Genomic DNA, 72,089 nt, shown 5'->3' with positions numbered 1-72,089 from the left:
TTTGTGTTCCCCCGACTTGATATGGCCGCATCAGTATATACCTCTACTCACTCACAAAAATCCGGAGCTCTGACTTGACAGCACTAATTTTACCACCCCACACAAGTCCGGTCTAGACGGATTGCACTCTACAGCAATTGGTTACAAGATGTAGCTTTTTTACCTGTGCACGACTGAGTGAGCCTATCGGGTTCCCATTCCCCGAGGCTGCAGGTGTAGTTGACAGGCTCCTCCGAGAACACCAGTCCTCTGTTGCAATGGATGCTGCAGGTGATGTTGTCACCGTGCGCCGTGCAGGACGACGACACCCCTTGGCCAAGTTGCAGATCGACCTCTCGGCAGTCTTTAAATAAAATACATTTATTATGTGTTTGGAGATGAAATACTATATATATCTCAAAAATATAAAAATCGATATTTCATTAGAATGAAACATTTTCTGTCGAAAATACTTTCAGTCTGCCTCTTTAGGACGATGGTCACAACATGTATAATGAAAAAGAATATTTGTCTTTTCTTGTGAAGTAACAAGTTTATATTGTCGAAGACCTGGAAATCCTTTTCACTCTTAGTTGCGGTACCCATACATATGAAACTGTGACGCGGTAGCTTACACGTTATTTTACAAGACATTTGGTTATTAAAAGTTCCAATTGTTCAATTTATCGCGTAAAATCTACAGGTAGCACAGCCCTACATTGGACACACAGTACGTTTAACTCCGTTCTAGCACGACATAGCTGCAACAATGCAGATCAGGCTAAAAGCAAAAATTACTCACTAACTATACCCGTACTATCACAATATTTAACGCTAACCGTGTTGGAATCCTGGATTTCAGTAGTGGGTCGGTTCGATTTACGAAAATGCTGATAATAGACAAAAGAAATATGCCGCCAAGACCCCTAAATAATAATTATTCACCTGTTCATTGTTCAAGTATGTACACCCGCATCGTGCCAAGACCCTCAAATAAACAAAGATGCTTACTTCAGTTGCCGACATAATCACCTGGGCATGCTTCAAGTTGGCACACTTTGCTTTGTGTGCTCTTCCCTTCACACGGGATCCCGGCATCCTCAGAGATGCAGAACCGCCGCCGGACTCTGAAGCCAGCACCACAGGTCTTGGAACACTCGCCCCAATCACTCCATTCAGCCCACTCCGGGTCAACTACAACAATGGTTGGTTGGTTGGTTGGTTGGTTTGTTGTTTTACGCCGCACTCAGCAATATTCCAGCTATATGACGGCTGTCTGTAAATAATCGAATCTGGACCAGACAATCCAGTGATTGATATCATGAATATCGATCCACGCAATTGGGATCGATGACATGTATCAACCAAATCAGCGGGCCTGACCACCCGATCCCGTTAGTCGCCTCTTACGACAAGCATAGTCGCCTTTTACCCCGGATCTTCACGAGAGACTACAACATTGCACATGGTGAATCAGTAAAAGTGATACACGTCAATCAGTAAACCACATCATAGATGATACTCGTGGACAAATGATTTGTTTGTTTGTTGTTTAACGCCGCACTCAGCAATATTCCAGCTCTTGGACAAATGAAGAAATGGAAGTAGGTAGTAGGGTTTTAAACTGCTTCTAGGAATACGATAGTATTTCCACAGCAGGGGATACTGAAACTATGTCTTCTTTCTGACGGGCGAACCTAAGTATTCAATGGTGACACGAGTACATGTTTACAGCGGCATGCTTATAACATGAATCACGAACCATTTCTCCTTTCCTGACTTTCAAATTCAAGAACTTCACTACTGGTCTTTTGGACAATTTACATAAAAAAGGGCAACTGTGCCTTGGAAAATATGGAACCGGAACCGAAAGTAGCATGTAAAAATTAGGTTTGGGTAATTTTTAAGGGTAGTGGGTGTGAAACAAAAAATAATTAGGCGTGTTTATCGATAAAATAAAATGATCACGGATACTGTTCATTTGAGACTATTTTATAACTGACTTGTTCTTTCTTGACACAGCATGCCAGTGACATTAGCAGGGCAAACACAGCTGTAACCGCCTGTCTGATCTGAGAAGCACGTGGACCCCGAGCTGCACTGGTTGTCTAAGCAGAAATCTGGAGCTTGCTGGCATCGGTCACCAGAGTAGCCGCCTTTACATACACACCGGAAGCTGTCAGTGGTGGGGACACACATATGGTCGCCACATGGGTTTTCTTTGCAGGAATCATTTTCTGTAACAATGACGTGAAAACGTAAAACGTACAACTTACAGTAATATATAGAGAGTTTGGCAGCTGAAAATGGAAATAAATAAGAGATCGCATATTTCTACAATGTTATAGAGGATCACCCATATGAAATATAGCTATTCTTGTTTCTCACGGTTATTCGACGATTATAATGGACAGGTATATGAATAAACATATAAATCTAACATTCAGGGTCTAGAATATGTACCGAAACAGATTCCATAGAACGAAAGAGGCGTAATAGACAAAGTGATGATAAAAAAGATATGAATGATAGTTGAAATTAGTGATGACATAGTTAGTCGCGAAAACGGTACGCATGGCATGTTCTACCGGTATCACCCGCAACTCAAACACTCCACAAACGAAAGTGCTAGTAATTCAGGTGGTTCGAACACGCCATGTGAAGGTCATGGTATGGGATAGCATCGTTCATCATGTTTTCAAGCTAAGTGTCAAATTAAGGAAATTGCTGAAAGCGGCGTAAAACCATACTCACTCACACACTGTATAATGTGTAATCCTAACTTGTTAAATGTAAAATAACGTATGCTATTTTGGTGATCCTATATACCACGTGTGAATCTCTTATGAGGTGTCATATTATAAAGTATGTGTGTAACTGTGTGAACAGTTATGATCATATGTTAATGATAAATAACATTTGTGATCCATGATATATACTGACGGAGACACGTTGAGGGCGTGACCTCGAAGACGCTGTCAAGTCTTGTGAAGTTGAGGCCATGGACAGAAAACAGTGTGGTGTTAAGACTTGCTTCACATGACGTCGACAACAGCCTAACTACAGACATATCAGATGATGGAATCACGTTGAGACTCTGGATCAGTGCGTCTGAAAAACAAGTTGCAGGCTCCGCCGTCAAGGTTCTTTTATGTGACTCAGTCAGTAAAAAGTCCAAGCTACCTTACATGGTGTATGATAAGTAAAACATTTTCGTCATTTAACAGCTCCAATATTTTTAATGTGACGTCACTTTTCAAGTTACTAAATAAACATTAATAATATATTAGAGTATGGTTAGGTTCCTAACGCAGAGTCCAACCCTTATGATGACGATGATGCTGATGCTGATTGGGTAATCCTTTGTGCATGTGCATGTGCATGTGCATGAACCAAATGTACATTCAGATTACAAGCCCAGTTTCTCACACAAGATATATGACACTTACAGACATCCTTTTCCAGTGTGATGATCAGACTTGCTCCTCTTGTAAGTGGACATTCCAAAGACAGATGTTTTTGATGCCACACTTGGCGGCCATCTTGAAATACGTACACTGAGTTCTTGTCCCACGAAAGTGCCACGTGACTCCAAGTTTGATTTAAGCCTTCTTCGATATGGATAACGTCACTAGAGGAAAAAAAGAACAAGAATGCCATACATAAGCAACACTCTCCGTCATCAGATCTTCCTCAATTATCCAGTTATTATATATCCATTCTATCATGGTAAATGCCGTGGACCCCTTCACTAAATGGTTTGTGAAATAACATAACGCTAAAAAACATCCGTCCAGACTAATTACACTAATGAGGGAGAGAAATCACGTGCTATGTTAGAGAATGATAGATTAAGGTGGTGGCGTCAATTCAGAGACGAGGCTTCATTCGATGGGGATGTTCATGTTCATAGAATGAAGATAAACTACCCTGGATAATCGGAGATGACATCCGACATATGTTAATTGTTTCAGTGCAAGTAGCACGTGTCCTTTAATGTAAGATTTAGGACACCACAAACACATGAATGTTTCGATTGACTTGCGCAGATATAAAGTGCGCAGATAGCGGTCCTCCTGTGGGGTGGTCACATGTGGTCTACTGCTTCGTGACCTGTCCCTTGTGTGCCGAGTCTGCTGGTATTGCGGAAGTAGTGGAGCAATTGCCAGATGGCTGTGCTTCTGGGTATCATTGAACATTCGATTCCCGGAGCCCCCGAGGATCAGGGTTAGAGTGAGTGAATTGGGTTTAACGCCGCTTTTAACAGTATTCCAGTCATATCACGGCGAGTCAGCTTGAGGTAGAGGAAAGCCCGAAGTGATGCAGGTCTCACATTTACCACTTCGGTGAAACCCTCGAGCACGGGTATGGTGCTGACAAACCTAGAAACATAATCGGGGCGAACCGGGATTCGAACCCACAATCATAGGTTTCTGGCGTATCCAAGGGACGCAACTCTGCACAGCGAATCGCGGCGTCTTAGACGATTGGGCCACCCGTGCCCCCGATCAGGGTTAGAATTGGTCTTTAGCAACACATGCTTGTCGTGTGAGGCTATTAACGGGATCGGTTGGTCAGGATAGCTAACTTGATTGATTGATTGATTGACGTCATCGTATCCCTCTAGCGTAGATCGATACCTATGATGTCAATAACTGGACTGTCTGGTCCAGACTCGATTATTTACAGACCACCGTCACATAGCTGGAGTGCGGCTTTAAACAACAAACAAACAATCGATGTCCGGAAATTTTTACTCGGTTCCAAATGAAATTTCTGTATATCCAAAAGGCAGCATGTTTTTTCTCCTAATTAAATGGTTATCATTATGTTTCAATAATTAATCTAGAAACAACAGATACATTTGATCACCCTAATGAATCACCCTAATGTTGACAAATGTAAAAATATATTTTCAATGAGTAAATGGCAGTAACAGTTAACTTTGCTTAATGGGACGAATGTAAAAATGTACTACAATTTACTTGCTCGAGAAACCTATTTCTTTTAGTGTGGCAAGAAGCCCATCCTTGATGTCCCTGTCATGATACAGTCGTAATGCTAAAAAGACCATAATACCCACCTCACTCATTTAAAATGACCCGCAAATACGAAAACAGAATGAACAAATTATATCATAATAAGTCTGATACCTTGCAACTGATACGTCGATGGAAGAGGTTAGGTTTATGGAAACCTGCGTTCCATGCTGAGGGTGGTGTACTTCAAAGGTCAGTCCATTCTTCCCCGAGTAAAAAACCTTTACCCACACACTGAAGGTAAACTCGCAGACGGCCTCCTGATAAGAAGACGGCATGGCAACTGTGACGGGGCCCTGGAGCAAGATGTCTGAAGCTGTGAATTAAAAAAATGATAGCATAGGAAATCTGAAGACATATTGGAATGGATCGAGAAAAGCCTTTGTAACAAAATAAAATGCTTTCTTTTACGAATGTAACAGAACCCAATGACTTCCGAAGAGTAATTGAGTTTGGTTTAACATAGTTTTGAATAGTATTTCAGTTGTATCACGGCATGTCGATCCTGGAGGAACGCCTAAATTGATGCTGGCTCTTGCCGTTAAACACTTTGGTGAAACCCACAAGCACCGGTGCTGGCAAACCAAAATCATCACGGCTAAACGGGGATTCGAACCAACGGTCATAGGTTTCTAGTACGAGTAAGAGACACAACTCTGTACGGCGTGTTTGTGGGGACTGGGCCACCCAGACAGAGGTCATTTAAGGCTCATTAACGACAAGACGTGTCCGATTATGAACGTATTATGGGAACAACCTTCGTTTAAGAAGATTGTATAAACTAAGTTAAAACACATTTTACCGGACTTAACGAAATAACGTTCTTGTCTTGGGCCAAAAGAAGGTTAATAATTTGGTCAGTTGATGCTGTGTTCAAACTATAACCAATATAACTGTGATGAAGCTGAAAATTTGGATATTAATGGTTGAAATATAATTGTTCATACAAAGTCACCGCAAAGATGGCTATTTTGACATATTGCTTACGGGATATGCACAATAATGTTTTCTTTACTGAAGTAATGCAATACACTCCCGTTAATGCATTAATGTTTTAATGACATATTTCATAACCATCACACGACACCATCGGCAAGTCAAGAACACCACTTACGGATGCACTCCAGCAGAAACTGTGCAGCATTTCCCTGTGTCCTCATCCCCGGAGGACAGGCCAGGCAGGACGCACCCCCTTCGTGTGGCTGGTATGTGCCAGGGGGACATGTGGAACAGGGGGACAAACCCGTGCGTGAATAATAGCCAGGGCGACAGAGCTCTAGATACAGCAATCGAAAATCAAAACTTGTACATACTAGTACGTAGTTAAACACAACAATAATCATTCAAAGGCACAAGGTACAGAGGCAACAATTATAAAAACGACATCTCCAATGTGATATTAAATATCCTTTATCTTTGGAACAAATCTCTAGATGAATTCGTGAATCAAAATAAGAGGTATCTAATCTATCAGACTACCTCAAATTTCAAAACGCACCAGGTTAATCACCTTATTTGACATTCCTAAACTGGAATCTATATTACATGTGCTGGAGTATATTTTGCAACTGAGGTTCCTCGGTAAGAGATGAACACCTATTCGCGAACACCTGGTGTCATCACTGATTTTCAGTGATCCATTCAATTTGCCTTTACGCCTAATGGAATCTGTTTCGTCGGGTAATGGAGACTGGTGATTCTCTGGCGTTTTATAATTACAGATGTGTTGGTGTCATTGAAACTTTGTTCGGAAATTTTATTTCGAACCCACGGCACCATTTCCGGGTATCAAACACTCAATAACACACGCAAATCTAAAAACACATGATGTAACCAACGCTAATCGTAAGATTGGTTCCGGTTGTCAGCCTCTGTGCATTTGGTCTCATCGCATTTCGACGATGAGCAACGTTGCCAATATTAACAACATCTTGTCTAATCCATAATTGCTCATTTATTTGGGACTATTTGCGGACTGCGGGGTTGGCAACATTGACCCACTCACTCACCAACACACTCAGTTACGTTGTTCCTCCCGTCTTTCAAGGTAGTATGGCCACTCTGACAGGAGACACAGGCAACAGAGCCTGGTCTATCCTGGTACGATCCTTTCTGACAAGGTTCGCAAAGCTTACTAGAATTGTAGAAGGTCCCCTGAGGGCATGCAACTGCAAGTACAAACAAAACGGGAAGAATTACAGAAACTAGATTGGCATGAACACGTTAGTGATGCCGCTGATCAATGGTCAAAGTATTTTAGTTATACGATGGGTACTTAAAAGCCTATTTGATTTAATCTTTCCAAATGAAAAATGAAGGGGGTTTGTGTACATTCTATCGCGCGAGGCGTGCTTTTCATATAGCGCCAAATTTCCACTTTACAACAGTAACAGAGAGAAAGCAATCACTATGTTTAGCACAAAAGTATGATAGAAATGAATAGAATAGAATAAGAAATTACAGTATTTCAGTTATATCCCAGCGTTTCAGCCCTAATGGGTGAAAGAGAATACAGTGGCGCAGGTCGTAAAATGTGTTTCACTTTGATGGACCCCGCGAGCAGGGACATGGTGTTAACAAACGAAGGATTACATTCGGTGTGAATCTGATATTCAAACACATCACTGGATCCTGACGCGGAAAGGGGCCTTGCTCTTAGCAGCCAATATATTGCGTCACATTGCCACTTCGGGATAGTCATTGAAATACGTACCACAGGCATTTTTGGACTTGCGGGCTCTCATATAACCTTCATGGCATACCGGCGTGGGTGTCCTCCTCCTCACCGACACTGGACACACCTTCTGACCTGCGACTGTGAATGTCCCCTTTTTCTTGATGGCCTTTATAATCTTCACCAACTTCGCTATAGTCCTTACCGCGACCTGTTCAGCTGATGCCAACGGTGTCTCCTCAGACATCACTTTGATCTCAAATACGATGAAATTGATGGACGCTCCACGACGAACTCTTCCGAACTTTCCTTCTATATCTCGTCTCTTTCTCGAGCTACCACACGTGACTTTCACATTCTCAACTGTACAGTGCCGTCCGCTGCACAGATTATTGTTCTTCAACATAATGATGAAGTTCGTCTTTACCTCCTCTTCAGCATCTTTGCATGGACCGTTAAAGATGTAGGCAGCGGGTAGCGTCTGTCCCCATCCTGGTACTGTTGCTGTAAGCAGTGATGAAAGAAAGCTGTAAACAATGTGCCAGTTATATTAATGTCTCAAAAGAATTAAGTTTTCTGCATTAAAATCACTTTCCCACCGGGTCACCTCAAAAGTAAGATTGTGCTCAGATGTATTTTATTGTACCTGATTGTTTTGATTGTGAAGCCTGGGGTTGTCTGTGTATGCTGTCTGTTTTTAAAGAAATCAAAGATTTGTGAACTGTTAGTTGAAAATGACTTATTTTAAGGCTTGGATAGGTTGGAACTTTTTGGAGGTTTCTTTTTTTATTGTACTAGCCTTATGGTGATGCGATGAGATAGCTTACTGGTTAAAGCGTTCGCTCGTCACGCAGATGACTCGGGTTCACATGGATACAACGTGAGTAGCTCACTTTTGGTTTACTCCGCCGTGATGTTGCTGAAGTATTCAATCTGCTAAAAGCCGTGTACAACCATACTCTCTCACTCCCAAATGATTTACGACCCGTGATCCGGGGTAAAATAGGTCTTCAGCAACCCATGCCTGTCGTTAAAAGCGACTATGCTTGTCGGAAAAGGCGACTAACAGGATCGGGTGGTCAGGCTCGCTGACCTGGTTGATGCATGTCATCGTATCCCTTTGCGTGGATCGATGCTCATGATGTCAATCACTGGATTGTCTGGTCCAGACTCGATTATTTACAGACCGCCGACATATAGCTGGAATAATGCTGAGTGCGGCGTTAAACAACCAACCAACCAACCCAAATGACTTACGTTCACACCCAGGCACGTTGTCTGAGGTCCACTTCCCACTGCTGATCGGGCAGATGTAATACTTCTCAAATTCCCCAGGGACGTCATAGCCTTTCTGGCAGAGGACAGAACACATCTGACCTCCCAACCACTTGTCACAAGCCACGGCTCCGTGTGCAGGTGCACTCAGTGGAGGACATTTGGGCACTGATATTGAAATGATAGAACAAGTCGAAGTATTACAATATGGAGAGAAAGACAAGGAGGAATTTCTAGTAACAGTGTTATATTTGTAATAATGATTTAAAAAAGGCATTAGGAGTTTTATAAAACGATATCTTCTACGGGTGCCAACTGTCTCAAATGCCGAACTTGTATAACTGTCGACACATAGAGATGTCAATCGTTTTCGGATTGTTTTTTACATACGAATGGTCAGTGGTCAAACATGTTTTTTCAGGTCCCCTTTATCAGAATTGTCGTTCGGATGAAATGAAAGAAAACGAAACAAATATACTACCCATCAAAAGTTTAGACTCACCAGTGTAAATGTAGCCACTCACTATACTCAACTGTTTCAAACCAGATAATGCCAAATATTCTAAACTTTTTACAGGTACTGTTAGCACATGAACTGTTGTGGCGTAAAACCAAATCTGTGTCGGTGAAAAGATTAGAGTTTTTCGTTCATTAATTGATAAAACTCTGTGAAATGTCGCACATTTTTAAACAAAATTCGCACCAAAACGCAGGTGTTCACATGCACGATAATGCACGTGTTTTAGCAGCAATTTGACGCGGGATACTCGTGCAATTTATCTTTATAAGGATTGCAGTTGGCTCTTCTGAGTTAGTGGAGAAATTCTTCTTTGATGCAAGCATGGGTAGAGGGAGAAGTCTCCGTATTGAGCAACGACATCAAGCCTTGGCACTGCTACAAGATGGCAGATCACAACGGTTTGTTGCCAGACGTCTTGGCGTATCCCAACAGACCAACTCCGTCCAGGATCGACCCAGGTCGGGTAGGTCAAGGGTAACATCACAGCAAGATGACCGATGCGTCTTTTTGCTGTTTCTCAGGGGCAGACACATTACAGCCACAGCAGCCAATAATGCTTTCCAACAAGCTACAGGACGACGTGTATCTGTATCAACAATACGCCGCCGATTACGTCACTACGGACTGCGGGCACGTCGTCTAGCTGTAAGACCCCCTCTTACACCACGCCACCGTCAGAACAGACTGAATTGGGGAAATGGACATTTACGCTGGGGTCCCCGCAGATGGGCAAGGGTACTCTTCTCCGACGAATCAAGGTTCAATCTGCATTTCAACGATGGTCGGATCCCAGTCTACAGACGTCAGGGAGAGCGGTACGCTGACGTTGCTGTTGTGGAGCATGATCGATTTGGAGGTGGATCCGTTATCGTCTGGGGAGGTATCACCCTGACTGGAAGAACTGATTTACTGGTACAGGATGGAAATCTGACTGGCCAGAGATACAGGGACGAGATCATCATTCCTATTGTGCTTCCATTCTTAAGGGCCATGCCAGGTCACGCGGTTTTCAAAGATGATAATGCCAGGCCTCACAGAGCTCGCATCGTGTCAGCTTGTTTACAACAAAATGGGGTGAATCGAATGGATTAGCGAGCATTATCGCCCGATATGAACCCCACTGAGCATGTTTGGGATCTGCTGGGACGGCGTGTTTATGCCAGAGTTCCTCCCCCTGCTAACCTTCGCCAACTTCGCAATGCATTGTTTGAGGAGTGGCAAACATTCCCCAGCGGCAGATTGAACTGTTCTTTCGTGGTATGCAACGTCGATGCAATGTCTGTGTTAGAGCCAGGGGTGGTCATACCCGTTATTAAATTTTGCAATTTCACTTTTGTATGGTACTAGCCAATACGGCATTCTGGTTCACTAATCATCAATGCACACGTCCTTGTGAACAAGGATATGAAGACCTAAATGAATGATTTTGTTATTTTTTATCGGTAGCTTTCACAAATACGATTTTCTTACGAGATATAGTGAGTGGTTTCAGTGAGTCTAAACTTTTGATGGGTAGTATATATATATATATGCTTTTTAGTCAAAGCATTATTTTTTTGATCATATCTTGACCCATTTTACTTATTATTTTCATTATTGAAATCATCTAGAAGACTCGGCAGAGAACGGGCTGTTTTCGGCATTTATTTTCATGTTATTCCGCAATTGTGAAATTAAGGTTTGCAAATCCCTAAACTAAATCGCTAAAAATATTTTTGTTTTCTTTTAATTCAAAACATTTACACCAGTTTGACAAGTAATATATTGGAGTACATATAAATCAGGTCAAGGACATATAATTACAACGACAACATTTACTCCGTTGTCTCTCTTGTCTTGGTAGTACCTTCACAATATGGCTTGGTCCTTGGTGGCGTGTTTTTCTGTCCCCAGTCCCAGAAAGTCCCACTTTTCCCCGTTGATGATGACGTGCATGTGATGTAGCTGCTTCCCTTTAGGGGGATGTCCATGCCGCACTCCAGCTTACACTTCTTACCTTCAACAAACGGTGGAACACAACCAGGCAGCTTCATATGTTCATCCTCTAGTGGTGGAGGCTCACACTCAACACCTGCAAAATCACAAGGGTATTTGACCTCGCTTGTAATACTATTTCAGTTATATCAGTTGTATTCAGCACATTAACAAGACCAGCACTACGATCTACATCATCGTAATCCTGTGTGTGTGTGCCTGTGTGTGTGAGGGTAAAACGGTAAATTGAGGTGACCAAGGCTTCATTCCGAAAAATGCACGTTTTATATATATATATATAAATGCATATGTGAGGGTAAAACAGTAAATTGAGGTGACCAAGGCTTCATTCCGAAAAATGCACGTTTTATATATATATATATAAATGCATATGTGAGGGTAAAACGGTAAATTGAGGTGACCAAGGCTTCATTCCGAAAAATGCACGTTTTATATATATATATATAAATGCATATGTGAGGGTAAAACGGTAAATTGAGGTGACCAAGGCTTCATTCCGAAAAATGCACGTTTTATATATATATATATATAAATGCATATGTGAGGGTAAAACGGTAAATTGAGGTGACCAAGGCTTCATTCCGAAAAATGCACGTTTTATATATATATATATATATATATATATATATAAATGCATATGTGAGGGTAAAACGGTAAATTGAGGTGACCAAGGCTTCATTCCGAAAAATGCACGTTTTATATATATATATATAAATGCATATGTGAGGGTAAAACGGTAAATTGAGGTGACCAAGGCTTCATTCCGAAAAATGCACGTTTTATATATATATATATAAATGCATATGTGAGGGTAAAACGGTAAATTGAGGTGACCAAGGCTTCATTCCGAAAAATGCACGTTTTATATATATATATATATATATATAAATGCATATGTGAGGGTAAAACGGTAAATTGAGGTGACCAAGGCTTCATTCCGAAAAATGCACGTTTTATATATATATATATAAATGCATATGTGAGGGTAAAACGGTAAATTGAGGTGACCAAGGCTTCATTCCGAAAAATGCACGTTTTATATATATATATATATAAATGCATATGTGAGGGTAAAACGGTAAATTGAGGTGACCAAGGCTTCATTCCGAAAAATGCACGTTTTATATATATATATATAAATGCATATGTGAGGGTAAAACGGTAAATTGAGGTGACCAAGGCTTCATTCCGAAAAATGCACGTTTTATATATATATATATAAATGCATATGTGAGGGTAAAACGGTAAATTGAGGTGACCAAGGCTTCATTCCGAAAAATGCACGTTTTATATATATATATATAAATGCATATGTGAGGGTAAAACGGTAAATTGAGGTGACCAAGGCTTCATTCCGAAAAATGCACGTTTTATATATATATATATAAATGCATATGTGAGGGTAAAACGGTAAATTGAGGTGACCAAGGCTTCATTCCGAAAAATGCACGTTTTATATATATATATATAAATGCATATGTGAGGGTAAAACGGTAAATTGAGGTGACCAAGGCTTCATTCCGAAAAATGCACGTTTTATATATATATATATAAATGCATATGTGAGGGTACAACGGTTTATCGAATGTACTCAGTACTATCGCACATTTAACAGATCTGTTGGGCCCGTGAAGATCCGGGGTAGAATAGGTCTTCAGCAACCCATGCTTGCCGTAAAAGGCGACTATGTTTGTCTTAAGAGGCGACTCACGGGATCGGGTCGTCTGACTTTGTTGATGTATGTCATCGTTCCAAATTGCGTGGATCGATGCTCATGTTGTCAATCACTGGATTGTCTGGTCCAGACTCGATTATGTACAGACCGCCGTCATATAGCTGGAATACCAACCTACAGATCTGTTGTCATTCTTGGTATTGCCAACTAGTTTTAGTAGTATATAAAAGAAACATTTGCTGAGTGGTAATGTATCGTGTACGAAGAACACCGTAATTTACATCCCAACTTACGTTCTACTTTGACTACAAAGCTGCAAGGTTCAGCCTCGTTTCCTTCCCAATCCCCGACTTGTAACTTGACGATATGCGTCCCTACACCAAACTTTCCCCCGATGACGGTCACGCCAGAGGATGCTCGTATACTCCTGATGTTGTTAGAGTTGTCGGTGACGATGAGTCTGGGCCACAGCACTGAGGTGAGGTTGGTGTCTGGACTGGCTGACTGGTGAATGGTCTGGGTGGGGCAGTTGGTGAACACGGGTGGTTCTGTATCTGTTAATGACATATTTGAATCGATTTGATACTCATAAGGCGCAAATAGCGGAGGAATTGATAATGATTATAATGATGTGGACGTAATAGCTTCATAGACTGAAAATCAATTTTAATTTATAAAATACAAATGTTTCGAATGGCTTTCTGCAACACCACGCTTTTGCACTATATTTCATAAGAAAAATGAGTCATAAGCTTGTGGAAAAACACAATATGATCAATGTGAATTTAGATCAAAAGTACTTATATCTTTGAATGTGAATTTGATGATAATAAGATGACTAAGCGTACTGAAAAAAATAGTTCGAACAAAAGACAGAACTATCTTAAGCTGTCAGTCAATCCTTACACTAATCGGGTAATTGGAACAGTGTTGACGAAAATAATCATATTCATGTATCTATTAGGTCTAGTGTGCCATGGTGATCTGCCACATAGATTCGACTTCAAATTCCAAATTACAGCTACGGACAGATGGATTTAATTGACACATTATTTAATATCAAGAAGTCATTACAACCACTATAATATCTAAACATAGAGCAATGTGACTGACTACTCCGTACCATTAGAGATACGTATTGGAGGGTTCAAATCGTTCTATAAAACTGCATTGTGTTGTGAGCCATACACCAACATAACATTCTGGGCCCCGTTCCACAAAGCGATCTTAGCACTAAGGTGATCGTAAGTCCCATACTTTAACATAGGTTTACGATCATCGTAGCGCTAAGATCGCTTTGAGGAACCGGGCCCTGGCTTTTAACCTGTAGTTCTTTTACCCCCGGGAGGCTTAGCGTTACCATATATAGCTCCATTTCCCCCCATTTTTACCGAGTGTATATGTTTCTGTCACTCACGGACAATTTAGATGATTAAGGTATGTGTTTTTATATCGGCGCAATTTTATCTTACGGTATCTCAACGGTATCTCACAAGTTGTAATATTCTTGCAAAAGTGATCAAGACATTAATATTTTACAATCGGAAAAACTTGGACTGGGAAAATCCTAACCCAATGATCACGATTTGGTTGACATACCTTTACATTGGAAGTTCGTCACTGTCCACTGCCCTGTGTACGTGCAGCGACTCATGTGGCCTTTGGACGCTGACCAGCCGTTCTCAGTGTCACATTGCAATAAACACACGCTTCCGAAACTGTGGCCCTTGTCACACTTAAAGGGAAGGGCGTGTGGTGGCGGGATTAGACTGCTACACTCATGGGCTGGAAATAATAACGGCATAAGCTGTTATAGATGCTATCGTTATCTTTCAATAAGGATGTAATCTCTAGCTGTCCCCTTACGTAGACCGCCTCCGTGGTCTAATGGTAGAGCGTCCGCCCGGAGAGCGGAAGGTCCGGGGTTCGATCCCCAGCCGCGTCATACCAAAAGACGTTAAAAGATGGTACTTTTTGTTACTCTGTCTGGCGTTCGGCATTAAGGGGCTAAAACAAGGACTGGTCGGCTCGGAGTCAGTATACTGTGTCTGAGTGGGGTATTCATGTAAAACTGCGGCATGGCATCTCAGTTTGCTAGCACTATAAATCGGCATCAGTCCGGACTAGTACAAGCAGCCACGCACACACACATACACGTGCATGCACGTCGCTATATAAGTGCAATAATCTTGGACGCGACGTTAAACCCAATCTCACCTCACCTCACTTCCCCTTACGTGTATATTAAATCATGTTTTAAATCTACTTCAACGGGAACAACTTGAAAGCACACACAATGGAGCAATAAATGCGTTGTGTCAAACATTGTCACCAAAGGCAGTGTTTAGATTTACCTTCACATTTTGGAGTAGGACCACTCCAGAACTTGGATTGCAGACACGTGACCCGTGGTGTGCCAAACATCGAGTAGCCTTTTTGGCAGCTGAATGTACATACGTTGCCATACTTGTTGCCTTCACAATTCATGCGGCCATTGGCTGGATTTTGAAGCACTGGACATCTCAGAACTGCAGATATACCGGTTAACTTACACTTGACACAAATATATCACAGTAACCAATTGCCAAATTCATTTGTTTGTTGTTTAACGCCGCAATGAACAGTATTACAGCTTTATGACGACAGTCTGTGAATAATCGAGTCTGGGTCAGACAATCCACTGATTGACACCATGAGCATCGCAACTGGGATACGATGACATGTATCAACCACGTCACCGAGCCTGACAAGTCGGTCCGTTAGTGACCTCTGACGACAACCACGGGTTGACGACGACCAATTCAAATCCGGATCTTCAAACAGCAATTGAACATAGCATGTTTCTGAGTAAAACGCGTGGTTTAACTTTTATCGTTTGCTGAAAATGACCAGCAGACAGCATGTTAGTGCCCGTCCGAAGTACAGTTTAAAGTAAACAGCTTGAAGTGAGACATAAAAAGTCACTGGATTATCTGGTCCAGAATCGAATATTTAAAATTCAGTCGTCATATGGCGTTGAGTTAAACAATCATGACAAAAGTATATGACCAAAGCGAAACCCTTCAGTATACATGTATGTACGGTGGTTAGTTATGCACGATGATAATATGGGATGTTGCAATCAATTGCAATGCAACATCCTTAATTCGTTTCAAACACCGGTGACATCAATCCATTGACTGCATATAACATTCCATGTTTTGTTCAGAAATCTCCTTCTCCTTTCTTCAGGTTACGGGACCTGCAATACCTTTAACGTTGAACTTCATCTGACAATTTCTTTTGATGTTGTAGTGATCTCTCATGTTGTACACTATTCTGTGTGTCCCTTCATCGAAACGGCTGCCGGATCCTTTAGAGGTAATCAGCTCAACCCTGCAATATAATGAGGTACCCATGGATATATCTACTGTAATACACAGTATCTTTAAACGGCATCGTGTAGTGTCGACAAAGACAGGACGAAAAGTAACATTAAAACAATACAAGGAGTTGAAATCCGTGTCAACAGTGGCTACGGTTGCAGCGGTAGCAGTGATAGTGGTTGTTAATGATTAAATTCATGTATATCAATCCTTACCTATATATCAGCCTCGTTCTTTAGCGTGTCAGATGTCACATGTACTATTATTGCCTCGCGGTAAAACATACAGGTGCACACATTTCTTATATTTGCACTGTATACACATACCACTTGTCACATAACCTAGGCTATGTATTGGCTGATTGTGAACCCTGTACCTTACGGAACGCTTCATTCATTTCGATCACAAAAACTCTGTTTTTGTTCACGCCGGAAATTCAACCAAAGGAAAACAAACCAAACAAAGGAAAACAATTAATCGGGTAATTGAGACAATGTTGACGAAATTAAATAATCATATTCATGTATCTATTAGGTCTAATGTGCCATGGTGATCTGCAACATAGATTCGACTTCAAGTTCCAAATTACAGCTACGGACAGATGGATTTAATTGACACATTATTTATTATCAACATGTTACTACAACCACTATAATATCTAAACATACAACAATCTGACTGATTAATCGGTACCATTTGAGATACGTATTGGAGAGTTCAAATTGTTCTTTAAAACTCCATTGTGTTGTGAGGCATAGACCAACATAGCATTATTGCTTTTAACCTGTAGTCATTTGTAGAGGCAACACGATACCATGTTTAGGGGGATGCGCGGTCACAGCTCCAAACAAAGGAAAACAAGCTGAAGTTATTTCAATTTGTACTTTTATTACCAGATGCTGTAACACTTTAGAATAAAAAACCCAATATATTAAAATATCTTAATGTGTTTTAAATGTGCACATATGCAGCTGATTGTCTATTTCGCTGGAAGAGGGTGTGCCGGTTCATATTTTTCAGGAGGACCAAGAATTTGGGATGAGGCTACACCGCAGGACTAGTTACACTCAACTGACATTATACAAATTACAAATAACACTGCAAAATTAGAAACCAAATTTACCCCAAGCTGTTCTGAAGAGCACCGAAGAGTAACACATGCGGTTGGGCATTATTGTTTTTGATACTGCTGTTCTGGCGGTCGCCGTTAATATGCCCTAGATCCGATCTCGCGCTTATATGCATGATCATTTATGCACAATAAACACAGAATGTATGGCCGCACGTTACCTTGGCGATAAACTAGGCCTATATCGCATACTCATTTATACGTGGTCGCTTTTGTCAGCTAGCATAACCGTTTGCCATTTAGCAAGAAAGACGAAAGGTTGGCGGCGTTAGACATTTTACGCTGATGCGTATGCACAGTTGTCTTGTCGCCTACGCACTTGTGCTTAAACAGGGTACCAGTTCATAGGGCTGATTTAACGAAAGATGACGATCCCCTTATTTGTTAGATTAGCGTTTTCTCAGCTGTGATAAGACGTTATTGTATATTCAATCTCATTAAAATCAGATCTTAGTTCTCGCTATCGCTAAACAAAGATCTAAGGACATCCCTTTAGGGTATCGTCAGAACGACCTTCATCCAACCAATCAGAGCATCGCTTACCAGATCATGAAAGTGACAGTCGGAATGTATTTTCTAATCATGCAACCACGAAATATTTAACACGGGGTATTCCGAACGACAGTTACGGGTTTTATGATTATATCCATACAATCTAGGCCACCTATAAAACATTCCAGAATGTTCTTCTTAGCAGTTTTAATTTTTTAAATCGAGAATTCGTCAAAATATGTTTCGAAGCGTAGTCGCCAGTTTGAAACTAGTGTCGTAAAGCTCGAGAAAGCTGCCTTCTGATTGGCTAATGTCGATTTCTTGTCAGTCATTTCATTGGTCGGTCAAAACTTGCGAAAGATCGTTCTGACGTGACCCGTAATTGTTTAGCGGTAGCGAGAACTAAGATCTGATGTTAAGGAGATTGTTGTACATTTAGAACATAATCGTTTTGTCGTTTACCTAAAAATATAAGGGAGACGCTTGTTTACAGCACCATGACATCACTGACGTCCTCTGTGGTTTGGGCATCGAACGTTGTAACCTTGACCTTTTTTCATTTGCTATATAACTGTTAGGTTTTGTTGATATTTCATCAAGTATAAGGTGATAAATCGAATATTACACTCGCTTCAGTTTTGATATCAAGTCCCTCGTTAAACCTGGGGCAAATTGAAACTTATTTCATCTGCGACATAAAATGTATATCACATTGAAGATGAGTGGTATCCTAGAAATCCGTTACTGTAACGTCACCCACGCTCTCACGTACTACAGGCGTGTCCCAAATCATGTGTACCCATCCTTACCCCTCACATGTCCTACGTACTCAGGCGTGTTCCATGCCATATTATCCAATCCTTACCTATAACGTCTTCCATTTACTACATGTGTGTGCTCAATGCCATATTATCCAATCCTTACCCATAACGTCTTCCACGTATTACATGTGAGTGCTCAATGCCATATTATCCAATCCTTACCTATAACGTCTTCCATGTACTACATGTGTGTGCTCAATGCCATATTATCCAATCCTTACCTATAACGTCTTCCACGTATTACATGTGTGCCCTTTGTCATGTTCGTATATCCTTACCTATAACGTCCCCTACATGCGACAATCGTGCCGAATGTTATGTTAACAAACCCTTACCTGTAACGTCTCCCACGTACTACAGGTGTACCCCATGTCACCATGGCGGTGTCTTGACCAGGGTCGGCGATGTAGGTATCTTGTACCCTGGGACATCTGATATGGGGGCGGTTGAACCTCATGTGCCAGTAGTCTTGAACATGAAGATAGTGGGCAATAAGAACTTTTTTAATGTGACTAAGACATACTATCTTTCATTGCATTACCTTCTCAAAACATATTTAGAACATGGTGAATCGCTTTTTGTTCAAACAAAAGGATACTTTATCACTCACGGGCTGCCTAGAGGAAATCATACATTTGTATTGTGTAACGTCATTCTTTTCAAAATGACTTTATACATTTCCGTGAACTGAATTATATTCTCAAAACATATTTAGAATATTGTTTCGTGACATGTCCAAATAAACGCATGACAAGATCCTTGAGGGGCTAGAGGGACCAACACTCAACTGACAATGAATAATTCATTTCAATATGACAAGCATGTTTTCTTTAATTAAGGCACGTTCTCAAAAACGCTCAGAATACTTCAGTCGCGTCAATATGAAAACATTAGTGTCATCATTCACAGAACAGTTTTTGATCGTGTGGTGCCACTAAATGTATTAGATAGTCAGCCTCAGTGACTTAACTGATTGCGTGTCACCGTATCCCCAAGGCGAACATTGCATTGGTTGTTGTTTTTAAAATTGTAGTGGAGTAGCCTATAGCATGTCTGTATCATGATATGAAAATTATATGCACATCCACGTTTGGATAGCTTGGACAGGTTTGGAAAGAATAGGTATTTGTCTAGTGTAAACAGGTGGAGTTACTGACAAATGCTTACGTTTATGTCTCCGGTGACAGCCGTAGCATGCCCATGTTACTGAAAAGACAAATAAAAATTGTGACAGTAAGTACATCAATAAACATCAATTAAGGTTAGTTACTGAAGGCGTGTAATTTTATACACCGTTAGTCCGGACCCCGTCCATCCAAACTATTCGGACGATTACTGTTAGGAGAGTGAAGAATTATTGGACATTACTAGCAACGTACTCGGCGTGGGATTCGTATGCTATTGGCAAATATTTCTTATGAATATGGTCAGGGTTTTATCGCTTTATTTACTTTGGAAATTTCTTGATTTGGGCCATTTCACTGGGAACGGAACCGTTTAAATTACGTGGTGTCTTGAGTGAAATATTTTGTTGTTGTTCAACGCAACACACAGCAACATTCCAGCTGTATGACTATGGCCTGACAAAAATCGAATTTGGAGCAGACAATCCAGTGATCGATATAGTGAGCAGCGATCCACGACCTCGGGGTACGATCACACACAAAATAACCAAGTCACCGAGCAGGACTACCTGATCCGTTTGGTCGCCTCCAACATAAATTAAAACTCGAAATCGCCACGGGGGAGTGAGTGAAATAACGACTTGAGCCATGTCCACGAGCACTATAGTATATATTTTCTGTTTTTATAAAGGTGATTTGGAATCGTGTAACCAGGTAGTTACATGTGAAGGCTTCGCTTGAACCTCGATGCCCATCATTATGTATGGGGGCATATTATTTAAAAAAATCATATCGTCATGAGTCTATTTTCTTTTAAAAGAAACAGAACAGTAACATAATCCACTGCTCCTGTTTGTCTGTGAAATCATGCCATTTACATGCTGCTGTTGGTTGGACCGAAATTCCCTTAGTACGTGTGCACTTTTTAAAAACACAGTGTACACGTGCAACATGCATCACTATTTTCTGCAGAGGCTTACAATCACTGAAGGGTTCCCAAGTTTAACAGAAAACAATTTCAGCGTTATTTTCATGATGTGGGTCACAAGAGAAGATAAAGTTTGACCACTGATTGACCCTGAACACGTTTGATGCAACCGAATGGGTGCAGGACAGAACCCCATGGTCCCCAGTAAGGTGATCTACCTTCAGTTGTTGGAGATCAATAGCCTGTTTTTTTATAATGTATTGTTATGTATCGTAATATCCATGTTATGATTCAATACTGGGTTTTAAATATTTCTCTGGGATAAGTCTAGTTATTTTACTGCCCGTCGTTGGCAGATTGTTTTTTTTATACGTTTCAAAGTATTTATAATCTTTAACCTTGATGGCTGAAATATTGCAGATGTGACTTAAAATTTAACTCACTCACTCACTCACTCACTCACTCACTCACTCACTCACTCACTCACTCACTGCAAGACAGAACCAGCCTAATGAGGTCAGACCGATATGTTGTGGTACTGCCGAATCTGTACATCCGGGTCAATTGCAGGATCGCCTCAGGAAAGCTAAGATCGGTAGGTCCAAGTGGATGAAGGACATAATAGCAGAAGTGTGTCAAGAAGGCGTTTACGTCAAGTTGTGTTAACTCAGCGCATTCTTGCTGAGAGTGTCCTGTGGTGCGATCAACATTAGACTCCAGACATGCTCCAGGCTTTAGCAGAGATGACTCACAATTGTTGGGTAGACATAACGATGAGCGCTTCATCTTAAAATCGATATTATTCTACAGTTAGTGGGCGAGTCCGGTTTAACGTCGTATTGACCAGTTTTTCAGTTACATTCCTGCCTGTCAGTCTTAGTGATGGAGGTCAAACATATAATGTGGGATTCGAACCCCAGTCAATAGGCGTTTGGTACGCAAGTCAAATTGTGACATCTTACACAACTGCCTCATCCATGTACTCTACTATTCTTTAGATTGGTTGGTTTGTTGTTTTACGCCGCCCTCAGCAATATTCCAGCTATATGACGGCGGTCTGTAAATAATCGAATCTGGACCAGACAATCCAGTGATTAATATCATGAGCATCAATCCTTGCAATTTGGATCGATTACATGCATCAACCAAGTCAGCGAGCCTGACCACCCGATTCCGTTAGTCGCCTTTTACAACAAGCATAGTCGCCTTTTACGGCAAGCATGGGTTGCTGAAGACCTATTTTACCCCGGATCCTTATTCTTTTGAATTGAAAGAATGCACTTTATGAAATTTTAAACTAACTGGGGTCGAAACACCTTTGCTTTCTGATGTTTATACTACTCCGAAGGAAGAAAAGCTGGTAAAATTTCCTGATGGTACTTCATCTAACCTCGCTTAATGCCCTCATCTGTTTACAAAACAAAACATCAACTCTAAATCTAACTATTATTTTAGATACATAAATAACCAATTGTAATCGTCTTTCTTTACTTGTATGTTCCCTATATGAACTATTACATATTGTCTACACTGTGAGTTTACTCAGCATTACATATTAAATGTATATTCAGCCAGCAAGATCTTCAGTTAGTCGAGATGGGACCTTCTCATAGAGATACGCTGAACACATATTGAAAAGTCATGTGTCGGCGCCAAATGATAGGCTTTTCATTTAGAAATCGTCATTTCGGTCATGACTTTGTTTTCTAGGGGTCACCTGTAGCGCAGTTGACCAACGTGTTCATAATAGAATTAACGTACTCTGCAGTAACGCAGTGGCATTCCCAAACCTTCTGTCAAGAAACTGTTCCATCGTCCTACCTTGAAAACAAGCCTCAACGTACATCGAGAGTATAGCGATAAACGACGATAATGTCTTCACGCTATCAATTTGTCTTCACACCTTTTGGAACAAACACACGTGACATTAAGCATGCGGACATTCTATATTAATTTTAATCAGTAGTTACCAGAACAAATGCAAAGTAGTTTGTTATCATCATGTTATAGCACTCCAGAGTGTGGTCAATCTCAGAGCACGGGGCGGCTCTACGGTAAATTACCACTTACGATGACCACCGATGTTACCCGATGTCAAATATAATTGTGTGTTCGATTCACGGATGTTTTGCAGTCGCAGACTTTTTCGGAAACAACGAATAATACATCGCTAATCTGAAAACACATTAATGGTATCTAAAAAAATATATATTACCGTTACCAGTGACGTCACAGCTCTCTGTAAATGTGAACGGCAGTTTGAGTCATTACTTACCAAATGCAAGAAACAGGGCGAAACGAAAGAACATTTCCTCAGCTGCCTATATGCAGTCGCTCTCTTTTCGTGTATTGAATTAAATAACAAAATTCTACGTGTAACAAATAACAGCATCACAATAATAACATCTGAAATTACTCAAACTTAGAAATACGTAGCAACCTTCATTATGGCGTTATGGTAATGTTATGTAGCACGAAATGAACCTGTGAAAACATTCTTAATACACATCAGCACGAACTGCGTATTGAAATAATGCAAAGCTCACTGTAATAATGTGCGTCTCCTTCATCAAATTACAATCTGGAAGGTCGTTACAGTCAAAAGTACAACGTCTGAGAAAAATTTATGGAACGTGGTTAACTGAAAAAGATATTAATATATGTTTTATTGCGCGGTCTCGGAAGGTCCTACCAAGGATCACAGCTTAGGTGTAGGCCTTGCTGGAAACACATTGGTGAGATGAAATATAATATAAACTTGCTGTTGCAAACAGCAGAAACGTGAACAGGTTAGCAGGTACTTGTTTCTTATATCTTCCAAATGAAAAAATATCTTCAAAAAATGTTAGATATTGTACGTACTTGGTGTTTAGAATGGCGTATTAGTAGTAATGATGACAAAACCATAATTGTCCATTTTCGGAAGAAATCGGTTATTAGATCTTGCTATCAGTTTTCGTTTGGCAAAACTCAGATTTCATATGATAGCGCTTATCGTTATCCAGGATTGTGTAGAAACAAATATTTAGACATGCACAAGACTGTGAAAGAGCTTTGTAAGTTCGCTTGTAGAGCGTTATGTGCGCTGTACACAAAATATATTTATGCTGGTTGCATGTCATATGATGTTTTTACGAAGTTTTTTAAATCGCTGGTTGAACCAGTTTTGTTTTATGGTGCCAGTATATGGGGTTTACATAGTTTTAAAGAAGTTGAAGTTGTGCAGAATAGAATCTGCCAGAATGTTTCTTGGTTTAGGTAAATATGCACCTGTTCTTGCAAGTAGAGGGGAGATGGGTTGGTGCTCAGTTTCGGTTTCTCAGACAGTAAACGTTTCAGATATCTTTTCAGACTTAAATCTATGCAGCAAGAGCGCCTGCCTAAATTAATTCACCGATGGTCTGGATGTTTTACCACATCTTGGGATAGTAAAATAATGAACCTTTCGAACCAGAATAATTGTACTCACTTACTTGAAATCAGATTGGGCGTTAAACGCTGTATTGGGCATAAAAATTACCTTTTTATTTCAGGATGACGCAGTTAACTGGCACACTTTGCTTTGGAATGATACGGGTAATGTAAATGGAAATAAGTTACGTACTTACAGAAAATATAAGTGTACACCTTCTGTTGATTTCTATGTTAAAAATATTATGCTTAGAGACCACCGCCGTCATTCAGCCAAGTTCAGATGTTGAATTTTACCTTGGTTTGTTGAGACCGGTAGATATTCCAAGCCTTCTATATCACTATCGGAGAGGTTATGTAAATATTGCGTTTGTGATTTGAAGGAAGATGAATGTCACGTTCCACTACAACGCAGTTTTTAATTAAGATTTACGGTATGATTTATATTGTGCAGCTGAAGAAAACAACCGAAATTGTAATGTGATATGCGAAGAAAAGAAGTTTATTTACTTAATGAATTCAAACATTTTACAAAAATTGTTGGCCTCAACGCTTTTTGAAATGTTTAAACCACGACAGTTGTCGCCATGATTATTAAATTTCATCTCTCTCCCTCTATCTATCTACCCTTACTTTTTTTTCGTTGTTGAATCGAGGAGGTTGTTATTGTTTTCGGTGTTCTGAATTCGTAGCTAAATTTCCCACCTCTCACATTATATGTATGCATATGTCTCATACACCTTTTGTCTTATGTGCATCAATTTAATATTGTACATGTTGTGCGTGTGACACCTTTACTACTGACTAGTACCATATAAAGTACAAATCATCTGGGATTAGTTTTTATCATTTGCTGTTGAACAAATGAACGGGCTTGTCTCGATTTGCCACCATCCAAGGGGGATTAACAGTATTCATGTTTTACAAGTAGATGAGGCATGCCAAACAAACATGACAACCAGGGACTGTCAATCGATGCGAGAATTGAGATAAACGCAGCCGTGCTTATTGTTATTGTAACTTATACACACCTCTATTCTACCATTTAGTATGCCCGACCGCGCTTCTAGTTCAAAACAATATGGGGTGGCGAATCGAGACGACCCTTACTAAATATACTGAAAGGAACTACACTTTAATGTCACCCCCCTTAGATGACATTCAAGGTTGACAGGAGTCACATCACCGGTACCGTTGTTACACAATAGAAACCTATCAATTATTAAAACACATCTGTGAGGTCATTCTGTTGTTTGAATGCTCCATTATTTTTTCAGGAATGGGGAGTTGTTTGTCAACTTTACATTATTTTGAACCAACATTTGAATTAATTTCCACTTGGAAAAGACGGAACTATTTTATACATTTATTGACAAGTGAATAATTTCATTTTTTTCCGAAAACGTGTGTCGCCAGCGGGTTTCGAACACGCATCGTTTGATTTTAGAACGTGTAATTGTCAACCTCAGCCACGGCGGCACATGAAGGTATTGTGTGACATTAACTATAAAATATTTTGATAATGTTGCATAATGCTTAAAGCTCAAAATAATATGTATATATTTTGTGTTAGAGCAAGTTACCTACAACGATGTTCATATGTATTGCAATTAGATAAACCTTTGACGAGAGAAAAAACAAATGAGGTAATATAAATATCCCTTAATCAGGGCTCTATATTTCCTATTATTCCCGTCAGCATGTATTAACAATGTGGAAGCGATTGATAAATACTAGTTTAGGACCCAACAAAATTATGAAGAGCCGTGTACCATGCATTGTAAATGTCAGCTCGCGACGGAGCTTGGCGCATATGCACATTTTCAAATATTTTCAACAACAGAATAAGTAGGGGTGAGTTTTAAGTAGGGGAATATCCTCGTAACTCTCAATTCCTTACAAATAATAGGCCTCGGACCCTGCAGGATGTCCTCAGATCTTTGTTTAGCGGTAGCGAGAACTAAGGTCTGATTTTAATGAGATTGCACAACCACCGTGGTGGGATTCTGACGGTGACAAAGCCAAGCAAGACAAATATCATACTCCGTATATATATTCTGTGTGACAAATTCCAATACTGATGTACATGGATATTAAAGATTGAAATCATTTTGTTGTAACAAGAATAAAAATAATTGAAATACTATAAAAGATAAATGGATGTCAATTAAGCACAATACTGAAGACATGTGGAAAGAACTGAATATTTTTAGGAAGCCTAAAACTACAAACAATGTTTCAGGAAACGACTGGCTTAAATACTTAAAACGTGTTCAACAGTACCTCAATGGATACAGTGACAGAATTTCTATTTCTTCAAGACAATCAGCGTGTAACTTGTACAGAAAGAACACCATACTATCTTAACAGCCCCTATAACATTACAAGAGGTAACGAAGTTAATTAAAGAACTGAAACAAAAGAAATCGCACCAGAAAGACTTTGTCTCTCTGTTGATGGTATTGCTTCTATCCTTTTACGCCTCTTCAAAAACACGCTTGGCTGGAAATTACCCCAAAGGACTGGTGGTGTAAATCAGTGGTATGCCCGCTTCACAAGAAAAGAACGCAGGGTGATATGAATAACTACAGGGGAATATCACTATTACCGGTAATAGGAAAAGTCTTCATATTCAAAGGTTACAACAGTGGTATGCCCGCTTCACAAGAAAAGAACGCAGGGTGATATGAATAACTACAGGGGAATATCACTATTACCGGTAATAGGAAAAGTCTTCATATTCAAAGGTTACAACAGTGGTATGCCCGCTTCACAAGAAAAGAACGCAGGGTGATATGAATAACTACAGGGGAATATCACTATTACCGGTAATAGGAAAAGTCTTCATATTGAAAGTTTACAACAGTGGTAATTTGACAATGATATTATATATGAAAATCAAGCAGGATTAAGAAAGCGATATGCAACTGTAGACAACTTATATTTAACAAATGTTATATTTGGCATAACACTTTCTTAGTAAAGTACAGATTCTCGTACTTTTCTTGGGTTGAGTCCCATCCAGGATTCGAACCAACACTGCCAGAGTGAAGTACCTAATCGCCTGCACACAAAGTCAGCGATTTAACCCACTCAGCCTGAACAGCCCATAAAAATGAAAGTCTGACAACTGGTAGTCTAGATCACGTACTTTGTGTACCCCTCTGACAAGTGTAAATTGGCACAGCTCCCATGGCCAAAAGCTATGAATACACAAAGCCATTTATAAAGTGGTCAAATGTAACACATGTTATACTTGGGATAATATTTTCTCAGTAAAGTACAGATCCTTCGTACTTTTTTTGGTTGAATATTGCAAGGGTTTTTACAGATACCAGACAGGGATGTATGCTTAACCCTCTATTCTTCTCATTATTTATCAACGAACTGGTAACTGAAATGGCAACTTCGGATGGTAAAGGAATATGTATCTATGACGACGCTCCAAATATATGTTCTCTTTTCTATGCAGATGATGTAACAAGTTCAAAAGATACAGCAGGGAGACTCCAACAACAGATTCCAGGCGTCAGTAACATCTTGTGATAGATGGGAACTTTCTCTCAACATCAATAAATCTAAAATTGTCGTCTTTTCGGAACGTAGGATATTTACATAATTATAAAAAAAATGTATTATAGAGGATCACAGACTAAAGTAGTGTCTTATTACAAATATTTGGGACTATTTTCACACCAAATTTTCGGGCCCATTGACCCGTGCAACGACAGCATAAGCAGTACAAATTGGTATTACCTATTTTGATATATGGAACCGTAATTTGGGGATTTCACCGATTTGAACAAGTTGAGAGGTACAGACAAAATATGTTAAGAAATTCACGTACCTACCAAATGCTGCTGTTCCAGGAGACTGAGAGAGGAATTCTGTGTTTGCTACACATGTTGTTAAATGTATAGCTAGACTAAACTATGTATTTTTGTGGCAGGCAATATCTCTTTTTTTCTCAACAGTCTGAAGCATAATTAGCCCCCCCCCCACAAACCACCACACACCCATACACCATATCCGACCCCTGAATATCAAATGACGACAATACTGCAGGGTAGGCTAAGTCGGTATCACTCGTACATCGTCGATGTCTTGGGGTCTACATTCCATATCACGAAAAGGTTTGTGGGGATGTAAAGAATAAAACGCTAGTCCGAGATTTTGGTTGACACAGTAAAACCCGAGGGAAGCAGAGATCTAACCAGTTGATATTTGTTTAATATTATGCATAAAAGTGTCTTACAACAGTCTAAAGAAACGCACGTAAAATATATCTAATGTCCCACCTACATTAAGTGAGGTGAGGTGAAATTGGGTTTAACGTCGCGTCCAAGATTATTGTACTTATATAGCGACGTGCATGCACGTGTGTGTGTGCGTGTTTGTTGCTGCTTGTACTAGTCCGGACTGATGCCGATTTATAGTGCTAGCTCACTGAGATACCATGCCGCAGTTTAACATGAATACCCCACTCAGACACAGTATACTGACTCCGAGCCAACCAGTCCTTGTTTTAGCCCCTTAATGCCGAGCGCCAGACAGGGTAACAACAAGTACCATATTTTAACGTCTTTTGGTATGACGCGGCCGGGGATCGAACCCCGGACCTTCCGCCCTACCTTAAGTCATGGCTTATGGTTAGAGTGCCTGAGTACTGCTCAGTATGGAATACTGTAAGGGACATTCTCGCGATTTTGCATTCTCGCGATCTCGACCTTCTCGCATTCTCGTGTTTTGGGCATATTTAGCTCGTTTCCAAAGGTCGAGATCGCGAGAATGCGAGATCGCGAGAATGTCCCTCACAGTATTCCATAGCTCAGGACTCCCGCCATATGTAATGAAAAAAGGTTTCATTTCTTGTCTTCAGTTTTAGACTATTGGACGTTTGAAAGATTAAGATCAAAATGCTTCTTCTTCTCTATTCAGGTCTAAGAAAAAGTAAAAAACAAGTAACGTCAATATATGTGATATAGAGAATCTCACCCTCGTGTCTTTTGATATCAAATATCTCAACACGAGTCAACGAGAGTTGATATATTTGATATCATTAGACACGCGGGTGAGATTTTATTTATCAACCAACATCATTCTTCTAACTTTTTGTCTTTGTAGACAGTAATAAGCAGCGTCTATAAAAAGTACCGCTAACAGCTTCAGTAGCAGTGCCATCAGTGATGTCATTTTATTGTGACGCCATGGTAACAAGGATGTCACAATGGTCTGCATAGCATTGTGATGCAATTTCATTGCAGTGATATCTACAATGTAGACATAGCTTGATCTCATCCAAGCGATATCTCCTGTGGGAGCCAGTTTGGGGTGATAAAGGTTTATAATCCGGGTTTGAACTGTTCCACGGTGATCTATGCTGGTGATGAGAGGCGACTTGGTTGATTGCGCGTCATCGTACCCCGACGACGTGGATCGTTGCTCACACCATCAGTCACTGGATTGCCTGGCCCTGACTTGATTACAGGCCGCCGACATACCAACACATACACACCCCGCTGAAAGAAGCAATCCAGAGACGGATTATTAATTACCTAACAGTTACACCTTTCAAGTTACCCATCCTAGATATTTCATTCTATTACGATAAACCTCCTGGACGAATTCGCGATAATAACTTCGTTTCCAATTTCGAGTCCTGTTTAAATAACACGGCACTGAAACAACCTTCCAATCAAAGTACCTGGTTCTGTCATGATTCATCCAACGGCGACATAACAAGTAATCAGCTCGTGTTGATGCCTACCGGCTGGATCTCAAACGTCCGGTAGAATAAGGGTTTTCCTATACTTTTCAGGAAAGTATAACTACACGTTCATTTATAACGCGTCTTCAGATTCGTTGTAAAGTCATTATATATGATTGGGGCGGTGGGGCAGCCTAGTGGTTAAAGTGTTGGCTCGTCACGCCAAGGACCCGGGTTCGATTCCCCTCATTGGTACAATGTGTGAAGCCCATTTCCAGTGTCCCCCGCCGTGATCTTGCTAGAATATTGCTGAAAGCGATGTAGAACAATACTCACTCAATATATGTAATAGATATCGAAGCTCATATTCTTCCGAAGGAATCACGGGCAAGTAATCAATTCTTAAGGTACTTGGTCTTACTTCGCTTAATGTCCCCAGCTTTTCACAAAACAAAATATCAACTCAAAGAAATCTAGCCATTATTTAAGATGCCTCAATTGTCTCTCTTTGCGGTATATGTTCCCATAGGAACGGTTATATGTTCTGTACTTAGTATTAAAGATTGAACCGCCTCCGTGTTTTAGTGGTAGAGCGTCCGCCAGGAGACTGGACAGTTCGGAGTTCGATCCCTGGCCGCGTCATACAAAAAAACGTTAAAAGATGTTGCTTATTTTTACTTAATGTTACCCTGTCTGGCGCACGGCATTATGGGCCTAAACAAGGACTGGTCGGCTCGAAGTCAGTATTCTGTGTCTTAGTGGGATATTAATTTAAACTGCGACATGGTGTCTCAGTGGGCTAGCGCTATAAATCGGCATCAGTCTGGACCAGAACAAGCAGCCACACACACACACACTCACACACACATACGTGTGCATGCACGGCGCTATATAGGTGCAATAATCTTGGACGCAACGTTAAACCCCATTTCACCTCACCTATTTAATACTGAATGTTAATTCCCCCAACAAGTTGATAATTTGGTGGAGATAAACGCTTTCCCCTTAAGACAATCTGCAAAGTCCCGTTTAGTCGATTTCCTTTTGTGTGGGTACCCAGCAAGAAATAACGTTTTAATTTTAAATCTATCCAATCGAGCACATGTGGGATGAGATGGATCGGCGCCTTCGACGTCAACCACGCGTTCCACAGACACTCCAGGAACTTCGAAACATGCTCCAGCAGATATGGACAGATATCCCACATGACTTTGGGCGACACCTGGTCCATTTCATGAGATGAAGAAGTGTTGCTTGTATCGCAACCAGAGGTGGACACACACGCTATTGATTTGTAAATTGACATTTTGGCATGTTCATGTTTTTTTTATTTTATGAAATCACGCATTTCCTGAAGTCAGTATGGCAAATTAAACCATTTGAACACCTACAGGAGTCTTTTATCTGTTGCAAACCGAAATTGTTTCAGATTTGGTAAAAAACATAACTTTGCATTAAATCTTATTCAATGTCACAGGAACTTTTGTTGTTCAGTATATAACACAAATTATCTCGAAGTTCTCGAGATTCGTTTTATGCTAATCCCGGAGACATTAAAGCCAACATGAACGCAACAGCTGCCGTAACTCAGATACTTCATCATAGAGTTACTATAGTCACGTCGCTAAGATTGCACACAAGCATACACAAACACAACCAAACACACACACACACACACACACACTAACACACACGAACATACACAAACACACACACACACGCACGCACGCGCGCACACACACACACTATTTTTTCTACCAGCCTAGGTGTTGGCTTCTCCTGTAAACACATTGATGTGACGAAAAATGTATTTGCTGTTGCTAACGACAGAAACGTGATCATGTTAGCAGTTTAAATTTTTTTAATTATTTCATGAGCTTGCCGGGATCAAAGTCAAGTGTCTACAAAAGAGGTATTTCCACTTCAACGCTTTCTACTTAGCAAGACTTCACTCTAATTGTTCCGTAGAGAACATAAATGTACAATTGAACGACAGCATGTTTATTTATTTATGTGAACGTACTCATTATGCCTCCAGATCTGTCAGTCGAAGTGTTAAAATAGGTTGCCTGTTTCACCCACCAGGCGAATGTATAACTAATTGACAACGTTGCAACAATGGTGCTTGTAAAATAGCTTTTGTTAACCTTGAGTGTCATCAAGGGCGGATAGTATACAGTGTTATTAAATAATATAGACAAGAAACCTACTTTCAATGAGCGAGAGAGAGAGAGAGAGAGAGATTCTTTATTTCCTCCAGAAGTTAATCCGAAGATTATACATAATTAATCAAACGTATTCACACAAACTCATATTACCTGTACATATATACAAAAAAAGACAGTAGCACCAGTGTCATGCCATTCAAACAGTACAAAAGGTTAGATCAGATGACATAATCAAGGTAAGGCTTTAGTGTAAGTACATAAGCAGAAAATATCAGTATAACAGATTCCCATGTAACTATATCAATACATTGTGAGAAGTGAGTATCAGCACCAAAGAAAATTGAAAACATAGCTTCTTCATCTTGTAATTCCAACTGGACATAGGTTTCAACATTAAGCAGATCAATAAAAGTTGAAAACAGTTCATTACTTTCCTGCAGTAGAGCTTCACAATGTAATATGATGTTATTATCATAATCAAAGGCATGCTTGTTACACAATAAACAGTCCCTGGAAGTTTTGTTACGTGATGAAACTCTAACACAAAATGTTAAACTTGACCTCTGTTCTGGGTACAGATATGCTAGTTGCCATAATATATGGTGAGTAAGCTTTGTGTGTATTAGCATGAAGCGTGAAAGACCTGTATTGACAGAAACCTTTCTGCGCCACATATTTTCTTCATATTGTGCTTTGACGTCGCGTTCCAGTTTATTGCTGTTACATAGCGACTTGCAATAACGTGTGTGTGTGTGTGTGTGTGTGTGTGTGTGTGTGTGTGTGTGTGTGTGTGTGTGTGTGTGTGTGCGCGCGCGCGCGTGCGCTTGTCCTAGTCCGGACTAATGTCAAGTTTATAGTGCTAGCCCACTGAGATACCATGCCGCAGTTTAACATGAATACCCCACTCAGACACAGCATACCAACTCCGAGTCCTTGTTTTAGCCCCTTAAGTGCCGTGCGCCAGAAAGGGCAACAATATGTATCTTTTTACGACTTTTGGTATGAAGCGGCCAGGGATCGAACCCGGACCTTTCGCTGTCCGGGCGGACGTTCTACCACTAGACCACGGAGGTGGTCCCTACTGCCTGTGTTTACAGACAAATATGTCGTCGAAATGCGTGGATCGATGTACGTGATGTCATTTACTGGATTGTCTGGTCCAGACTCGATAATTTACAGACCGCCGTCATATAGCTGGAATATCGCTGAGTGCGGCGTTAAACAACGTATAAACACTAATGAGAAGATAGTAGTGATGATCAATAGTTGTTTGACAAATTTTGACTTAAAACTATGTCATGTTCAATGAATTAACTTTGTTAGTGGCATTGAGCAATCGTATATGTGAACCATGACAGAATAGCGTGGTGATCAATGTCTTTATTACAAATATTGCCTCATGTACAAGTTGGTGGCCTGTGTCTCGTCGGATAAAGGTGAGGTGATTTGATGCTTGGGTGAATTTCGTTTCTAAATTATTCAGATAGTTGATTATTTAGAAAGCCACATTTCCATACAGGTGATGTGATGTGAGGTGAGGTTAGGTGAGGTGAGGTGAGGTGAGGTGGGGTGAGAGAATGGAGTTTAATGTCGCGTTCAAAATTATTGCACCTGTATAGCGAATTTCATGCACGTGTGTGTGTGTGTGTGTGTGTGTGTGTGTGTGTGTGTGTGTGTGTGTGTGTGTGTGTGTGTGTGTGTGTGTGTGTGTGTGTGTGTGTGCTTGCACCAGTCCGATTGTGCCGATTTTAGTCCGGTCAAATGCCGATGTTATAGTACAAGCAAACTGATATAACTGCCGCAGTTTAACATGAATACCCCACTCAGACACAGTATTCTGACTCCGAGGAGACAAGTCTTTGTTACATCACCTTAATGCCGAGCGCCAGGCAAGATATTAACAAGTACCATTTTTCAACGTTGTTTAGTCAGACGCGCCTGATATCGAACCACCGTCTTTCCGCTCTTCAGACAGATGTTTTATCCACTAGACGGCGTAGGCGCTCTCTCAATATTCATGGTTATTATTGAAATACAGAAGTTGATTATCAGTGTACAACTAGCAAGAAATTGTTATATCATGAAATCCAATACTCATGTTGCTCTCATACAGTTGCTGTCATGCCACCAGGATATCCTTCAAACAGAACTTGTTCTTTTACAACAAGTCCACTGTTCCATCAAGGATAATTTTGAATTGTTACATAAACATGATATATATGTAGAATATGCATTATATATTGAATCATTTGACGATGGTTATGCTCCTCTCTTTCGCTGACAAAGACTCTTTCTGATAGAAAATCAAGTACATGCTGGCACACTCGCCGAGTCTTCATCGGGAATGTTCTGTTCTTTCAACGAAAAGCCGAATTTCGCTGTGGTTCCTTTATGGGAAGAGAAACAGACCCCACATTGTCCGTTACATTTTCCATGCATCACTGAGTGGTTGGATGAGTAGACGATATCAGCATTTCCCATGAGGGTGGTTTGACTGCTTACTTTGAAGCTAGTTCCTACTAGATTAACTTGCATAGTACCACAGTCGCTGTCGGCGTTTGAGCTGCAGCCCATAATACGCCCGTAAGGACCAGGTTTACAAGACCAGTCAGCAAACGTGTGGTCCAGTTCAATTTCAAGATTGTCCAGGTCAATCTTGATCTTGGAGAAGTTTGTCCGTCCACAGTAAAAGTCAGTGCAGCCGGTTGGCATCACGGAGTAGTTGTCTTCCTGGAAGGTGACGAAGTGTCCGGGAGTATCAGATGACATGTCATGGCAGTAGATCTTGACCCTGGCGTTGTTGTACTTCTCCAGGACAACCCAGTACTCTCCATCACCGTAGGCGTTGTTGCAAGTCTTCACCTGGCTGCAGTCTGTGACCAACACACAAGAGAAGTCCGTCCACGAGCCATCGGACTGGCAGACGCGCCGACCTCGGGGACTAAATGGGGGCTCACATTCATACGTCACCTCCTCCCCGATCTCCCACATCATCTGACTCTGGGCGGTCTGTGAACATACATCACATCTCATGTCATGTCAACTCATCTCAATGCCGAACAAAAAATGTTGGTCCTACTAATTATCTTTATATGTTCTTATTATGAATGAGTCATTAATAGTAACCAAAGGACGGTCGGTTGATATCATTTTGACTGACTGTCATCGGCTCTTTTTCTGTTTAAGTGAAAGGGGATAAGGTCGGGATAATTGGCAGTGTAAGCGTGTTTGAGTCAAGTCGTCCAAACACAGTTTGTTGGTCACAGTTGATGAGTTATCGAATATTGTTATCTTGATTACAAAGAGACAATGTCTCAGCCTCACACTAATCTACATGCACATTCATGAGTGCACCGACATATTACGGCGGTCTATAAAATAATCGAGTCTGGACGAGACACTTTAGTGATTGACACCTTGAGCACCCATCTACGCAAATGTGATACGATGACAAGCATCAATCCCGCAGGTACAACAATGTTGAGTGAGTGAGTGAGTTAATGTTTAAAGTCACATCGGCAATATTTCAGCCATATAGTGACTATATCAAATTATACAATACATCAATTTAGAATACAAACCTGTCGACAAAGGACAGTAAAAGAACTAGATTATCACAAATGTAGGTTTAAAACTAGTAAATGACCATAAAACTGCAATCCAATATATATCACCAGCAATCTAATGGTAGGCCACCACACTGAGGACCATGGGGACTTACAGTACCTTGATTACCTGCATGGACAACAACAATGTTGAATCAATGTCGTGCTTCAACGATGACATTGATTTTGGATGGATTTAAAAGCTGAAATGATATATAATTGCCATGTCGATGTTAAATCGAATATTGGTTGGGTATTGGTTGGATATTGGCTGAATGTAGGTGCACATATACCCGCAGCTCTGTAGCACCCAGACAATGAGCATGTCTGTTCAATTGTCATCACTCGGCCGTTCCATGGGCGAATTATCCGAAGTGATAATTCCCCAAAACGCGCCCGGAATGTTTAAGTTAAATGCGAGATGTCCTGGTAGTTTCAGTAATAAAAATTATATATATATAGCATCGTTAATCCAACTGTATCTATGTTCAAAGTATGAAGTAAATCTTTAAATCATTTTGTATAACAGAGTCAGTCTAGAGTTAATAAATACATTGATTTTTAACGACAAAAAATATATGTCATGAAAGAAAACGCTGAATTTATGTTTTTCAACGTTTAAAACAATGTCTGATTTCAACATATTTTCAAATATCGAAAGGCTAATGTTGAAACAATGTTGAGACAATGTTTTTCAACGTAGCAACATCAGACTAAACAAATTTCAACATTAGACAATGGCATGTACCTGCTGGGCAACCATGTCCGCGAGCCTGCCCACCCATACCCGCTAGACACCTCCTCAACTCATTGATTTTGTGTGGTTATTTACTGATAACGCAATTTAATTCTCTACGTACCGATTTTTTTGGTCAACATTTGCCTTTCTATTTGGAATTCACCTCGTAACACCATAATATTTTCAAAGTGTCACATAACCATTGCTTTTAACTGGGACTTCCATTAACCTAAGATAAGATTATCTTATTGAAAATGCATGACATGCCTACACAGCTATTTCTTCATTTTATGTAGTCTGAGACGCCGTAGATCTGTGTCCTTGATACAGAGCCCCTGGGTCATTCAGGGTCCTGGTATTTTGGGTTCGAATCCAGGTTTTGCCCTGATTATGGTTCTTGATTTGTCAGCACCATACCCGTGCTCGTAAATTTCAACTGAGCGGTACATTATCGCATCACGCAGCGGTATAACTTAACAACTGTTGAAAGCGGCATGAAATCAAATTCACTCACTCACTTACTCAGAAGAGAACGATATCGGGTTTGTGACGCTCATTACAATGTCTACACAATAATTGCAACTCATCTCTGAGCAATCCTAAAGATTGTCTGAAGTCAAACGTGGATGTCATCCCAGGACACACTCAGCAAGATGGCGCTGAGTTCATTCTGAGTAAGACGTAATGACATGATGCTGCTGAACCGAAACCAAGTACGTCTAGGGGCCAATTGTACACAGCAATCCTAGCCCTTCATGCCCATGTTAAAATATATGAATCATCTTTTATAAAAAATTTCCTGGTCCAAGTATTTGATGAGCAGCATCTGTAGAGGTCTTGAGTCGATCCTGCCATGTTAAACAGGGATGTACAGATCCTGAACTGATGCAAACAATTATGTCCTGTACAACTTGGATAAAAATCCTATAATCTGGAGTGATCTGCATGACACTTGATGTACTTACTTATGTATTTACAGAGCACGCAATGAACTATTCTATTGTTATTATTCTAACTGCAACCTCACATGGCCTTCATGGCAGTTTAAAGTAGCTGACATTTCAAGAATTGCTGTCAGGATGAAGAGGGTTTTTTGCCACGCCTGAGGTATGCAACTCTTTACTGGGCCATCATTTCCCCCGACTCTCCGGACTTGTTACTTTCATGAAAATCCGATTTTTAACTTACGGTAACTTTGAAATAAAATAAAACAAACGATACACTCACCAGTGCAAGTGCACTCTAGTGGTAGAGCGTCCGCCCGGAGAGCGGAAGGTCCGGGGTTCGATCCCCGGCCGCGTCATACCAAAAGACGTTAAAAGATGGTACTTGTTGTTACACTGTCTGGCGCTCGGCAGTTAGGGGCTAAAACAAGGACTGGTTGGCTCGGAGTCAGTATACTGTGTGTGAATGGGATATTCATGTTAAACTGCGGCATGGTATCTCAGTGAGCTAGCACTATAAATCGGCATCAGTCCGGACTAGTACAAGCAGCCACATAAACACACACACACGTACATGCACGTCGTTATATAAGTGCAATAATCTTGGACGCGACGTGAAACCCCATTTCACCTCACCTCACCTTGCATTCTGAACTGCTGGTGGATAGGTACATAGACAAGTGTGGGTGACCCCTTTCTCCCTGCACACTGTTGTCGAAGGAAAAGAATGATCCTCGCACGTTCCCGCAATATTTCCTGTCCAGGTGACCATTAGACCACGGAGGCGGTTCCTGTCCAGAACCTGATGTCCGAATACACATACTGAGCAGTGGTCATCAGATTTGAAGCAGGTGTGCCTGTACTGGCGGTGTCCAGTAGGTCACACTGACCAGCGTCCAGGTTGAAGTTGAAGGACTGACATCTGGACCTTATCTTGCATTCCTTGACACATTGAAGGAGGCCGGAGTTGTTCAAAGTAAAAACGCTTCCACTTTGAGTGTTTCGTTGAAGGGGTAGTTCCAAGTTTGAAAAGTCGGTGCAAGTTTCCCTTGCTGTGACCATTAGCAGTCGAATAATGAAAATTACGAAAACACTCATTTTAGAATCGCGAAAATTTGTACTCTCCACTGCTTCGATTGATTTGACTGGGATTCGAGCGAAAGTCAAGGAAGAAATACTTTGAGGCGCTGCCCTCTCGGACATCATACATAATTAACAGTGAACATTGCAGTAGCCAATCACTCTGGCTGTAAGCGAATAGGCGGAGTTGGCTGTTCCAAATTACCATTATACACCAGTAAATATTCTATTAGTTCTTTCATATGACATTCACGGTTTCAAAAAACACATATTCAGAAATTACAAGTCCCTGTTAAAGACCCTTCTATTATTTTATTTGTAATATAATTTTTTGTTTCAAAACGTATCCGACTCGCTTTCGCACTTTAAATACCCTTTGAAATACACTCGTAATATATATAGTATCTAACTATGGTGGCTAGAAGTCGGATAATGAAAATTCCGAAAACACTCATTTTAGACTCGAGTAATTTGTACAACCGTTCGTTTTTCTAGTAGTTTACTCTCCAGTGATTAGGCTGGGATTCGAGCGAAAGTCAGGTATGAAACATTTTGAGGTGCAGCCCTCTCAGATATACAAAGTTTACAATGGCTGTTAGCGACAAGTAGAGTTGACTTCATTCCAGATATTTTGGGACAAATTATTCTAACTTACCATTCTATACCACTTACTGCTTGTCATATTTGTTTTAAATACTAAATTGACGCCTTCGTGTTATTTAGGTCTGAATCATGGGAACATGAGTGACATGTAGTAAATGTGGTTAACGGGTGACGAGTGTCCTTGCAGACGCTCTATCCACTGGACTATGGAAACTGTGTTATGTATCAAAATAGAATGAAGATATGATACACTGGACAGAACAGCAACTATACTACTAAAAGTTTGCTAAAGATCAAGTTTTTTGTGATATACAACAATCATCCAAGAAATAAAGATTGCAATATCCAAGTACGCAATGATTGTGTAACTCCTATAGGAACTCGATTCCATGATGAACGGGCAGATCTAGGTATGCAAAACCTGTGTTTGGATTAATCGTGACAGAATCGTTGCACATCATTATCAAAGAGCACAACAACACAATGTCACATTGCAAACGTCTTTGGTGTCAGCCAAAGTGTGAACAACAGGGCAAGGAATCGATACCAGACGTCAGGATCAGCTACCAAGCGTGAAGCAGGTGATCGACAGCTTTCCACCACACAGAGTCGTTGCCACAGAAGTGCGCTCGCTAAATTTAGATGCGGGGTAGCCCCATTAAAGTTAGAAACTGGCCGCTATTCTAATATTCCAGCAGAAGAGCGATTTTGTTTTAACTGTAGAGACTGTGTGGAGGACGAGATACACGTCTTACTTTTATGCCCACTATATAATGATGTGAGAACAGATCTTCTTAAACGATGTACTTTTACTGATCCGTATTTCAAAGGCTATTCCTACTGTGAGCAATTTACACTACTTCTATCCAGCTCCGATCTCACCTTTTACGTGGCCAAAACCTGCTATGATATTTTATTGAAGCGCCGATCTATTTTATATTCATGATGTATATATTGTATGTATTATCATTTTAGTATATAAGTTGGTTTTATGATCATATCGTCTCTCATAAGTCGTTTTACGACTGGCCGTAAGTTTTAAGCATGTTTTGACTTATATGTATATTGTACAATGTACCTTATGGGTGAGACGCAAATAAATTATTGTCTGTCTGTCTGTCTGTCTGTCACAGTGGGAACGCAAGTTTCTGCTGATTGCAGCAAAACGCCATCTCTTTGTGACTGCATTCGCATCCCACTGACCCGTCGACACAGGCAGGCACGCTTAGTTTGGGATGAAGATCACGTCAACTGAACAGACCAGGACTGTGATCCAGTACTTTTCACTGATGAATCGATATACTTTCTAGACTTCACAGATCGTTGTGCCCGATATTGTTCAATATTGTCTTTTACTCTTTCAACAGATGCACACAATTTGAGGTATTACCTAAAGTGGTGATCGTTAGGAACCTTTCAGTAGTATACATCGAAACAGATTAAACGATCATGTACCCAAATATACGACCACACCTTGCCACAAATACTTTCTTATACATCACAACATGTGCATCAGATAACCAGCTGTCTTCCTGAAATATTAATGTGTTTGTCAACAGAAACCCATTTTGCTGAGCTGTACCAGAAATGACAGTGGAAACATCGACCGGCTTGGTTTCTGGAATGTCAGTATTCCGTTTATTAACACCTTGTCACAGTAAGTATCGTGACATGAAATAACATTAGAGTCTTGATCACTGGGTATAAAAAGTAATATGTTGTCCATTTGCAGTTTATTGTTATAAAGTTGCTCTCAGATGGACAGAAAACAATGGTTTCTACGTTGATAGGATGTGCTAAAGGCGTTTAATGTATCCATGGAAAATAAGAAGATGATTTACTCTCATGAATTCCAACAGTGGTTCAGAGAAATCTATACCTTAGGAACATGCTTCTTTCTAATGGTGCAGGGGGGCACGGGTGGCCCAGTCGTCTAAGATGCGCGAATCGCTGTGCAGAGTTGCGTCCCTTGGACACGCCAGAAATCTATGATTGTGGGTTCGAATCCCGGTTCCTCCCGATTATGTTTCTAGGTTTGTCAGCACCATACCGAAGTGGTAAACGTCTGAGACCTGCATCACTTGGGGCTTTTCTCCCACATTAAGCTGACACGCGGTGATATAACTGGAATACTGTTAAAAGCGGCGTTAAACCAAACTCACTCACTCACTCTAATGGAGCAGGCTCATATCTTTTTTGAAATATTCTCTTAGGTGAGGTGAGGTGAGGTGAAACGTCGCGTCCAAGACTATTACACTTATATAGCGACGTGCATGTACGTGTGTGTGTTTGTGTGGCTGCTTGTACTAGTCCGGACGATTTATAGTGCTAGCTCACTGAGATACCATGCCGCAGTTTAACATGAATACTCCACTCAGACACAGTATACTGACTCCGAGCCGACCAGTCCTTGTTTTAGCCCCTTAATGCCGAGCGCCAGACAGGGTAACAACAAGTACCATCTTTTAACGTCTTTTGGTATGACGCGGCCGGGGATCGAACCGGGCGGACGCTCTACCACAAGACCACGGAGGCGGTCTATTCTCTTAGGAAAAGTGGGGATACTTAGTTTCTGGTAATAGTTGTTAATGATAATGAACGAATTGGGAACACTTTACAGCTGGCATTGAAGAGTGATACTAGATCTTATGACCACCAACGATCTTGAAGGACAATAAGGGTAAGATGGGAAATCCTGAACGGGGTTGATCATCAACATTTTGGGTTTGCTGGCACCTGTTTCATAGTCTGCTTATCACAGACGGTGAAACATAGAACGTTTTGGACACTGCACGCTGACTTCTGCCAGTTTCCAGCATGTCAATAGCCCGAAGACGCTCCGTGCGTTGCAGACGCAGCACGTTAGTTCACAACCAATGAATCAAATCGTGTAAATCACAACGGTATGATAAGCAGAATCAATAATATTAAAAGAATTATGATATTAAAATGATCCACAGAGATTACTCGTCCTTCTTTGAACGTGACAAAATCAGGAATTACACAATACACACGTGTGTGGCGCTACTACTCGAGGCACGTGCAAACTATAGGATGTGTGTAGGTGTTACATTTGACAGACATAAACGTTCTTGCATAGGATGTTTGTCGCCAACACTTATCTTGATACTTGGTACTTACGTTCATATTTCATGTTCCCTACTTTTTGAGAGTATGTATGAACCATGTCGAATTGACTGCTGGTAGTCAATATGACCCCAGAACATGTCACTGACCTGGTTCCAAGTACTGATTCAAAGAGCGTCATGCCACTCTTGTTTAAAAAATGTTTCATCAAAGTTACAACATTCGCCTTCGCAAAGCTTTCAAAGAGTTTTAAGGAAGATGTGGAGGACATTTCCCAATTTGATGCACCAGTGTCAAAAGTATACCGAACAACAAAAGTTTCTGTGACATTGAATAAGATTTAATGCAAAGTAATGTTTTTTACCGAATCTGAAACAATTTCGGTTTGCAACAGATAAAAGACTCCTGTAAGTGTTCAAATGGTTTAATTTGCCATACTGACTTCAGAAAATGCGTGATTTCATAAAAAACATGAACATGCCAAAATGTCAATCTACAAATCAATAGCGTGTGTGTCCACCTCTTGTTGCGATGCAAGCAACACCTCTTCGTCTCATGGAATGGACCAGGCGTCGCCCAAAGTCATGTGGGTTATCTGTCCATATCTGCTGGAGCATGTTTCGAAGTTCCTGGAGTGCCTGTGGAACATGTGGTTGACGTCGAAGGCGCCGATCCATCTCATCCCACATGTGCTCGATTTGTCAGAGATCAGGGGAGCGAGCAGGCCAGGGGATGACATTCACGTTGTTTTGTTGAAGAGAATCCTGAACAAGTCGAGCATCGCTGTGGCTGAGGTGAAAACGAGACTCGTCAGTGACTAGAACTTGTCTCCACTGCATGGCCGTCCAGCGTAGACGCTGTCTGCACCACTGTAGACGTGCTTGACGGTGGTTTCCTGTCAAAATGGGACGTCTGGTGGGTCTTCTGGCGACAATCCCTGCACATCTGAGGTGACGACGTACGTAGGGATGCTTCTTGCAGTCACTGTTGCTGGCTGGAATCGATTTCGTAGGTGTGTTGTTCGAATCCAGTTGTCTTGTCGATTATTGGTTACGCGTGGCCTACCACTCCGAGGATGGTCTCTGACTGCATTCGTCTGTTGCCAACGTTGCCATAAACACCAAATGGTGTTTCTGTGGACGTTAAATTGTCTTGCAACATCACGTTGACTCGATCCTGCTTCAAGCATACCAATGGCTCGCAGACGCTCATTTTCGGACAGGCGTGGCATTTCGTAATGTTGAATATTTGCGTAATTTTGTTGTTTTCTGAGAGGTTGTTGTCAGCACGATGCTAAACAATGCATATGGAATCCCGTTAACGCACATGAATCCGTATACTACTGGTTCTCTTGGCTTCATTATTATTGATCAAAATGAAAATCAAAGGTCACGCCGTGATATTGCTGAAGCACTTTTCAAAGTGGTGCAAATCACAACTCACTCCAAATCATGGTGCAGGTCTTAAGGTCTTAGATGCTTACAACTCAGGTGAAACCCAAGAGAACATCTGTGGTGCTGACATACCAAGAATTATGATCAAAGTGAAGAGGGGTTTCAAACCCATGATCAGGATCTTGACATACCTGAGAGGCCCAACTCTGCACGGCGAGTTGCGGCACCTAAAACGACTGGGTCATCCTTGCCCTGACTCTCCGGACTTGTACATAACGGGCATCTTCGTCCACGTTGGGAGCCTGAAATCTTTCTCCTTCTCTACACCACACTCGGGCACGATTATCTGTATAACTACATCAAAGAACAGGAGTTCAACAGCTAAAGCAGACAGCAAATCAACCCTCTCAGACCACCAGCCAAAATTCCCTAGCCATCAAATTCAGTTTAACAAAGTCCAAATCCTCTCAACCAAACATCAGGTCTTCACTGAAAAAAGCTATAGAAATCAACTGTTATAACCACTGATCAGCAGAGATTAAGGGTATTATATCTCGTCTGCCTATGAAGATCTTTTCAAGTGTTCTGAAAATAACACTTCACTTTGCTCGTCTTCTTGTTAGAATGCACGGTACAAAGGCAATTTGTTATTATTGCCATGGAGAGAAAAGTGGGAGGGCGCCGGCAAACAGATTCTACAGGCACTCGAGTCGTTATAACCGGCAGTTTCGAGAAATGATTCAGGGTTGAAAGGTCAAGCCAGTGCCAGCTGTGACAGCAAGGTGAGAGTGACACACCAGCTTGGCGAAGCGGCAGAATGAGGAAAGTTGAGGCGGACATGGTTGGAGTGCGTGGATTTAGAAACGGAACTGGAAAGTTTGCAACTGAAAGGCCCAAATATGCGAGCTTAGAGCGAAGTTGCAAGTGGGTACTGCATGTTCAACTGCCACAGCCGGCAACGGGCGTAATGAAGTTGACCTTGACGAGCCGAGGCAAGGTAAAGCTAAAAAATATTTTTAACTTTGTGTGGGACAGCTTTCTGAACAATCAGAAGGACGAATGTTTTAATGTGGAAGATGGTAAAGTAACAATGGGAACCAGCAAGCTTCAACTGGGAGCAGTATGTATAGAAATGTAGGCATCGTTGATGCTATGGTTAAAGAAGGGGCGACTCTGAAGATAGTCATGGATTATATCACACATATATGAAGGACATTTTTAGGCTGTTGAGTAAAAATGTTTGAGGTTCAGTACTCCTCTGTGACAAAGAATACAGAGAAATGCAAATGTTTGAGGGTTTCGAAAGAGGAGTCATCATACAACAAGCCTGTTGGAATATGACTTTCACTCCACAGACATGGCAGGACGATGCCAGTTAGAATAGCCGCCAGGGCAATTATGGTTAAAAAGCTGGGCAAAAGGGTTACAGGGAGAAGGGTCCTTTCAAGACAGATGGTCGGAAATTTGCAGACATAACAAAAGCATTGCGGCTTGTAATCTGTGGAATGATGCATGTGTGCTCTCTACAAGGGGCAACACCCATCATGTGCGCATGTGCCAGCTCCATCTAGAGGACCAAGTACAGTAGGGGAACTGATGCTTAGGGAAGGGAAGGGAAGGCTTTCGCTGCAAGCTTGGGACCCTTTGCTTCCACATAAATATTAGAATAGACAGTTTATTCTTGAAGGAGTAAGATATTTTTTCTTTGATTGATTATGACAGAAGTTACAGTGTGCAGCCAACATAGACTGCAACATAGACTCACAGGTCGGTTTAATATATAAGGGGCGGGTTGAGCAGCAGCTAAATGAGAAACTATTGCTGAGGAATTATAGAATATTGACTAAGCCAACAATAGTCAGTGCATTAGGGGCCGCTCCAAAGGGAAACGGAAAGATAAGACTTATCCATGATGCTAGTTAGCCTGTGAACAGGAGCTTTAAACCTTTGATGAATGACACTGATTGTAGTTATATGGATCAACGGGAAGCGCATAAGTATTTAACACAGGGCTATTACCTGGCGAGAGCCCCTGAAGAACGCCAACTGTTCTGTATCTCTTCATCACTTAAACTATCGTGTAATAGGACTATCGTGGACTTTTTCAGGGAGTACAAGTGAATGATATATGGTGGATACCAGACTGCCTTTTAGGGCTGCACAAAGTCCCAAAATATTCCAGGGCTTGCCTAAAGCTGTTTCAGTCTCATTAAAATCAGATCTTGGTTCTCGCTGAAGCTAAACAAAGGTCTGAGGACATCCCATTACGGGTCATGTGAGAACGACCTTTCACGATCTTAGACCGACCACTGAAACGACTAACAAGAGGGGCGGTCGGGTAGCCTAGTGGTTAAAGCGTTAGTTCACCACGCCGAAGACCCGGGTTCGATTCCCGACATGGGCACAATGTGTGAACCCCATTTCTGGTGTCCCCCGCCGTGATATTGCTGGAATATTGCTAAAAGCGGCGTAAAACCATACTCACTCACTCACTCACTCACTAACAAGAAGTCGACATCAGCCAATTAGAAAGCAGCTTTCTCGAGCTTTACGGCAATCGTTTCAACCTAGCGACTTCCATTTCAGACTACGCTTGAAAAATATGTTGACACAGTTCTCGATTAAAATTTTGAAAACTGAACAAACGAATATTCCGGAATGTTTTATATATGGTTGATATTGTATGGCAGTGCTTCCCACGTACCGTGCAACGCCTCTTCCGTTCAAATATTTATCCCATGGAAGCGAGAGATAGACGATGATTTTGACGGAATCAGCCGTACGGGCCGTAACTGTCGTTCGGAATACCCAGTGTTAACGTTTTCGAGGTTACATGATCAGAAAACACATTCCGACTGTCACTTTCATGATCTGGTAAGCGACGCTTTGATTGGTCGGATGAAAGGTCGTTTCTAATAATTTGCTAGAAGTGGAGAAAATGTGCATCAGTTGTTCGTACCTTGGTGTCGGTGCTTTGTTACCTGGGGTTTGATATGAATTGGATGAAAGTCGAGAGACCTGTGACAAATCACGTTTTCTTAGGTGTTGAGATTAACACGGAAGCTATGACCTTATCACTACCGAGAGAAAAGTGTGGTGACTTTCTTGTGCTCCTGAAAGATTTTCATAACAGGCCTAGGGCAAGCAGGTGTCAGATTAATTAAGCTTAATTGGTAAGCTGAGCTGGGCGTCCAAGGTCGTGCTAGGGGAAATAACGTTTATGAGGAGACTTCTAGATTTGAAGAATTCATTGGCAGGCAGAAATAACAAAGTTCAGTTTGATACAGATTTTCATGATGATATAAGCTGGTGGTGTGAATTTATGCTTACATTTAATGCATGTAGGTGCATAATCAGATGTTTACAGATGTTTGTCAAAGTGTAGCGGCTGCATACTGTGATGGAGGTAATGCTAATTGGAATTGCTGGAGCAGACAAACAGATCAATGTGAAAGAGATCATGGCTCTTGTGTTCGTGGTGGATCGCTGGAAAGGTGTTTTACAAGATGTCAAGGTAATTGTGCATACGGACAACATTACATGTAAGACAGCGATAAACAAGGGGACTGTGAGGAATGGCTTTACCATGACATACATTAGTATCTGTTTTGGTTTCATGAATTGTTCAATATTTAATTACAAGCAGTGTACACCGAAGGACACACACACACACACACACACACATTACATATTCATCATATATAAAGACTACCATATCACGATAGCCTTCCCTTCAATGACAAAGAAACGTCCTGCCATGGAAATTCAAACACATGCTGGCACACTCGCCGAGTCTACATCGGGAATGTTCTGTTCTTTCAGCGAAAAGCCGAATTTCAGCGTGGTTCCTTTATGGGAAGAGTAACAGGCTTCACATTGTCCGTTACATTTCCCATGCATCACTGAGTGGTTGGATGAGTAGACGATATCTGCATTTCCTTTGAGGGTGGTTTGACTGCTTACTTTGAAGCTAGTTCCTACTAGATTAACTTGCATAGTACCACAGTCGCTGTCGGCGTTTGAGCTGCAGCCCATAATACGCCCGTAAGGACCAGGTTTACAAGACCAGTCAGCAAACGTGTGGTCCAGTTCAATTTCAAGATTGTCCAGGTCAATCTTGATCTTGGAGAAGTTTGTCCGTCCACAGTAAAAGTCAGTGCAGCCGGTTGGCATCACGGAGTAGTTGTCTTCCTGGAAGGTGACGAAGTGTCCGGGAGTATCAGATGACATGTCATGGCAGTAGATCTTGACCCTGGCGTTGTTGTACTTCTCCAGGACAACCCAGTACTCTCCATCACCGTAGGCGTTGTTGCAAGTCTTCACCTGGCTGCAGTCTGTGACCAACACACAAGAGAAGTCCGTCCACGAGCCATCGGACTGGCAGACGCGCCGACCTCGGGGACTAAATGGGGGCTCACATTCATACGTCACCTCCTCCCCGATCTCCCACATCATCTGACTCTGGGCGGTCTGTAAACATACATCACATCTCATGTCATGTCAACTCATCTCAATGCCGAACAAAATATGTTGGTCCTACTAATTAACTTTATATGTTCTTATTATGAATGAGTCATTAATAGTAACCAAAGGAAGGTCGTTTGATCTCATTTTGACTGAGTGTCATCGGCTCTTTTTCGTTTTAAGTGAAAGGGGATAAGGTTCGGATAATTGGCAGCGTTAGCATGTTTGAGTCAAGTCGTCCAAACACATCTCCTGTCATGTCAGCTCATCTCAATGCCAAACAAAATATTTTAGTCCTACTTTTTATGTGTTTTAATTAGGCATGAATCACTTAGGATAAATAAAGGACGATCGTTTGATCTCATTTTGAATGATTGTCATCGACTCCCATTACTTTTTGTGAAAGCGGATTGGGTTGGGGTAATTGGCAGTGTAAGCAAGGTTGATTCAAGTCATTCAAATACGGTTTGTCAGCTTATTCAAAGGTAATTAGTTACCCTAATGTTATTATCCTGATCACAAACAGAGAGTGTCTTGATTTTACTAATCTAAATGTTGTGCATTCCATCGGTTGTGCAAGAATTCGGTGACCTATGGTTTAGGTCATAGATTTGTCCAAATTACGATCCCTTATATCTGATTATGATGGTCCGCATCATACCGGTGCTCGTAGGTTTCACCAAAAGAAGGAAATGTCTGCATTTTTCCTCCCACATCAAGCTGACACCCCCTGACATAATTAAAATACTGTTCAAATCAATGCTGATACCGCCTAACAGAACATGGACAATGGATCATCTTAAAAATTCAAACTGCTTCTTTCTGCTTCAATACTGAAACAATATTATTGTTGCCTGAATTCTGATGAGAAATGTTAGAAAGCCACAATAGTGGTTTGGGCAGAAAGGATCTGCTGGCGACCCAGATACTGTTGCTGAGAGATAAGGTTGCTGATATATATTTATTTAACTGATTATTGATCTTTTACGAGTGTTTTATAATAATTTTGAAAAACAATGCAGTTTAGTAATGGGTGGATAATTTTCCGAAATAGTCTGCTATCAATAGATGATAAAACAAATGAAGTGTGTAAATAAATGATAAACGTAAGTGGTAATCTACATCAGAGAGTGGGATGTTTTATGTGCTTGATATACATACTTCACAAAAAATAAGTGTTTTGGCCAGGATAGATAGATATTTCCGAAACAATTGCCTGAATAATTAATAAAACAAGTGAAGCATTTAGTTAAGCGATACATATGTCACATGAAACGCTTACCTACATTTTTATGCATTTACATCTGTCAGACAATGCTCAGTAACAGATACTTAGCTGTTTTTGAAAATGTATCAATAACTTTTTAATCGATGTGCAGAGTTGCACCTCTTCGGCCTCCCAGAATCCTATTATCTTGGGTTCGAATCCAGGTTTCGCCCTGATTATGATGTTTGATTTGTCAGCACCATACCAAGCTCGTGTATTTCGACAGAGCGGTAATTGATCATATCACTTCGGTCATGTGTGTGGTATAACTGAACAACTGTTCAAGGTCGCATTAGTTCAAATAGATTCACTCACTTGCCCAGGAAAAAATAATGTCGAGATATCACTCATAACTATGTCTTTACAACAATTGCGATTCGTTCTGTGAGCAATCCTAAAGCTTGTCTGAAGTCAAATGTTGATGTCACCACAGGAAACACTCAGCAACATGGCGCTGAGTCAATCCTGAGCAGGACATCATGTCTTCTTGACACTTGCACAAAGCGAGCTTAGTCCTTTTAGCCTATGTTAATATTTATGAGTCATCTTCGATAATTATTTCCTGGTCCTGTTATCTGTTGAACAACATCTTTAGCGGTCCTAAGTCCATCCTTCCAATGTTAGGTCCGGATGTACAGATCCTGAACTGGTGCTGCCACGTTAATTAACACCTTCTGGTGATAACGCCTTCTTGTATTAATGTTTCTGACCTCAAACAATTATGTCTGCTTAGACTACTTAGATGACAATCATATAATCTGGAGTGATCTGGGTGCTGCCTCTAGTGCTGTACAAGCGTATGAATGGTGAAAAAGAATGAATATTTAATTCACTACAGACCAATAATATGTCATTGTCACAGGTTGAGTTTTCTTGTCAAGAATCAATATGACACATGTTTTACACTTGGGTATGTTATTATTAGTCCAATCAAATCAAGTCCATTGTGTCAAAGGTCAAGCCGTGATATTGTATAAATATAACAATATAAACAGAAATATAATATCCTCACACGCAAAAGAAACGCAAGTGGTTTTAATCAAATAGGTAACAAACAAGGAACCATAATTTGATATGAGTTTTAGCATGTAGTGAAGCCTGATGGTGTTATTAATATTTGTGGCTGCATTTTGGAAGCCCCGAGTAAAAACGCAACATAAAAAACGAATTGCCAAAACGCACCATTTCAATAAATATGTGGGTTACATGCACCCATTTCTCGCGAAATCGAAAATGCACGAACTGTCACGAACTGTAGTGGGTATAAAACTGTGGCCGATTCTTGGACCTACCACTCCTTGGTCAACAATGCCACGCCTAACTCAAATTCAGAGAAACCAGGCTATCAGACGTTTGGAAGCTGGAGAGTCTGTCCAAGATGTTGCCCGTCATGTCAACGTTAACATAACCACAATTTACCGTCTCCTGCATCGTTACAATGCTACACAGACCACAGATGACCTTCCTCGGAGCGGTCGTCCTAGGGTCTCCACACCTCGACAAGATCGGCAGATTACCCGTCAATACCAGCGGCATCCGTTCCTAACTGTTCCTAATCGACACATTAGCCGGGACACTGTGATCCGAAGTCTCCGTTCCAACAACCTCAGATGTCGCCGACCAGCACGTCGTCCTGTTCTCCAACCTCGGCATCGACAAGCACGACTTCAGTGGGCATAGGGTCATCACAATTGGCGTCATCGTGAGTGGAGGCGTGTCATCTTCTCTGATGAAAGTCGCTTTTGTTCCTCCCATGCAGACGGAAGAGTCAGAATTTGGCGGTGTCGAGGTGATCGTTTCGCTGACAGAAACGTTATGGAAAGGGATCCATGGGGTGGACCTAGCGTCATGATATGGGCAGGGATTGGACTTAATGCGAGACTTGGACCCATGTGCTTTCTGAATGTTGGTCAAGGTCGGGGACACGGCGTCACTGCTCAGCGGTATATCGACCAAGTGATCAGACCCGACGTTGTTCCATGTTTGCACAACATAGACAACACATTTTCCAGCAGGACAACGCTCGTCCCCATGTTGCCAGAGCTACCATGGCCTTTCTGCAACAACACAACATCCGTGTGTTACCGTGGCCAGCCCTCGGTCCTGATCTGAACCCCATCGAACACTTGTGGGATAAGGTTCAAAGGCGTCTGCACAATGTGCGCCCAGTCCCTACAGCTGCCGATGAACTACGCACAGCTGCTCTGGATGTGTGCAGGAGGATCCCTAGGGCCTTCACAAATCGTCTGATCCACTTAATGTACAGGAGATGTGTGGCAGTGATCAATGCTAATGGTGGTCACACCAGGTATTGACTGACATTTTGGGTATTGACCCGAAACTGTGTAAGCCCTTAACATTTGATAAAAACAATTATATCATCTGCCTTTTAATCCATTAAACTGTCTTCAGTCAAATTTTTGTCAATCTTGCCAAATTAGTATTTCTTGTCTTTACTGTTATAAATAACATGTATACTGCATACTCGACTTGCGTTTCTTTTGCGTGTGACTATATATCTAATCTGTCTGTCCCTATACAAGAGTAGTTATTGTCAAAACATAACCATCGAAATAGGATTCGGAACTTTGTATTTCTATGTCAGGTACACACCACTATAGACAGAATCAACATCACACTTGTTGCCATGAAAACAGAAAGAATATAAATTATAAACACCCCTAAGTAGCAAAAGGCACCATTTGACAACCTGGTCTTTGTGTGTGCATAGTTTCAAGAAAGAGTACCTATTTGTTTTAATGATATGGTCCGGACAAACACACCACTATGAACAGAGTCAAAGTCAAACTTTTTACCATGGAAACAGGGAAAAATATTTCTTTACAAATCCTAAGTAGCAAAAGGGACCCTTGATTAATACATGTACCAAGTTTGGATGAAACATGTTGAAAAGTTTTTTTCCAGCTAACTTGTTTCCATGGAAATATAGAATAGTCGCCTTTTACGTCAAGCATGAGTTGCTGAAGACCTATTCTAACCCGGGTCTTTACAGGTCGGTTTCAGATCAAGACTTTGTATTTTGATTAGGTGATAATCATACTGTGAACATTCTGTGTTTTCAATGTAGAGCCAGGTTACCTGTAGATTTAACCGAGCTCAATTGATATTGGAACCGAACGAGCAGCGTGAGGTTTCAAATGTTAAATTTGAAGCCCAGGTGCACAGCTATGGTGCTGATATACCAAGGAATATTATCAAAATGAAGCAGGGGTGTCGAACGCACGATCAGCATCTTGGTACGGAGCTTTGCACTAGTTACTTACATGCCTATACGATTATATTGTCGTAATATTTGAAAGAATTAAAACCAACAATAAACTCACCAGTGCAAGGCTTGCATTCTGGACTGCTGGTGGATCAGAACATACACACGTGTGGTTGGACCCATTTTCCCGGCACACTGTGGTTGATGGACAAGAATGACCCTCACATTTCCCCGCAATATGTCCTGACCAAGACTTGATGTCCGAATAGACATACTGAGCAGTGGTTAGAAGATTCGAATCAAATGTCTCAGAACTGGTGGTGTCCAGTAGGTCACACTGACCAGCGTTAAGGTTGAAGTTAAATGACTGACATCTGGACCTTATCTTGCATTCCTTGACACATTGAAGGAGGCCGGAGTTGTTCAGAGACAAAAACGTTTTCACCTTGAGCCGAGCATTTTCTTGCAGGGATTGTTTCAAGTTTGAAAAGTCGGTGCAAGTTTCCCTTGCTGTGACCATTAGCAGTTGAATAATGAATATTACGAAAACACTCATTATAGAATCGCAACAATTTGTACAGCCTTTCGTTTGCAAAGTAGCTAACTAGTGACTCAATACACCGTCCCTCTACTGCTCCTATTGATTTGGCTGGGATTCGAGCGAAAGTCAGGGATGAAATACTTCTGAGGTGCTGCCCTCTCAGACATCATACATAATTTACAGTGAATATTGCAGTGTAGCCAATCACACTGGCTGTTAGTGATAGGTGGAGTTGACTTCGTTACAGACTAATTACATTCCATATTACCATTATACAACAGTAAATATTCTTTTGGTTCATTCATATGAAATTCACGGCTTCATGTTATATAGGTATGAATAATGGGGATGTGCTTACAGGAGGGAAGTAGAAAAGCACGTGTTAGGAAATTACTAAAGAATTTCAAACTCACTTTCAACATTAAAACAAACATTATTTGCAGGTATAAGGGGGCATATAATTACAACGTTCGTAGCTAATTATTCAACTGCTCTCTTAAGGTTCAACCTGTCAATAATTAATAAAGTGAACAATTTTCTTCAGATTGAATGCCGACTCTAAACATGTAGTCATAACAAACATCACCACGATAGAACAGCTGACTCCTATAGAAAAATATACGGCAATCGTTTCAACCTAGCGACTTCCATTTCAGACTACGCTTGAAAAATATGTTGACACAGTTCTCGATTAAAATTTTGAAAACTGAACAAACGAATATTCCGGAATGTTTTATATATGGTTGATATTGTATGGCAGTGCTTCCCACGTACCGTGCAACGCCTCTTCCGTTCAAATATTTATCCCATGGAAGCGAGAGATAGACGATGATTTTGACGGAATCAGCCGTACGGGCCGTAACTGTCGTTCGGAATACCCAGTGTTAACGTTTTCGAGGTTACATGATCAGAAAACACATTCCGACTGTCACTTTCATGATCTGGTAAGCGACGCTTTGATTGGTCGGATGAAAGGTCGTTTCTAATAATTTGCTAGAAGTGGAGAAAATGTGCATCAGTTGTTCGTACCTTGGTGTCGGTGCTTTGTTACCTGGGGTTTGATATGAATTGGATGAAAGTCGAGAGACCTGTGACAAATCACGTTTTCTTAGGTGTTGAGATTAACACGGAAGCTATGACCTTATCACTACCGAGAGAAAAGTGTGGTGACTTTCTTGTGCTCCTGAAAGATTTTCATAACAGGCCTAGGGCAAGCAGGTGTCAGATTAATTAAGCTTAATTGGTAAGCTGAGCTGGGCGTCCAAGGTCGTGCTAGGGGAAATAACGTTTATGAGGAGACTTCTAGATTTGAAGAATTCATTGGCAGGCAGAAATAACAAAGTTCAGTTTGATACAGATTTTCATGATGATATAAGCTGGTGGTGTGAATTTATGCTTACATTTAATGCATGTAGGTGCATAATCAGATGTTTACAGATGTTTGTCAAAGTGTAGCGGCTGCATACTGTGATGGAGGTAATGCTAATTGGAATTGCTGGAGCAGACAAACAGATCAATGTGAAAGAGATCATGGCTCTTGTGTTCGTGGTGGATCGCTGGAAAGGTGTTTTACAAGATGTCAAGGTAATTGTGCATACGGACAACATTACATGTAAGACAGCGATAAACAAGGGGACTGTGAGGAATGGCTTTACCATGACATACATTAGTATCTGTTTTGGTTTCATGAATTGTTCAATATTTAATTACAAGCAGTGTACACCGAAGGACACACACACACACACACACACACATTACATATTCATCATATATAAAGACTACCATATCACGATAGCCTTCCCTTCAATGACAAAGAAACGTCCTGCCATGGAAATTCAAACACATGCTGGCACACTCGCCGAGTCTACATCGGGAATGTTCTGTTCTTTCAGCGAAAAGCCGAATTTCAGCGTGGTTCCTTTATGGGAAGAGTAACAGGCTTCACATTGTCCGTTACATTTCCCATGCATCACTGAGTGGTTGGATGAGTAGACGATATCTGCATTTCCTTTGAGGGTGGTTTGACTGCTTACTTTGAAGCTAGTTCCTACTAGATTAACTTGCATAGTACCACAGTCGCTGTCGGCGTTTGAGCTGCAGCCCATAATACGCCCGTAAGGACCAGGTTTACAAGACCAGTCAGCAAACGTGTGGTCCAGTTCAATTTCAAGATTGTCCAGGTCAATCTTGATCTTGGAGAAGTTTGTCCGTCCACAGTAAAAGTCAGTGCAGCCGGTTGGCATCACGGAGTAGTTGTCTTCCTGGAAGGTGACGAAGTGTCCGGGAGTATCAGATGACATGTCATGGCAGTAGATCTTGACCCTGGCGTTGTTGTACTTCTCCAGGACAACCCAGTACTCTCCATCACCGTAGGCGTTGTTGCAAGTCTTCACCTGGCTGCAGTCTGTGACCAACACACAAGAGAAGTCCGTCCACGAGCCATCGGACTGGCAGACGCGCCGACCTCGGGGACTAAATGGGGGCTCACATTCATACGTCACCTCCTCCCCGATCTCCCACATCATCTGACTCTGGGCGGTCTGTAAACATACATCACATCTCATGTCATGTCAACTCATCTCAATGCCGAACAAAATATGTTGGTCCTACTAATTAACTTTATATGTTCTTATTATGAATGAGTCATTAATAGTAACCAAAGGAAGGTCGTTTGATCTCATTTTGACTGAGTGTCATCGGCTCTTTTTCGTTTTAAGTGAAAGGGGATAAGGTTCGGATAATTGGCAGCGTTAGCATGTTTGAGTCAAGTCGTCCAAACACATCTCCTGTCATGTCAGCTCATCTCAATGCCAAACAAAATATTTTAGTCCTACTTTTTATGTGTTTTAATTAGGCATGAATCACTTAGGATAAATAAAGGACGATCGTTTGATCTCATTTTGAATGATTGTCATCGACTCCCATTACTTTTTGTGAAAGCGGATTGGGTTGGGGTAATTGGCAGTGTAAGCAAGGTTGATTCAAGTCATTCAAATACGGTTTGTCAGCTTATTCAAAGGTAATTAGTTACCCTAATGTTATTATCCTGATCACAAACAGAGAGTGTCTTGATTTTACTAATCTAAATGTTGTGCATTCCATCGGTTGTGCAAGAATTCGGTGACCTATGGTTTAGGTCATAGATTTGTCCAAATTACGATCCCTTATATCTGATTATGATGGTCCGCATCATACCGGTGCTCGTAGGTTTCACCAAAAGAAGGAAATGTCTGCATTTTTCCTCCCACATCAAGCTGACACCCCCTGACATAATTAAAATACTGTTCAAATCAATGCTGATACCGCCTAACAGAACATGGACAATGGATCATCTTAAAAATTCAAACTGCTTCTTTCTGCTTCAATACTGAAACAATATTATTGTTGCCTGAATTCTGATGAGAAATGTTAGAAAGCCACAATAGTGGTTTGGGCAGAAAGGATCTGCTGGCGACCCAGATACTGTTGCTGAGAGATAAGGTTGCTGATATATATTTATTTAACTGATTATTGATCTTTTACGAGTGTTTTATAATAATTTTGAAAAACAATGCAGTTTAGTAATGGGTGGATAATTTTCCGAAATAGTCTGCTATCAATAGATGATAAAACAAATGAAGTGTGTAAATAAATGATAAACGTAAGTGGTAATCTACATCAGAGAGTGGGATGTTTTATGTGCTTGATATACATACTTCACAAAAAATAAGTGTTTTGGCCAGGATAGATAGATATTTCCGAAACAATTGCCTGAATAATTAATAAAACAAGTGAAGCATTTAGTTAAGCGATACATATGTCACATGAAACGCTTACCTACATTTTTATGCATTTACATCTGTCAGACAATGCTCAGTAACAGATACTTAGCTGTTTTTGAAAATGTATCAATAACTTTTTAATCGATGTGCAGAGTTGCACCTCTTCGGCCTCCCAGAATCCTATTATCTTGGGTTCGAATCCAGGTTTCGCCCTGATTATGATGTTTGATTTGTCAGCACCATACCAAGCTCGTGTATTTCGACAGAGCGGTAATTGATCATATCACTTCGGTCATGTGTGTGGTATAACTGAACAACTGTTCAAGGTCGCATTAGTTCAAATAGATTCACTCACTTGCCCAGGAAAAAATAATGTCGAGATATCACTCATAACTATGTCTTTACAACAATTGCGATTCGTTCTGTGAGCAATCCTAAAGCTTGTCTGAAGTCAAATGTTGATGTCACCACAGGAAACACTCAGCAACATGGCGCTGAGTCAATCCTGAGCAGGACATCATGTCTTCTTGACACTTGCACAAAGCGAGCTTAGTCCTTTTAGCCTATGTTAATATTTATGAGTCATCTTCGATAATTATTTCCTGGTCCTGTTATCTGTTGAACAACATCTTTAGCGGTCCTAAGTCCATCCTTCCAATGTTAGGTCCGGATGTACAGATCCTGAACTGGTGCTGCCACGTTAATTAACACCTTCTGGTGATAACGCCTTCTTGTATTAATGTTTCTGACCTCAAACAATTATGTCTGCTTAGACTACTTAGATGACAATCATATAATCTGGAGTGATCTGGGTGCTGCCTCTAGTGCTGTACAAGCGTATGAATGGTGAAAAAGAATGAATATTTAATTCACTACAGACCAATAATATGTCATTGTCACAGGTTGAGTTTTCTTGTCAAGAATCAATATGACACATGTTTTACACTTGGGTATGTTATTATTAGTCCAATCAAATCAAGTCCATTGTGTCAAAGGTCAAGCCGTGATATTGTATAAATATAACAATATAAACAGAAATATAATATCCTCACACGCAAAAGAAACGCAAGTGGTTTTAATCAAATAGGTAACAAACAAGGAACCATAATTTGATATGAGTTTTAGCATGTAGTGAAGCCTGATGGTGTTATTAATATTTGTGGCTGCATTTTGGAAGCCCCGAGTAAAAACGCAACATAAAAAACGAATTGCCAAAACGCACCATTTCAATAAATATGTGGGTTACATGCACCCATTTCTCGCGAAATCGAAAATGCACGAACTGTCACGAACTGTAGTGGGTATAAAACTGTGGCCGATTCTTGGACCTACCACTCCTTGGTCAACAATGCCACGCCTAACTCAAATTCAGAGAAACCAGGCTATCAGACGTTTGGAAGCTGGAGAGTCTGTCCAAGATGTTGCCCGTCATGTCAACGTTAACATAACCACAATTTACCGTCTCCTGCATCGTTACAATGCTACACAGACCACAGATGACCTTCCTCGGAGCGGTCGTCCTAGGGTCTCCACACCTCGACAAGATCGGCAGATTACCCGTCAATACCAGCGGCATCCGTTCCTAACTGTTCCTAATCGACACATTAGCCGGGACACTGTGATCCGAAGTCTCCGTTCCAACAACCTCAGATGTCGCCGACCAGCACGTCGTCCTGTTCTCCAACCTCGGCATCGACAAGCACGACTTCAGTGGGCATAGGGTCATCACAATTGGCGTCATCGTGAGTGGAGGCGTGTCATCTTCTCTGATGAAAGTCGCTTTTGTTCCTCCCATGCAGACGGAAGAGTCAGAATTTGGCGGTGTCGAGGTGATCGTTTCGCTGACAGAAACGTTATGGAAAGGGATCCATGGGGTGGACCTAGCGTCATGATATGGGCAGGGATTGGACTTAATGCGAGACTTGGACCCATGTGCTTTCTGAATGTTGGTCAAGGTCGGGGACACGGCGTCACTGCTCAGCGGTATATCGACCAAGTGATCAGACCCGACGTTGTTCCATGTTTGCACAACATAGACAACACATTTTCCAGCAGGACAACGCTCGTCCCCATGTTGCCAGAGCTACCATGGCCTTTCTGCAACAACACAACATCCGTGTGTTACCGTGGCCAGCCCTCGGTCCTGATCTGAACCCCATCGAACACTTGTGGGATAAGGTTCAAAGGCGTCTGCACAATGTGCGCCCAGTCCCTACAGCTGCCGATGAACTACGCACAGCTGCTCTGGATGTGTGCAGGAGGATCCCTAGGGCCTTCACAAATCGTCTGATCCACTTAATGTACAGGAGATGTGTGGCAGTGATCAATGCTAATGGTGGTCACACCAGGTATTGACTGACATTTTGGGTATTGACCCGAAACTGTGTAAGCCCTTAACATTTGATAAAAACAATTATATCATCTGCCTTTTAATCCATTAAACTGTCTTCAGTCAAATTTTTGTCAATCTTGCCAAATTAGTATTTCTTGTCTTTACTGTTATAAATAACATGTATACTGCATACTCGACTTGCGTTTCTTTTGCGTGTGACTATATATCTAATCTGTCTGTCCCTATACAAGAGTAGTTATTGTCAAAACATAACCATCGAAATAGGATTCGGAACTTTGTATTTCTATGTCAGGTACACACCACTATAGACAGAATCAACATCACACTTGTTGCCATGAAAACAGAAAGAATATAAATTATAAACACCCCTAAGTAGCAAAAGGCACCATTTGACAACCTGGTCTTTGTGTGTGCATAGTTTCAAGAAAGAGTACCTATTTGTTTTAATGATATGGTCCGGACAAACACACCACTATGAACAGAGTCAAAGTCAAACTTTTTACCATGGAAACAGGGAAAAATATTTCTTTACAAATCCTAAGTAGCAAAAGGGACCCTTGATTAATACATGTACCAAGTTTGGATGAAACATGTTGAAAAGTTTTTTTCCAGCTAACTTGTTTCCATGGAAATATAGAATAGTCGCCTTTTACGTCAAGCATGAGTTGCTGAAGACCTATTCTAACCCGGGTCTTTACAGGTCGGTTTCAGATCAAGACTTTGTATTTTGATTAGGTGATAATCATACTGTGAACATTCTGTGTTTTCAATGTAGAGCCAGGTTACCTGTAGATTTAACCGAGCTCAATTGATATTGGAACCGAACGAGCAGCGTGAGGTTTCAAATGTTAAATTTGAAGCCCAGGTGCACAGCTATGGTGCTGATATACCAAGGAATATTATCAAAATGAAGCAGGGGTGTCGAACGCACGATCAGCATCTTGGTACGGAGCTTTGCACTAGTTACTTACATGCCTATACGATTATATTGTCGTAATATTTGAAAGAATTAAAACCAACAATAAACTCACCAGTGCAAGGCTTGCATTCTGGACTGCTGGTGGATCAGAACATACACACGTGTGGTTGGACCCATTTTCCCGGCACACTGTGGTTGATGGACAAGAATGACCCTCACATTTCCCCGCAATATGTCCTGACCAAGACTTGATGTCCGAATAGACATACTGAGCAGTGGTTAGAAGATTCGAATCAAATGTCTCAGAACTGGTGGTGTCCAGTAGGTCACACTGACCAGCGTTAAGGTTGAAGTTAAATGACTGACATCTGGACCTTATCTTGCATTCCTTGACACATTGAAGGAGGCCGGAGTTGTTCAGAGACAAAAACGTTTTCACCTTGAGCCGAGCATTTTCTTGCAGGGATTGTTTCAAGTTTGAAAAGTCGGTGCAAGTTTCCCTTGCTGTGACCATTAGCAGTTGAATAATGAATATTACGAAAACACTCATTATAGAATCGCAACAATTTGTACAGCCTTTCGTTTGCAAAGTAGCTAACTAGTGACTCAATACACCGTCCCTCTACTGCTCCTATTGATTTGGCTGGGATTCGAGCGAAAGTCAGGGATGAAATACTTCTGAGGTGCTGCCCTCTCAGACATCATACATAATTTACAGTGAATATTGCAGTGTAGCCAATCACACTGGCTGTTAGTGATAGGTGGAGTTGACTTCGTTACAGACTAATTACATTCCATATTACCATTATACAACAGTAAATATTCTTTTGGTTCATTCATATGAAATTCACGGCTTCATGTTATATAGGTATGAATAATGGGGATGTGCTTACAGGAGGGAAGTAGAAAAGCACGTGTTAGGAAATTACTAAAGAATTTCAAACTCACTTTCAACATTAAAACAAACATTATTTGCAGGTATAAGGGGGCATATAATTACAACGTTCGTAGCTAATTATTCAACTGCTCTCTTAAGGTTCAACCTGTCAATAATTAATAAAGTGAACAATTTTCTTCAGATTGAATGCCGACTCTAAACATGTAGTCATAACAAACATCACCACGATAGAACAGCTGACTCCTATAGAAAAATATAGCTGCAAACTCGACTCAGTGTTAGGTGTGTGCCATCAAACTTTATCTGTTACGAAATTGGTTGTAATTACTGTTTAGCTGACTATTTAGGCAATTTTAGAGCACGAAAGATTCACGACACCAGATTATACCGGTTGATATGAGGACGTCATTTCTAGCAACACTTGGTCCAAGGGAGAGAGGAAATGTAAGGTCGTAAGAAGAATGCAGTATGCTCCTTCGACATAACGGTTTGTTTATTAGGGATGCGCTAGACCTTATGAAGCCACGATGCTTGCACTACTGCAATACAAAAGTGAGAGACCATGTACTGTCTCTGTCTCGAATGCATTTTTTCGCGAGTGGTATAACTGCAAATGGTACAGAAAGTATTGCCTGCATAGTGTGTCCATGGGTTTCTGGATTTTTGTGAAAGACATCACTGTCTATCGAGAGTAGATTTTCCGATTAGGAGCAGAGTACATGTTGCATAGAACTACCACCGCCTCAATTCGAATAGCAAGCTCACGCCTGTAACAGTCCCGTCCGCATGAGATGTTATTGAATGGTTTTTAATAAAGGTGTATTGCTTTTAAGCGGATGATCTTGTCACGGATGAGTAATATACTAAATTTTCAAAACATTGTTTGGGTGTTACTAAATTAAATCAAGTAAATAAATAAATAAATTTTCAAGATGTAGACCACTTTCAAATATAAGTTACAATGGTCGGTAGATTTGTATTAATGGAACCCTAACAATACCTTAAATGGCGACTATGCTTGTTAACAAACTGGAAGGTAGACGACAAGACAAAAGGTGTCGATCTGAGTTTAAGTGTGATGAAGCCTATCCAGACGCGCTGGGTCGTGTCGGCCTCTGATGGAACACTGTGTAGCATGGGTGACTTCTGTCTGGACTTGGTGGAGTACTCACTGATGACTAGTTTGGCACGAGTGATGAGAAGTCCTCACCACAGAAATAATAACTCACCGAAAGTCCAGTATGTAATGTCTAGTGTTTGAATGACATATTGTTCTCTATAAATCGTGATGTGGAAATAGATAGTTGTTTGTTTTTATATTCAAGTTGGTATTTCCGCTATTTCAAGTGTACAGTGAAGCCGTCTTACTAACAGTCATTTCTGAGACATAAATACAAAATGTAATTAATTAAGTCCACTCGCATATTTTGGATTTAATTAACTCTTGCGTTAATGTCAAGGTTTTCCAGTATGTTCTATTCAAAAGTAGTTAAAGAACACCCGATATTTTGCTGTTTCAAGTGATCCATTCCTATGATTCTCACTGCCGTTTAGCCTCTTATACCTAGAATTATTCAACATTTTGTAGTAGACAAATATGTTAAATATAGATAAGAATGCTATCTCGTTTAGTTTGTATGCATGCATGTGTTTATTTTCTTGTAGTGTAAGACATTATCAAGATTCACATACTTTATTTCGCAAAAACTCCACAGAAAATCCGCGGATTATTTGCGATTTTTTACGAAACTTAATTTCCCCTTTTGGGGGAATTATTAGTTTTCTTATGGGAGTTATTAGTTAAAGCGTTCGCTCGTTGCGCCGAAGGCCCGGGTTCAATTCCCTACATGGGTAAAATGCCCATTTGTGGTGTTCCCCGACGTGATATTGCTGGAATAATGCTAAAAGCGGCGTAAACCAATACTCACTCACAGCGGTGTTTATCAAGTTACTATATGCAAGTACATATACATATATTTGCACAAGATGTAGACAAGAGACTCAGTACAAGTTGATCATAAATCAAATGTCCAAAGGAATATTTACGGACAACGGTATAATTGCATTCACACTGTAACATCATATACTACTCAAAACAAGTTTAAGAACACCTACACTTATAAGACTGTTTTGCAATACAATTAGCAATGACTGATTAACCATAGTCAAATAAAGAATCGGGTGCTTTTGAGAAGAATATATTTTTATTTTAACTTTTGTTTTTAGAGGATATTGCTTCACCCGCCACGGCACTCGTGAAGAGCAACCTCCCCGTGGTGAGTGCTGGGTAACGCTAATAGCTCTTCCCCCGTGTGCACCCAGGGTAGAACATGTCCACAGCACTCCATTGCTGGTCGTAAAAGGCGACCAAATTGGGCAGCCCGTTTGTCGTGGGTTGCGCCCCTGTGTCGGCGAGGGGCGGGATTCTGGTGGTTCAGGGCACAGGAGCCAGGAACCGGTGTTCCATTTGCTCAACACACCACTTTGACCCTTACTTCGCCTAGACGGGTGGTAGAATTGACCCGATTCTATCAATTGGCTGGTCACGCCATGCCCTGTGTATAAAAACACGTTCATATTGGAATATTTTGATTGATGTGAATGTTTGGTATGCATGTTATAAATGAAAAATATATGATAGCAACTTGCCTGGGGTCCCATGCCAGATCAACTGAATAAAATTGCTGATGAATCAATTCCTAAGTCCTCTGTCAACCCACGTGTTCGTAAACCATGGTTTGATGATACTTGCAAACAAGCTAGGAAATGTCGTAAGAAGGCGGAGAAATACTACCGTAAACATCCTACTGTCCATAACTTGAACACTGTCAAAATTTCAAATGCCAAGGCAAGACGTCTATTCAAACAAAATAAACGTCAATCATGGAAGAACGATGTCTCAAAAATAAACTCTCGTACCCCTATGTTTAAGGTATGGAACATGATCAAAAAGATCAAAGGCATTGGATCAAATTCTACAGTTAACCATCTGAAAGATGGCGATACCTTACTAACTGATAAATCTGCTATTGCCAATAGACTTGGGAAAACATTATCTCAACATTCGTCTTCATCAATTACGTTCATGAATTTCATAAATATCAGCTCCAACAGGAAAAGAAAACAATTAATTTTACATCTGATAAAGGTGAAGATTACAATGAGGTATTTTCACTACGTGAGCTATATACTGCCTTAGGGCAAGCTCATGATACAAGCAGCAGGCGCTGCTGATAATATTCATAATGCCATTGTTATCCCCATACCAAAACCTGTCCGGGATCATTCTGATCCATCAAATTACCGACGTATATCTCTAAATAGCTGTGTTTGTTAAACTATGGAACGCATGGTAAATAATCGATTAGTGTGGTACTTGGAAACAAATAATCTTATTACCAATATACAATGTGGTTTCCGGAAAAAACAGAAGTACTATCGATCATTTAGTGCGTTTAGAACCGTTCATTAAAATCCCATTGTGAATAGACAACATGCTGTATCGATCTTTTTCAATTTAGAAAAAGCTTACGATACAACATAGAAACATGGTATTTTAAAATATCTACATGATTTTGGATTAAGAGGCCGTCTGCCTCCTTTTATATCTCAGTTTTTAACATACAGGCAAGTCCGAGTGGGTACCACCCTGTCTAATCATTATAATCAGGATCAAGGTGTCCCATAAGGCAGTATTTTGTCTGTCACTTTATTCAGTATAAAAATTAACAGTTTGTCAAAAGTTTTAAATGATTCAGTCGATGGATCACTTTTCGTGGATGATTTTAACATATCTTGTCGTGGTAAAAATATGCACACAATAGAAAGGCAATTACAATTATGTCTCAATAAAATTCACAAGTGGTGTCTAGAGAACGTGTTTAAATTTTCCAAATAAAAAACTAACTGTATACATTTCTGCAGAAAATATAAACCACATAAGGACCCTGAACTTTTTCGAAATGGCACCCCCATCAGAGTTGTGAAGGAAGCCAAGATTTTGGGACATATTTTTTATAACCATTTAACTTTCCTCCCACATATTAAATACCTAAAAGCTAAATGTCTGAAGGCACTCGATTTATTGAAAGTAGTATCTAATTCAAAGTGGGGAGGGGATCAAACAACCCTCTTACACTTGTTTAGATCACTGATCCGTACAAAACCCGATTATGGCTCCATCGTCCATGGTGGAGCCTGCAAAAGTAATTTACAAAAACTAGATACTATTCATCATCAGGGCCTGAGGCTTTGCCTTGGAGCCTTTAGAACGTTTCCCATTCACAGTCTATACATAGAAGCAGATGAGCCTTCTTTTAAACAACGCCGTCTAACATTATCTTTACAATACATCACTCAGTTATATTCTAATCAATCAAATCCAGCTTTTGAATGCATATTCGATCCTCTCCACGAAGATCTTTATAATAAGAAATCAACACTCACTCCACCACTCGGAATCAGAAAAAAATCTGCAATATCAGCTTCTAATATTAAACTCCAAGATATAGCTCCTACACAACTTATCTCATCACCTCCTTGGCAAATGGTAAAGCCAGATGTAGACCTTACATTAACAAAACTAAAGAAATCAGATACTAACCAATTAATTTATCAACAAGAATACCATCAATCAAGAAACACTTACGACACTTATAAATCTATATTTACAGATGGATCCAAGGATGGTGGCGCAGGTGCTAGTGCCGCTGTCATTGGATCCAGAACAATATCTTCCCGATTACCCGATAACAGTTCCATATTCAAAGCAGAAGCAATCGCCATTTTTACAGCACTAAAATATATCAGTAATCAATCTAAACATTAACAATTCATTATTTTTTCTGATTCACTTTCGTGCCTTCAGGCGATTAAAAATATGTCTTCGAAACCAGATTCTCGAATTAATTAATGACCTTGCTACTGGCCAATATGACATCGTCTTTTGTTGGTTACCAAGCCATGTTGGTATCATTGGTAACACAATGGCTGCTGCTGCTGCAAAAGCAGCACTCAACAAATCTGTGACACCACTTCTTATTCCATACACTGATTATACACCTATTATAAGATCTTACATCCATGATCTGATGCAAAAGAAGTGGGACACCCAAGTAGGTATCAATAAATTACATGAAATTAAACCAAATATTGGTTACACCTACTTGGGTTGTCAGTCCAGATTTGAAGAGGTCACTATGCGACGATGTCGTATTGGCCATTCGAGATATACCCATGAGTATTTGTTAAAATGTGAGGATCCTCCGTTTTGTATCCCTTGTGATGAAAGAATCACGGTCAAGCATGTCCTGCTTGACTGTATTGATTTTTTCCATCACAAGGGATAAATATTTCAGTGTAAAAACAGTCAAGGACCTTTTCAGTAAAGTTAATTATCATTTAATACTATGAGAATACTATACTTTTTTTAAAAGAAATAGAACTTTTTCATAAATTTTGATGTATTTACTGTATTGTTTTAACAAATTGGTAGTGCTAATTCATAACTAAGATTGTTAGTGGCTGTACCCTTAAGGGGGGTTGAAGTAGCGTAAAATTATTGTCCCTCTAAGAGGGTATGTAAGTCCCACATCATTCGAAGTATGTTTATGCATGCCAGAATTTTAAAACGTAGAATTTTCGTCATTTTAATATACGGCTTAACTCGTAAAATATCGCCAGTGACTGAAGGGTTGATATAAATCCTGCCAGGGTCCATGCAGGAAGCAAAGGTACTGTAAGTCCTCATGGTCCCTGGTGTGGTGATCTCCCTTTAGTTACTGACGATCTCAAGCCCATTTTTATATTGTGTTGTTAATTCCTTCTGCTTTAAAATGTTCCTCAACTAGTTTTAAATAGACTCTGTGATATTCTAGTTATTGTACTGTCCTTTGATGACAGGTTTTTATAACGTCTACATATATGTGTTATCAATGCATTACGTCTCGTCACGATATGGCTGAAATATTGCAGATGTGACGTTAAATATTAACTCACTCACACTCACTCATTTGACCCGCCACGCGCGTTCAGCGTGATGGTCACATAAAACTAATAAATAGGGACATAAATCCATCAATTACATTTTACGCAGAAATCCGTGGATTGTTCTGTTTCACCTTATCACCTATGTCTGTACAGTCAAATTATGTTTAGGCAAATAGTGAAAAGATTTCAACATTGCCTCCCAAATGAAACAGATAACACATGCGACCCCAACAGGGGTCAATAGGAGATATTGCTTTACCTCGAGAAAGCTACAGAGCGAGAAAGCGAGAAAGCGGTGTCCCCTCTCGGCCACCATTCTGTATTGTCTTTTACGTCTCATTGGATCTGTTTCGACGTGTATTCGAGATCGATTATTCTCTGGCGTTGACATTTTCATGTCTATCAAGGAAATGAATAAAGATGTAATAAAGATGTTTTAATATGAGAGATATTCTCGTTTTGTTCTGATAGAAGAAGATGATAATGTACGTCAATTTGTTCGCCTTGATTAAGTTTGCTTAATAATATTTGATTTAGGTTCTTAATAATAAATTGCACAGAATCAACCCATAATTTATTTTTTTTAAATAGTCTTTTGTACTGTAACCCTTTAGTTTATTCTAACTTGAAAACCTGGGTTCAACTGTGTAGGAATATCCAATACCCGAATTTCCAAAATATTGGCGGACTAATTCTGGACAAAAAATGTTATATTGAATATTGTTTTCTTCACCAGTCCTGTTTATATATTATATCTGAGGAAATTTTGTTCGCCGGGCATATGCTAAATGTTTGCGTTGCTTCAAAGTAATAATGCGCTATTCACTGAGCATATCCTGTCTACTTAGATATTCTGTTTAACATATTGACATCCCATTTCTGTTAATTGCCTCGTGCTGTTGTGTAGCAACCGTTTTCTCGTTTACAGAAACAACACAGAGAAGAGAGTCCACCCACAAGCTGGTAATCACCTATGTAGATCTTTGCCCAACGATTTCTAAAGACTTGAATTTCCATTATGCCTAGAGGCAAGTAATAAAGTGACATAAACGGGGTCAATCAGATTTATTTCCAACGTATTTATTATCCCCTACCAGTACATGTATCTCTATTATAAACTGGGGAAGGCCATTAATGCAAATACAATCATATCTAAGTTATTTTTATTCATTTTCAAATTTAATGGAAATGTCATACTTCTAATGATTGAGACGGAGGTTTGAATGATGATCTTTCCGTTTTATTTCGAAACCCGATTTTTCAAACGTTTGGTATTGTTTTGCTGTTTTGCCCTTCACGTCCGACATTCAGCCTTTACTTTCACACGTTCACACGCACACACGCACACACGACAGACCAAGAACTTTACGGTTTAAGTTGTAATTGTTAACGCTGAATTTCTGGCCTATTTCAAGTAATTCAGTAAAATGGCATGATTGAGAAAAAATGGAAACATTTAGAAATATAAACGGAATTTTTTGTTATATTTCTGACCCAAAGAAATCCAATAACATGGTGGGGCGGTTGGGTAGCCTGGTGGTTAAAACGTTCGCTCGTCACGCCGAAGGCCCGGGTTCGATTCCCTACATGGGTACAATGTGTGAAGCCCATTTATGGTGTACCCTGTCGTGATATTGCTGGAATATTGCTAAAAGCGGCGTAAAACCATACTCACTCACTCACTCACTCACTCACTCACTAACAAGAAGTCGACATCAGCCAATTAGAAAGCAGCTTTCTCGAGTTTTACGGCACTCGTTTCAACCTAGCGACTTCCATTTCAGACCACGCTTGAAAAATATGTTGACACAGTTCTCGATTAAAATTTTGAAAACTGAACAAACGAATGGGCCGGGCCCGGGTTCGATTCCCCACATGGGTACAATGTGTGAAGCCCATTTATGGTGTCCCCCGCCGTGATATTGCTGGAATATTGCTAAAAGCGGCGTAAATCCATACTCACTCACTCAATAACATGGTACCTGATAAGGGGTAAAATGGTTAATAATAAGTGTTGGCAGTGAGATGGTTATTTATAAGGGTTGGCGGTGAGACGGTTGTTGATGAGGATTTTAGGTAAGAAGGTTATTGAAAAAACTTGGTGGTAAAAATAGTAATTAATAAGGGTTGGTGGTAAGATGGTTATTAATAAGGATTAATGGTAAAATGGTTGCGTCCCTGTGTCGACGGAGGACGCGATTCTGGTGGTTGAGGGCACTAGTTCCAGGAGTAGCGTTCCTGCGCCCAATACACACCACTTCGACACCTTACTTCGCCAAGACGGGTGGTCAGATGGGCCCGATCCTATCAATCGGCTGGTCATGCCAAGCCCTGTCCATGAATATTGTGTTTCACATACGTTTAAACAAAATAAACGCAAATCGTGGCGAAACTATGTTTCTAAAATTAATTCCCGAACGAACACCCATGTGTAAGGTTTGGAATATGGTGCAAAGGATAAAAGGTGACTGTTCTAACTCTAGAGTTCACCATCTTAAGGAGGGTGATACACTATTAACTGATAAATTAGATATAGCAAATAAACTAGGAGAGACTTTAGCTAACATTCTTTATCATCTAATTATATGTACCAACATTTCAGAAATTTAAAGACCAACAAGAAAGAAAGAAAATCAATTTTAACTCTGATAATGGTGAAGACTATAATGAAATCTTTTCCATTCATGAGCTAAATAATGCCTATCGGGCAAGCTCATAACACTGCTACAGGTGCTGATAATATCCACTATCAGTTACTTAAACATTTACCTGATTCCTGTTTGGAAACACTCTTAAAATATATTTGATCATATCTAGACAACAGGTAATTTCCCTTCAACATGGCGGTATGTTGTTGTCATTCCAATACCAATACTTGAACGTGAACACACTGATCCTTCTAATTATAGGCCATTATCGCTTACTAGTTGTGTTTGTAAGACCATGGGAAGAATTGACAATAACAGATTAATATGGTACTTAGAAACAAATAAATAATCTTATAAGAAATATTCAATGTGGTTTTAAAAAAAAGAAGTATCCCTGACCATTTTGTTGGATTAGAATCATTTGTTAAAAGTGCTATTATCAATAAACAACACACCGTATATAAAGAAAAAGCATACGATACGACCTGGAAACATGGAATTGTAAAGGATCTTCATGAGATGGGATGGAAAGGCCGTTTGCCTAATGTTATACCACAGTTTTAACAGATAGGCATTTCCAGGTACGCGTCGATTCACCTTGTCTGATTTTTACGATCACGATAAGGGTGTCCCACAAGGTAGCATCTTATCAGTAACGTTGTTCAGTGAGGCGGTCAACCATTTTCCATTTGTACAGATCACTAATTCGTTCGACTATGGCCTTATCATCTATGGTGAAGCCTGTAAAAGCAACCTTACACTTTTAGATTCTATTGACCATCAAGGTCTGGGACTCTGTCTTGGTGCTTTTCGAACCTCTCATAGTAACAGTTTGTACAAGAGGCCGATGAACATTCTTTCAAACAACGACGTGCAAAATAATCTAACAATACATAACCAAATCATAACAAAATGCGCCAAATCCAGCTTAAAAACTGCGTTTTTAATCCTCTTTATCAGGATCTTTTCAATCAGAAGTCATCACTTATTCCACCTCAAGGAATCAGAATTAAACCTTTCATTTCTGCTGCAAATATTGAACTCGAAAATATCTCTTTTCCACCTGCTTTCCTCTCCTCCTTGGCAATTGGTAAAGCCAAGATAGGTCTTACCTTATCTAAACTCAAGAAAATCCTAAACAAATCAACTACAATATCAGGAAGAGAATTTATGAATGTCAATTTCTTTATTATGAGGAACAAAACGTTCATGTATATACATGTACATGTATATATTTACTCCTTCATCAGTTCCTTATATGTGTCACTTCTAAAACTACAATATTGATCATATTCTAATTGAGGCAATAAAAAATATTTCGTGTCACCATCCGATTTTACTTGACATCATTGAATTACATAATCATCTTGCCACTGGCTAATACGACATCGTCTTATGTTGGTTACCCAGCCATAGTTGGTAACAGAATGCAGCACTCAACAAATCTGTGACTTCACTTCTATTCCCATACAGTGATTATAAACCTGTCATTAGATGTTACGTCAAAGATATAATGCAAAAGAAGTGGGACACCCAGGTTGGTTTGTTGGTTTGTTGTTTAACGCCGCACTCGGCAATATTCCAGCTACCGGTACATGATGGCGGTTTGTAAATAATCGAGTCTGGACCAGACAATCCAGTGATTAATATCATGAGCATCGATCCACACAAATGAGGTACGATGACATGCATCAACAAAGTCAGCGAGCCTGAGCACCCGATCCCGTTAGTCGCCTCTTACGACAAGCACAGTCGCCTTTTACGGCAAGCATGGGTTGCTGATGACCTATTTTATCCCTGATCTTCACGGGTCGGGACACCAAGGTAGGTATAACTAAATACATGCAATAATACCAAATATCGGTTACACCTACTTGGGTTGTCTGTGCAGATTTGAAGAGGTCATATTAGAACGTCGTCGTATTGGCCATTCACGATATATTCATGAATATTGATTAAAAGGTGAGGATCCTTCATTCTGTATCCCTTGTGGTGAAAGAATCACAGTCAAGCATGTCCTGCATGACTATATTGATTTTTTCATCACAAGGGATAACTATTTCAAAGTTTCATCGCCAAACAATAACATCTGTCATTTAATTATTTATTATTTTTTTAAAGAAATAGAATTGTTAAATAAATTTTGAAAATTTTCGGCTACATATGTCACTAATCGTCAACGCCTAAAGAGATGATGTAAATCCTGCTGGGGTCAATGCAGGTTGCAAAAGTACTGTAAGTCCCAATAGTCCCTGGTATGGTGATCTACC

The 72,089-nt window shown here is 40.5% G+C and overlaps 3 protein-coding genes across 3 annotated transcripts in view; all 3 read right to left on the bottom strand.

Annotated features, from left to right (window-relative positions):
• LOC124149204 overlaps positions 1 to 23,361 on the bottom strand; it is a 34,939-nt gene extending 11,578 nt beyond the window's left edge. The window contains exons 1-18 of the mRNA XM_048382499.1: positions 23,292 to 23,361; positions 20,132 to 20,170; positions 19,300 to 19,432; positions 16,408 to 16,532; positions 15,512 to 15,685; positions 14,757 to 14,942; positions 13,451 to 13,711; positions 11,334 to 11,558; positions 8,950 to 9,135; positions 7,732 to 8,196; positions 7,028 to 7,186; positions 6,133 to 6,294; positions 5,133 to 5,334; positions 3,429 to 3,610; positions 2,923 to 3,090; positions 1,983 to 2,216; positions 1,012 to 1,173; positions 164 to 343 (exon numbers count right to left, since the gene is read on the bottom strand). Of these exons, the coding sequence (XP_048238456.1) occupies positions 164 to 343; positions 1,012 to 1,173; positions 1,983 to 2,216; positions 2,923 to 3,090; positions 3,429 to 3,610; positions 5,133 to 5,334; positions 6,133 to 6,294; positions 7,028 to 7,186; positions 7,732 to 8,196; positions 8,950 to 9,135; positions 11,334 to 11,558; positions 13,451 to 13,711; positions 14,757 to 14,942; positions 15,512 to 15,685; positions 16,408 to 16,532; positions 19,300 to 19,432; positions 20,132 to 20,170; positions 23,292 to 23,325 (3,277 nt within the window). The 5' untranslated portion in view covers positions 23,326 to 23,361. The remainder of the gene's footprint in view (positions 1 to 163; positions 344 to 1,011; positions 1,174 to 1,982; positions 2,217 to 2,922; positions 3,091 to 3,428; positions 3,611 to 5,132; positions 5,335 to 6,132; positions 6,295 to 7,027; positions 7,187 to 7,731; positions 8,197 to 8,949; positions 9,136 to 11,333; positions 11,559 to 13,450; positions 13,712 to 14,756; positions 14,943 to 15,511; positions 15,686 to 16,407; positions 16,533 to 19,299; positions 19,433 to 20,131; positions 20,171 to 23,291) is intronic.
• Positions 23,362 to 46,717: 23,356 nt separating this feature from the next.
• On the bottom strand, positions 46,718 to 53,425 carry LOC125372420. The gene is made up of 2 exons (XM_048382400.1): positions 52,830 to 53,425; positions 46,718 to 48,224 (listed from the first exon to the last, which is right to left on the bottom strand). The coding sequence occupies exons 1-2, from the start codon at positions 53,265 to 53,267 to the stop codon at positions 47,520 to 47,522; spliced, it is 1,143 nt and encodes a 380-aa protein (XP_048238357.1). The 5' UTR covers positions 53,268 to 53,425; the 3' UTR covers positions 46,718 to 47,519.
• An 860-nt stretch (positions 53,426 to 54,285) lies between these two features.
• LOC124149243 lies at positions 54,286 to 60,993 on the bottom strand. Its single transcript, XM_048382398.1, has 2 exons — positions 60,398 to 60,993; positions 54,286 to 55,792 (listed from the first exon to the last, which is right to left on the bottom strand). The coding sequence occupies exons 1-2, from the start codon at positions 60,833 to 60,835 to the stop codon at positions 55,088 to 55,090; spliced, it is 1,143 nt and encodes a 380-aa protein (XP_048238355.1). The 5' UTR covers positions 60,836 to 60,993; the 3' UTR covers positions 54,286 to 55,087.
• Between the last annotated feature and the right edge of the window lie 11,096 nt (positions 60,994 to 72,089).

This window comes from Haliotis rufescens, unplaced genomic scaffold (assembly GCF_023055435.1).
Source record: "Haliotis rufescens isolate VD_foot unplaced genomic scaffold, xgHalRufe1.0.p SCAF_4, whole genome shotgun sequence".
NCBI classification, from domain to species: Eukaryota; Metazoa; Mollusca; class Gastropoda; order Lepetellida; family Haliotidae; genus Haliotis; species Haliotis rufescens.
Note: the sequence above shows the minus strand (reverse complement) of the source record. Positions and strands in the feature narration are given on the sequence as shown.

Bases quoted from the DNA above. Each gene is read 5' to 3' on its own strand.
- LOC124149243 (XM_048382398.1), bottom strand. From the start codon at position 60,835: ATGAGTGTTTTCGTAATATTCATTATTCAACTGCTAATGGTCACAGCA. The intron at 55,793-60,397 runs GTGAGTTTATTG...GTATGTTTACAG, and splicing joins AGAATGCAAGCCTTGCACTG to ACCGCCCAGAGTCAGATGAT.
- LOC125372420 (XM_048382400.1), bottom strand. From the start codon at position 53,267: ATGAGTGTTTTCGTAATATTCATTATTCAACTGCTAATGGTCACAGCA. The intron at 48,225-52,829 runs GTGAGTTTATTG...GTATGTTTACAG, and splicing joins AGAATGCAAGCCTTGCACTG to ACCGCCCAGAGTCAGATGAT.